Source organism: Durio zibethinus, chromosome 18 (assembly GCF_047325235.1).
Source record: "Durio zibethinus cultivar Kanyao isolate XHJ-2024 chromosome 18, ASM4732523v1, whole genome shotgun sequence".
Lineage (NCBI taxonomy): Eukaryota > Viridiplantae > Streptophyta > Magnoliopsida > Malvales > Malvaceae > Durio > Durio zibethinus.
Window position 1 is genome coordinate 14,279,663 of NC_143179.1, and position 72,089 is coordinate 14,351,751.

Consider the following 72,089-nt stretch of genomic DNA (forward strand, 5'->3'; position numbering starts at 1 on the left):
TTTTTTAGTGGTAGACTATTTTTTATTTATAATACTAATTTTTTACATTATCAATTTAATTATTTATGTTTTAATAAATTTTTTTACACTTGTTACTTGTTATTACGTTTATAATTATCATAATATTTTATTAAGGTGTAATAATACTTAAAGCATTTTATATCAAATAATATTAATTTTTCAATTATTCTCACTTTTTTACATTAACTTTTATTTTTTGATTTAAAATTATTTTTTTATTTGTAATAATATTTCTTTTATATTATCAACTTAATTATTTTTGTTACAATAATATATTTTTATGCCTATTGTTAATTTTCATTGCGTTTTAACTATCATAACTCTTTGTTAGAGTGTAAGGATATTTTTAACTTATTTTACGTTAAATGATACTAATTTTACGATTATTCTTATGTTTTTATGTTAATATTTATTTATTGATTTAGAATTTTTTTTATTTAAAATTATAATTTTTTTACGTTGTCAAATTTAATTATTTATGTTATAATAATATCTTTTTATGTTTGTATTTACTTTTATTACGTTTAAAATTATAATAATTTTTTCTTAGAGTATTATGACACTTTTAACACATTTTATACTAAATGATATCAATTAAAATTTTTTAAATATTATACTATCTTATAATTTTTAAAATTTTTTTTAAATAAATTGTATTTATCTGTTAAAATTTTTTTATTTTATTTAATAAATAATATTTAATATAATTAATTTAAATTAAATTAACAAGAAATTAATTATTTTTATAATTAAAAAAATTAATAATTTATATTAATTTTTTATATCTAATTATTATTATTCAATGTCAAAAATTTTAAACCTTGAAGTTCCCTTGGGAATAAATTTCACTGTTGGACAGCGAACAGCTAGTATAGAGTAGGTTTTTTGGTGAGTAAATCAGTGAGGGAAGCAATTGGACCAACTTCATACTAAATCTTTTCCCCTAATTTCCCAAAAGCAATATTTGTGTTGGTGAAAATGGAAGCATTGGGCGGTAATGGTGCGTTTTGGGGTTGGAAACGTCCAGAGATAAGAAGTCCAAAAAGGCCGTTTTCATCAAAGTCGAAATCCTCAGATTCAACGGCGGAGGCAACGGGCGGTTATCGTTTCCCGTTGAAGCAAGCGGTGACGGCTGCCTCACTCGCTCTCACGGGCGACACCATCGCTCAACTCAGTGACCGCTGGAGAAAACAAAAACAGTCCCTTTCTGGTTCAAGTGATACATGTAAGGTCAGTTTCTAAATTTTATGTTTTAGTTATTTATCTTTTTTATAAAAAATTCATTTTGTTTGCTTGATGAGAAAGCTTGGGAGAGTTTGAGGTTGTCGGATTTTTTGAGGAGATTTAGGACGTAGGAGTCTCTAAAATTTGGTAAATTGTAGCGCTTTCGCATCTGGTTTTATTTATCTTGGTGGTGAACTTTCCTATTCTTTGGACCGGTAGATTTAGCGTTTATGTTATTAAGGCTTTGAGATTGTTAATATTACTACTCTTTTTTTTTTAATTCAAATTTCTTATCTGTTTGGTTGCCAAGAAAAAGTTGGGAAGTATTGTCAGAGTTCAATCAACATTTGGATTTAGGGAGAATAGAAATTTCAGGCGTATTAAACTTTTAATCATCTCAATTATTGAGGGACAATGTGTCTATGAAGTTGCTTGAATTGCCAGGTTTCTTATCCATATCTGTGTTGACCATGAAAGTATTTGTACAAAACGGTTTTGTTATGATGAGGTTTAGGGAGTGGATTGGTATCAGTGCAAATAATGTTGGTGAGAGTATGCTGGCACCTTGCAGCAGCCTAAAGGTCTTTAAAAGACATGCAGCATGCTAAGGCTGGTTCTATCTCCCAAGCCTTAGTTTGGCACTTATCATTTAGTAGTTCATTTTATGTATTATATTTATACTTCTTTAAGTTGAAGTTGTAGGTTCTTATTTTATTCTCTGCCTTCTTGAGTTTTAAGTGTTAGGAATCTTCGTATTTTTTTGAATTGCTGTAAATTGCGGATTGAGTCTTGCAGCTTATTTTCGGTTTTCTTAATGCCATTGGTTTTTGTTTCAACTTTTAAGTTATCTTCAAGTATTTGTTAAAGTCCTTAGTGGGCTAGAGATGCTGTGAGTCTATATAAATCGATTTAGTTTTTCTATTGTGGTATAGCATTCTTGTCAAATAATTTCAAGCATTATTGTTCTTGTGACTGTATGATGCAACCTTTGATGTGACTCCTAAGAAAGCCTACTTAGTGAAGCTTGGTAATTTCTTCTATTCTCTTTTTTTTAGTGGATTTCTTCTGTTTTCTCTGAGAAGTTAGATCATAAACTTACCATAAGCCCTAATCGCTAGCTGCCTTACATCAACCGCAGTTAGAGAAGTTAGCCCATATTCTAAACACAGTTCTGGTATTGGCAGTTGACATTGTATGGCGATTTAGATGATCGGTTTCACTTACAGTGAAATGACTGCAGGAGGCTTGAGGTATAAGCTGATCCTTGGGGATATGGACTATAGATGGATCAAATTGTTCAAAGTGGGTCTATCTAACTTACCCCAAAGAGCTGGGAATGGTGGTTTGGGGACCTTGGACTGCATATACATGTAACATCCTGTAATGATGTTTTCCCTCTTTTGGGGGCACCATTGGGGGCTGAAAGGGTGGGTGATTATTGATTGCATTTATGATGAATCATATTCTCTGTTATATATATATATATATATATATATATATATATTCTTATTTTTGACAAACCTTGTGCATCTTGCTAAGATGCTTTTTAAATGTATTGGCTTGAGTATTGCATTGTGTTACTATTTTTATGTTTTAACCTAATTTCTATCTTAGGATATCATGTCAAGCATCATTTCACACCATGATTGGCTTCGTGCCTTGAGGATGACTTCTTATGGGTTTCTTTTATATGGTCCTGGTTCATATGCATGGTATAAGTATCTGGATCACTGTTTGCCACATCAGACAGCACAAAACATAATGCTGAAGGTACAGTTGTTTCAATTTAATTGTTGTAGCTTTCATATTGCATTGAATGGAAAATAACTGAATAACTTTATTGGAACAAAACTTATAATATTTTAGTTCTTGCAGGTTTTACTAAACCAGATAGTGCTTGGTCCATGTGTGATTGCTGTTGTCTTTGCATGGAATAATTTATGGCTTGGAAAGCTCTCAGAGCTCCCAAATAAATATCAGAAGGATGCACTCCCAACACTATTTTATGGTAAAAGCCTCATTTGAAGCAATTTGCATATTGGCCTGATAAAGATATCTAGGTTCCATGTAATTTGATATTTATCTTTGATTCTTATGCAGGATTTAGGTTTTGGATCCCTGTCAGCATGTTGAATTTTTGGTAAATCTGTCTTTATTTGTATTATCTATTTATTTTACTTATCATTGACTCATTGAATATTGGTAGGAGAAACTTGATTAGTTCTTGAACAACTCCAATGCCTAAACTTAGAGTTTTGAATCCACCTGTTTCTTATGCTATTTCAGTTTACAATTACCTTTTAGATCATGGATTATTGGGATGGGTATTCGCCTTCTTTATATTCTCTCTCTTCTTTTCACCCTCTGTTTCTAATTCTCCATTTCTTCAACTTTTCTGCATATTTCTGTGTTTCTCTCCCTCTCACCTATTTCTTTCTTTCAAGTTACCTGTGCTATATTATTGTCTTATTAATTATGTTTTCATGTTTTCGTTGGTTATTTTGACACTCCATTTCTGATAATATTTCTTTGGCGCTAACCCCACACATTGTCTGAGAATAACTAGTTATTAATTGATTGGGTGCTTTTAGTGGGTTACAAACAATAACATGCTTGTGCAATCCATTTGGTGGTTAGCAGGGTGGTCCCTCTTCAAGCCCGTGTAGCTTTCATGTCCACAGGATCCATTTTTTGGAACTTTTTCTTGTCATCAACTATGAGCAAGTAGATTCAACTGCAGCAACAATTGATTTATTCATGTGACATCAGCTAATAAGATTCAAGCCTGAGGAATTTTAGTTCCTGCTCCCAGTTTACTTGCCTTGAGCTTATTGGTTCCCTTTATGGTTTACTTCTTTTTTCATTTATATGATAACTTATTGTTAAACTGAAATCTGGCTGAATTCAAGCCAAAAGCGATAGATGTGGGGATTGGAAGTCAGACTTTCTGCCATAACTTCACATTGTAACTTGGTTCACAGATTGCTTTGCTTATGTATGATATTCAAGAAGTACTATGACTATCTACTTAGCAAATACAATGCCAGATATACTTAATTTGTTATGAACACATTATCATGTGATTTACTGGCAATTTTGTGCCTTTCGTGTTATTACCCTCTTGTTGTTTAATTATTATTTTCCCTTTAAATGTTTCTTGAGAATGGATTACCGCCTGATCGTGGCAGTGGAAATGAATTATCGCCAGTCTTCTCATAGAACCGGAAATGATTTATATCTTTTAGGTACTGTTTAAATTAATCTAATATCTTTATTTTGCTGCATTTGGATGAGTCCAAGAGGAAGGGGGATTTGAACTTGTTACATCTAAATTTCTTACGAATCTTGCTGACAAGAACAGATTCTGTTGAACAAGGGCATAGGTTTGCAATTAATATTGCTCTAATGTTTTATTACGTTCTTTTCTGCCTTTCTAATAATTCTAGTCGTGTAAGAATTGAAGCCACTAAAATATCTGAGGACCTTCTCCGACTACATGGCATTATCTATCTAAAATTGCATTCATCGTTGCTTTTAAGGAGGGCCTCAGGTTAAATCTCTGTATGCATACATTTCTCTTTGCTTATTGTTTTACGGAGAACTTGGTTTATATTTTAGGTGAAAAAGCCATTTCTCTAAGTGAAAGAGAAGTCCAACGGTGTGATATAAAACTCCATGGATGATAAGACAACGGTTCTAAATTTGCAGGGTAGAATTGTAGTTGGCATCTGCTCATCAAGAAGGCAGCAATCTTTAATATCAAGACGTTATCTAGCTAAGCCCCATGCTTTTTACAAGTAATGTTGATTTGTTTCTTAGTTACTTTATCACGTGTTTGACGCTTAATATGAGCCAATTACAATTTGGGAGTAAAAGGGCCCCTTGTAGACTTTAATACCTGCCAGCCGGTGGACCCTGAATTTTTTTGTACGTAAAAGTTAAGGGTGAGGGCAGGTTTCTTCGTTTTAGGAATAGGATAGATTATAGATTTCAGAAAAAAATTATATTGAATTTGTATATAGCCTATCAAAAAAAAAAAAATTATTGACAGCGAGATTCGAATGGTTTTAGAAGCGAAAATTGATATCTGGTTGGTATTGAAGAGAAGATTTGGGTATATCTTTTATTTGAATATCTAAAAATTTTCTTATCGTAGAAGGATAGGACAGGACAATGAAATGCCATTAAGGTGCCAAAGAAAACGAATTATTATGTCCAGAAAGTTGTAATAGAACATGAACTAAACCTTACTTTTGATCAGCATTTGGAGCAGTTTCTCTGCTCCATAAAGCGGAAGTTGGATGAAATGTGATTCTAGAGAAACAAGGTGACTTTTAGCCTACGTAAAAGCTGAAAATGAGCTTTGAGGGGCTAAAATAGTTTGGTGAAACAGAGCTAAGAAAAAACAGTTGGGAACCAAGAATTGTTAGAAGAGTTTAAACCTTTCCAGAACTCTCTTCGGAATAACCCACCCAATTATTTACGTCAAAGAAGGTCCAATAACAAATCAAGTGGCAACTTCTTACAGCAATATCATTTATATATAAAAATAATATCATTTATATATAAAAATGTGAATTTGAAAAGTGTTAAATTAATAAATTTATTTTTAAATATATAACTTTTATTAATTTATTTAAGTTTAATTAAAATAAACTAAAATTAAAAATAGAGTTAATATGAAATTAAATTATTTAAAATTTTTATTTAAAAAATGTTAAAAAAATACTACATAAATAATTTTTTTTTATAAAATTTAATTTAAATGAATTTTCTTTTTTATTATTAGATTTTTTATAATTAAATTAAAAAAGTACTAAAAATTATTGACTAAAGTATTCTTAATAAAATTTTAATTCTAAAAATGTTAAAAATAATCAATCAAAATACCATTAGTAAATTTTAAGAAAAAATATGGGAATAAAATAAGCGTAACTAAGATGAGGATACTTGGATGTGTGGTAAGACTAGAAGAAAAAAAATCAAAAATGAAAAGATTCAAGAAAAATTAAGGATAATCCAAATTGAGAAAAAAATAAAAGAGAGTCATTTGAGATGGTTTAGATATATAAAATATAGGTTTATCTGGACACCAATTAAGAAATATGAGCTTTTAGATTTATAAAAGACCAAAACTTCTATAGATAGACCACGAAAGACGAGTAATTAAGTAATAAGAAATGATATAAGGGTTAAAGAAAGTATATGAAAAGGTTATTTGTAATAGAAATAAGTGGTACAAGAAAATTTTAAACTATGACTTAACATAAGTCCGTTTTTTACATTTCATATAGTCTACCTGAGTTATGAGATATAAGACTTGGTTTACTATAACTTAAATGAAATTTTTTTTATTTATTTTAGACTCTTTTTATAATTAGACTTATATTGAGACAAAAAATATTATTTTTCATAGCAAACAAAAAATACAAATAGAAGGAGATCAAAACTTATTAGTATTTATAGGAATAAAACTATTATATGGAGTTTGTTTTTATAGTTTTTATAAAAGGAAATGGACATGTAGTTTACATTGATAAAAATAAATTCACTAAAGATATATAATCATAATTAAGTCATTAAAGCACCATTTTTTTTTGTCTTTCAATTTTTTATTTTAGTTGATTTGCTAATTATATACGTATGTTAATGATTTTATTGTTTGTATGTTTTATGAGTTGATCATTTGATCATTGATAATATAATCAAATCCTTTTAGTCCATTGAAATAATATTTTAATATATATCATTATTTTAGTTTACTCTAAACTTTATAATTAATATCTTTTTTATATTTTTCTCTAGAATTTTGTAATTGTTATTTATATGAACAAAAATTAATATAAAACCAAATGCAAATCAATTGCACACCCTTCACCAACAAATAGCACTATATGAGTCGTTGAACACTTTGAACATTTTAATTAGACTTCTTTCTTGTAGAATTAGATAATTCAAAAGGTAGTGGAGCTACTAATAATTTAGGAATGGGTCCATCCAAATTGTTAGAAAAATTGTTTACCTTAGCTAAAATTATAAGAAATTTAATTTTTTCTCAATTTTTATCTTACCAATAATTTACAACTAAATTATTACTAATTTATAACTAAATTATTACTAATTTATAACTAAATTATTAGTAATTTAGTACTATGTTATTAGTGATTTAATACTATGTTATTAGTGATTTACAACTAAATTATCAATGATTTACTATTATATTATTATATATCACTATTATGTTGTCATTGATTTACTATTTAGTTTTTAATTATTTACCATAAACATATTTACTACTAAATAATTTATGATTCATTACCATGTTATCACTTATTTATATTAAAGTATGTGTGATTTACAGTTAAGTTATCATTGATTAACTGATAACTTATCGACGATTTACTACCTATTTGTATATCCTCCACCAACAATTAGCACTATGTGATTCATTGGATATATTAATTGGACTTCCCACTTATAGAATTAGATGATTTAGAGGGTAGTGAAACTATCACTAGCTCAAAAATGAATTTTGCTAAATTGCCATATGAATTGTACACCTTAGTTGAAACAATACGTGATTTAATTTTCTCTAAACTTTTATTTTAATGTTCATATATATGATTAATTTTTATTTCAAGATGATTTAATCTTTCTCAATTATAATAATTCTTCACTTATTTTTGGTTATTCAAATGGTTAAATGACCTAACGTAAATGTTAGTTTTTTAGGTGAAATGGTGATCCAAGAGGGGGGTGAATTGAATCTTTTTAAATTCTTTCCAAACAATGGATTTCAATATAATTGAATAAAAAATTAAAACAAGCACTTTAACAAAAATATGATGCAATCAACAACTATTAATTAATGAACTTGAAGCAAATATAAACAATAATAAATGTAAGGAGATATGGATAGAGAAATTAAACACAATGATTTGTAGAAATTTGATCTTTCTTTACAAGGCACCTGTGTCATCTCTTCTTAGTTGTCCACACCAAGGCTTCAATCTATTAATTGAAGAAAAACTCTGACAAGAAACAAACCTATATTGTATTAAATTTCTATCTTTTTTTTTAAGGTTTAAATAGTAACCTCTACCTTTATAATATCAAGAGGATACCTCACATTTTGCTTACAAAATAACCCCAAGTGATTTTTGCAAACTAAAATACCTCTTAAGGTTGAGTGTTTGCCTAATGAAGTACAAAAAAATTTGATGAATGAACAACAACAATGATTTGGATACAACAAATACAAAGATATAAACTTTAAAGCTTTGAAACTCTTGATTTCTTTTAAAGAATGAATATATGGCTTATTTTATCTTATTCTCTTGATTCATTAACCTTTTTAGTGTGATGAAATGCCAAATTTATAAAGGAATTGAGGAAATAGTCATTTGAAATGCTTGGGAAATGAAAAACCATGTTTTCCTCCTTTGAAACTAGTCATTGGAGCTTGTTTGGGATGAATGGATCGATTGTTATTGATAGGAGATTGATTGGTTCTTGAATTTCACTCAATTTTTGACCATTATAGCTGAGGGGATCGATTGGCTTTCGTACCCAATCGATTGGGCTAGCCAAATTTTGGATACTGAATGAATCTAGATGAACAGTGCTGTTGGTTATCTTCTGTTTTGTACTCTACTTACTAATTTGATTATATCTTGAGTTACACAACTCAAAATAAAAAACTGCTTGAAGATTTAGAAACTAGACTTAAAGAGATTTCTATCCATATAATATTCATCATTTAATTCATTGTATTCAAATTATAGTAAATTTTCAAATCTACCCCTTATGCTATTTTTAGACAATTGCTTAGTGTCTACTAAAAATTCAAAATCTTTTCTTAAAAAATTTGGATTTTGATTTTGTTTGATCCATTAAAAAGTATATTCAAAGAGCTTTCTATCCATATAAAATTCGAATATTAAAACTTTATAAATTAATACAAAAAATAAAAATAAGTTTAATGTTGGAAAACTTTATTCTTGTAAAATAACTTTCTTTAATCTATTTCTCAAAACCAATTTTATCATAATTGTATTGAGCCCAAAATGAATAAGTTCACTTTAAAAACAATAATTGGACTTTCATTTAAGCTTAAATAAATTATGTTTAAAGATAGTTTTGATTTGAGAAATAAAAAAAAATAGAGAAAAATTTGTTTAAACTTTAAACATTATATTATTTATTTAGTACCAAAATAATAAAACTTAAAAACATGTATTAAATAAATCTTTTTCAAAATCTTGATCAAGCTTATTTAGCTTAAAGTTTTATCATTTCAAAATAAAAATCAATTCAATACAACAGTGAAGTAAAATACTATTAAGTGAAGTAAAATTAATTATTTTTGGTGAGTTTTTTCAAGTTGTGACAAATTGGAAACATATTTGGAATGTGTTTATATTCAAATTACATTTGTTCATTAAAATTTACATTGTTAATGCTGAAAATGAAATCATTATAAATTGTATAAGTGCTACATAACAAGTTTGTTATTTTAGGAATTGCAATTTCCTTAAGAAGAAAACATAGTAAGTATGAAGGTTAGGAATTTATTTTATTTAATTTTAATTTTTAAAATTATATATTTAATATTTATATAATAAAAATTTATGTATAATAAAAAATTTCAAATAAAAGAAAATTTAAGTTTTCAATTTATATAACGTACAATTACATTTGATTGATAGAAGAGTATCCTAAGCAAAAAAATGAGATGACAAATTGATTGGTTATACATAGTTCTATTTTCTGCATATGACAAATAAGGTTAGTGCTATATGATGTTTCAATGAAGAATATATAAGTGTATTGATTTCAATTTTCTTTAAGATTAAGATGAAACTCTTTTATTAGTAGAAAATTTGTATATCAATTGAAGAATGTTTACTATTATATCAAAGTTTTTAAGACTACTATATTACTAATATTTATTCAAAAGCACTAAAATTCATATTAAATATAAATATGAATTATAATTTAACTAAATTTAAAAATAATTTAAGAGCATTCATAATCAAAATTTAATTGATAAATCTTAATTTAATATTGTATTCAATATTTCAATTATTTTGAATTTTTTGTCTAAAAGAGGACATAGCCTTTAGAGGGGAGGGGGATGTCTTGGCTAGAAACCAAGACCTGATACCCTCTTTAAAACCTCATTGGCCATTAGTCCAAGAGACAATGATAATCATTTTGAGTTTTGACTTCTTATAATTTTGATTTAGGTTTTAGACATAAGATCAGAGATTAATTAAGTTGAATCAAATTTTATTATGTACTTTTATTTATAGTATACTTGATTATTCACTTATACATCTAAGCAAATTTGATTGAATAACTGGTACATACTTTTTTTTTGTTTAAAAAGTTGGATTCAAATTACCATAATTCCAAATAAAAAAATTCAATTACTTAAACTTATAATTTAACTTTATAAATATTCTTTAAAATTAATTAACTAATTTAACCGTAAAACAATAAAAATGAGATATTGAAGATGAAGAAAAAAGTTTAAATGAAAAATTTTTAATTGTTACAAAAAGTGAATAACAAATATTAGATTATGATTGGATTACTATTTCAATTCAAATTTTGGTTATATGCAATTATTTTTTAATTTTAAATAACTATTAAGTTGTTGATTTTTTAAAATAAATTGAAATCGAGTCAAGTTTGTTTATTTTTATAATTATGTATATTATATTATTTTTTTAATTAAATTAAAATTTAAAATAGTAAAAAAAATTATTTATATAGAATTTGAGTTTTGAATTATTTCAAATTTAAGTTAATTAACCCATATTATTTTTAGTTATACTTTTATGACACCAATAATAAACTTCAAAATAGAATGAAAATAAAATATAATGAAAATTTAAGTACAAAAGTTATGAGGATGCTAATGATAATTGTAAAACAAAATCTTTATCTCCAAGGCTTACAGAGATTAAAGAATATTTTTTTTTAGGATTTTAAAATTCATATTATAGAAATATTAATCTATATTAATGAGTTTATAATCCTTCATTTATTGATCAAGTTGCTCTTAAACAAGTTGAGGGAAACAATTCTGTTAGCCTTGAATTGATTCTTATTTTGAAACAACAAAATATTAAGCTAAATAAGCTTGATCAAAATTTTAAAAAAGATTTATTTAGTAAATGTTCTTAAGTTTTTTCACAGTTTAAACAAACATTTCTTTATATTTTCTTATTTCTCAAATCAAAACTATGTTTAAATATTATTTATTTGAGTTTAAATGAAAGTCCAATTGTTGTTTTTAAAGTAAACTTACTCATTTTGGACTTAATACAATTTTGGTAATATTGGTTTTGAGAAATAAATTAACTTAAGAAAGTTGTTTTACAATAATAAAGTTTTCAAATATTGAATTTGTTTTATTTTTCTGTATTAATTCACAAAGCTTTAATATTTGAATTTTATATGGTTGGAAAGCTCTTTGAGTCTACTTTCTAATGGATTAAACAAAATCAAAATCCAAATTTTCTAAGAAAAGATTTTGAATTTTTACTAGACACTTTGTAGTTGTCTAAAAACTGCACAAGGGTAGTTTTGAAAATTCACTCTAATTTGTACATAATGAATTATGTGATGAATTTTATATGAATAGAAAACCCTTTAAGTCTAGTTTCTAAATCTTTAAATAGTTTTTGATTTGGATTTGTATAACTCAAAATATGATCAAATTAGTAACTAAAATACAAAACATAAGACAACTATCTAGCTTTGATAGGTTCGATCCCCTCAGGGAATGGATCAATTGGTTTTTTTACCCAGAAGAAAATTTTATTTTAAAATGACAAAAGGTATCGATCACCTTATGTATGGGATTGATCATCACCTTGACAGGATCGATCCCCTACATGAAAGAAGCGATCAAGTGGTGCATTTTCAAGACATGAATTGGTTTCCAAAACATGAACCAATCAATCCCCTCATGGAAGGAATCGATCGGATAGGCCTTAAAACAACTCTAACGGTTAGTTTATCAAGTTTCAACAACTATTTTCTTCTTCCATGCATTTTCAATGGCTATTTCCTCAATTTCTCAATAAATTGGGTATTCCAACACACTAAGAAGATTGATGAATCAAGAAAGCAAGAGTCAACATGCTATATTTTCATTTTCTCAAAGAATCAAGAGTTGTCAAAGCTTAAAAGTCTACATCTTTGTATTTGTTATGTCTAAATTATTGTTGTTGTTCATCAAATTTCTTTGTACTTCATTAGGCGAATATTTAGTTTTTAAGAGGTGTTCTAAGTTAATATTTTTATTAAGTGATTTTGTAATAAAGAAATGAGTCAACCTCTGAAATTTGTGGGATTGAGAGGTTGTTACTTAGCTTAGAAAGTAGAGAATGCAAGGTTTCTATCTTTATCCTTAGAGAGAAAAAGATATGATTGTATTTTCAATTCAAGATTAATGGATTGAAGTCTTGGTATAGACAATCAAGAAGAAAGGACGTAGGCATCTTGTGAAAAAGGATTGAATCTTTATAAATTATTATGTTTGATTTCTCTATCCCTATCACCTTACATCTATTGTGGTTTATATTTGATTCTAAGTTCATTAATTGTTATTGATTGTATTATATTTTCATCAAAAGTGCTTATTGTTTTAATTTTTCATTTAATTATTTTGAAATCATTGTTTGGGAAGAAGTTGGAGAAATCTAATTCACCCCTCTCTTGGATCACCATCTCACCTAATAAGCTAACAAATTCAAACATTTTATTTGAAAGGGATATCATAACTTATACTTATTCAAGAAAACAATATAGAGTTAAACAATTTTTTTTTGTTTTTATAACCCTTTATAATATTTTTTACTCTTTCCAAATAGATAAGTTAGTTGACATAAAAATAACAAGAAAGTCATGTTGAATAATGGTAATAAAAATAAAGCAACAATTGAAAATATACCATCTTTTTAGTTAGTAAAAAAAATTTTTGAAAAAGAATGTGAAAGTAAGTATTTTGCACTTAATATTTTTTAAAATTATTACTGGTTGATCTTTTTATAAGTTTTATTCAGTAAATTTTTTTCTAATTATTTTATCTCATATATATAAAATAAATTTTTTACAAAAAATTATATACTTAAAGATAAAAAAATATGGCAAAGTACATTACTTTCATTATTGATAGAATATTTCAAAATTTTCAATTTTTTATACGTAATTGTATTTTGCTAACATGTATGAAAATACATACATATACATTAATCATTCAATCAAATCATTAAAAAAACTTATTTTAATATATACTATTTTACTATGAACTGATAAATTGGAAGAATATCTTAAAAATGTTGACCTAATGTATATTGTATATATTTATTTCATTTAGTTTTGATACTTGCATTAGTATAAAAGTTATGACTTTAACTTATTATTAAATGTTAAACTATGAATAGTAAATTAAGAGCATTTATTAGTTGGTTTTCAAGTCATCTACATCTAAACATTTAAACATTTTCTTACTTTTTTCTTTTTAAACTTACAAATTGTATCATCTAGCATATATTGTGGTTATTTTCTTTTTAGATAAATATAAATTAATGATAATATAGTAGTAGCCAATGATAAATTAGTAATATATCATTCAAAACTTAAAAATAATCAGTATAATTTAGTAATAATTATTAATAACTATAATTATGATTATCATTAATAATAATTTAATAGTAAATCATACATAAGTGAAAGATTCATATAGATTCTGCATGAGACTTGGAATAAATTTTCAGATTTCAATGGAAACCTCCTGCGTTTGATTTTAAGGATATATAAATGGTCAATTTTCTTTGTTGGAGACTGCCTCTGGAAGTTTAAAGCCGGGAGGCTTATGCACACCCCTCCATGAATATTCCCTCCATCTTCAGGCAGCTGCTGCGGCCCATCTTGCTCTCTCTCTCTTTCACTTCCTTCTCTGCAACAACAAATCACTCAATTAACTTAATTATAGCCTAAGTAGGCTTCATCGCACGATCAGATTATAGTGCACCCCAAATAAAAGCTGAACTAGCATGCATTAATCTCAAAATGCAAAATAAAAATTAAGAGCAGCTACTAAAAACTGCAATAATAAAACCACTTCCACCCTCCATTACTGCTAATTTCTAGTGAGCTCCAATCAACATCAGATAATTTAAGTATCACTTTTACCATTCTGAATACATCCGCTGATGCAGATCCCATTCCTGAAAGCATCAATGCAACCCGATTATCCATTCAAAAGAGTCAACTTTTTAGCAATCAAAATAACAAACCAGAATTTGTATCATTCAAAAGAGGCAAGTGTTTGACATTATGGTGAAGTTCATATAGCATGATGCGAAAAACCATTCAATCATATTCAAACATTTAAGGGGACAAATATTTAAATTTCTAATGCAGCAAACACTGGTTTCACTACATTATTACACCTGTTTCTGACACAATAGGAAGCCTCATGTGTTTGATTTTAAGTACAAGCAGAATCCTTTTTCATCCTTCATCTTTCTTTCCTTTAACTCTATTTTCTTATCCCCTACCCCTGCTTCTTGACAAGGAGTCTTTCCCAATATGAAAGAATTTAGTAAACTCAATTTATATTTCAGATACCTATTTTAAGTTTGAATACAAATTTAATAAATGCAACTGGCTTGGAGTTGTTGAGAGAAGAGAAGCAGGAACACTGGCAAAGTGGTAGTGAGAGAAACAGAAATCAGACCCAATCCCCAAATCCCCAGCGCCACCCCCCCCCCCCCCCAAAAAAAAAAAAAAAGAATGGATAACTTCAAATGTCATTGTCTAAACCCACCATTGATCACTTCGTCTAATATTTGATCAACAATCTCCTAATTGAGATTTCTAAACCCAGAAACTATCTAACAGAACTTCAAAAAGGCAAAACAGTTCAACATGCTCATTTTGTTATCAAGGTTGATTTTTTGTAATATGAACTTGGAGCAAAGAACCATAGAGAGACTGTTTTTTACATTCACTCTTTCTACTCTGCGCATTTCATCTTCAAGCAAGGGTAGTTATGCTGCAGAAATACAATGCATGCAATCAACTAGTCTGAAAAGCAGAAGAAAATGTTGATCAGCAATCACGTGTACCCTTTAACTTTACTACAAGCAATATACAACATCAAGATCTGTTCTGCTGCAAATAGCTAACAGCATTCTTAAGTCAAATTTTAGTCTTAAAGAAATGTTTTAATCAATTTCTGTCATGATTGCATTTAACCATGTTCAACTAAACCTGAGCACTACTTATCTCACTATGAGACAATGTTGGCAGATACATCACTGATATAATCAATGGGAGGAAATGTTCTCATCCTCCATAACAGAAGGGAGTAGAACAGAAGCAGAAATCATAGTTGACAACTTTATCTTTCCAAAATTCCTTCCTTTGCATATTTTGATTTGTTTCAATTTATGGAAACAATGTAACAATTCAGACAGTACTTCAAGCAAAGGTCTGAAATTTCCTCATGAATAAGCTTCACCTGGATTCCCTGAAATATCAAATTTCAGGGTGGAAACTTTGTGTTCATCATAGCTTCTCTCATGACTTCCGCTATTTTCTTTATTCTTCATAATGAATATCTTCCTACTATAATGCTTGTCATACTCAGCTAGCTATTCGACTACTTATCAGATCAGTAACACTAAATATGAAGGAGCTGGATAAATAGTTAGTATGTTCATCTTAAAAAGTGTATCCACTTTATTGCTATTAGGCAAGTTGAGAAGGATAGTGAGTTACCGCTCATAAGATACAAAAGAACTCACCCATAAGATAAAGCTGGTGAGAATAAAAGCATAGAGCATTCTCAATGTGACTTTCTTTTTGGTACACAGCCAAGTGACTATATTTAGCATACTCAATGGAAAGTGCATGAGATAGCCAGATCAAAAACCCACCAACTATCTATGGCTTGTTGAACTAATGCGGGATTCCCAAACCAACTATGTACTCCAGCTCATCCAAAGTCTTCCTCAATTTTAAACACATATGAGCCCATTTACCCACATTGGCACAAGTTTTGCAGCTTGCAGTGAAGAAAATTAGCTCATAAGAGGTGTCAATTTAGAAATTTTAGACAGGTAAGACTTGTGCTCTTATATTAATCACTTCATTCCAAGAGCAAGTAGTATATATTTCAGCTACTATTTTAGTTTTCCATATAGAGATAAAAATCTGTATCAAAATAAAAGTGAAATTTTATAAAACTGTAGCTTAACAGCACATCTGCTCATATTATGGTTATCGCCATTCAGATTGTAACTAAGCAAGATATACCTCAATAAAACTTGGTTGAAATTTGGCACATAAAATATTGAATCTCCAAGTCTTTATATATAATCAATGACCATTTGGAAAGGCCAAAATTTTGACTTTGACATCAGAAATTTAAGGGAGATCATGGTTATTCTATATACCAGGGGGTGATCTACACACTTTGGTTATAAATTAATAGTCATTAACAAAGAAATGAGTAAGAATGTCAAATTGTCAACCAAATCAAACCTGGCAATGCTAATTCATTGATAATTCTATAATTTTATAGAATTATCATATGATTTTATGGTGCATTTTTGTTTTTTTTTTTTTTTTTTTTTTAAGATAGTCATGAAATATACTCTTAATTAGTGAATTTTCTCAAGTGTAGCTAAAATTTGGCAAAATAAGGAAAAGGAAGAAAATGTACATGATTCGAAGTGATTTTAGATCAATTTGGAAGCAATTTATGCTTGTTGCCGAATATGGAGTTGATTGAGGAGAAACCGAGTTGGCGAAGTCTTTGGAGCTCACTTGAGCTAGCTAAAAGTACATTGGAGCATAACTAAAAGAGTTCAAGACTTGTTGTAAGTGATCAAGTGCCTAAGAGAAGAATGAATAGAGCTAAGGAGGTTTTACAAGTTATAAAGGAAAACACGCAGCATGCTGTGCGAATCATGGAGCTGTTTGGAGCTGGAATTTGGATTAAAATTGGTCAAGAGATGAGTTGCTGAGCTGGCCTTTTCAAGGACTATCATTGGCTGAAATGTGCATCCAAGAAGCATGCAAAATGCAGCTCAATGTAAATAGGAAATTGGCTGCAATTGTAAGTGGCAGTTCAGGACATTTTTTACGTGCAAGTGTGAACATAAAATTTACCTTCCAAGACTTAAGGAGAGTAGTGGCTAGCATGGCATTTTGAAGACTTCTTATTGGCTAATTAATGAAGCACTTGGATCACTAAAATGAAGCTGAAAGCTCCCATGAAGAGGAAAGACCGTTGCTACCACTTGAAGAAGAGAAAGTGTCGGTTTTGAGTTCCATTGCTTGGCAGCGAAGCTGGATTTTTGGAAGCTTCCCATTGGTCCAAACACATCATTACTTGCCTATAGATACCCACGTAGCTGCCATTTTAAGGAGACTAGTTTGAGGGAAGCTTAGAGAGTTCATTAGAGTAGGATTAGATTATGATTACTGTAGATTTAATTTTCTCTCCACATTTTTTTCTTTCATTTTCTTTCTTTTCAAATAGCTTTCATTTTCATTTTCTTCTTTAATTTTCCTGCACTTTAAGTTCTTTTAATTGTTCTTTCACATTTACTTTGATGTTCTTTGAATTTACTTTCAATTACTTCTTGATTTATTTTCAATTGAGCTTATGTTTTCTTTTCTTGCAATTCTGTTTTCTTTTTTTTTTTTTTTGCCAAACACTCAATTTTCTAGTACTTTCTCTTTAATTTCCGGTACTTTACTTGTATTTAAGCTTTGGTTTAAATGCTTTTTAGCTTTTGGAATCATTTCTTGTTGCGAACCTCTTTGAATTTCACTTGCAATTTTTGGTTTTTAAATTCTGCTTTTAATTATGCTCTGTTTGGTTTTGGTTGATGTTTTATTTTATTTCTTTATAATTTTACATTCAATTTCAGTTCATCTTCCATTTACATGTTCTTATATTAGTTAACTAGCTTGCACTTAAATTTGAGAGCCAAGCGTCATGAGATTTGAAAGAAAACCCAAAGTTATTGGGTGTGATTCCAGAAACTGTTTTCATGATTAGTCCTTGAAGTTTTCTTGATGATGCATGGCAGTTTGGTGTTCCTCAAAGAGGTAATTGCTAGCTTGAATCAAGCTTGTTCTTCATTTACTTTGCCTTTAATTTTTAGTTTGCTACTTGTTTGTTAAAATTTCTGTTTTGATTTTCCTTTTCTTTGCAAGCTGATTTCATTTTGATTTGTTGTTAATTGATGCCTTTAATTTTCATTGTTCATTTCCATATAATGTTCTTTCATTTCTTTGCATTTTCCTATTCAATTACTTAACCTTCATGCATTTAATTTTCTGTTTTTGCATTTAGTTTCAATGTTGTCTTTGTTTTGTTAAATTTCTGTTTTGAAGTTTTCTATTTCGTTCTTGTTCTTTTTGCCATTATTGATTGTTTAATTACTTGCAATCGTCGGGTTAGTTAAAATTTGATTTTGATTAAGCCAACTAAGGTTAAAGTGCTACATTTGGGTACTTAGATCTAAATTAATCCCTAAATCAATTCTTATGAAAATGATAACTCATTCATCATTATTATCACTTAATACGACTCGTGCACTTGTAATTTACACCAATCAAATTTTTAGCACCATTATCAAGATTGATGGCTTAACCTAAGACTAATATCAATAATAGGCATGCTTAGCTATAGATTTATTCACCTCTTTGCGTAAATACTTGTTTATAGCTTTTTTCTTTTTTATTGTCAAATTGTAAACAGCTCTTGTCTTTGTCTTTGTTAATTTTCAGTTTTACTGACTTTAGTTCTTGTGGTCGGAGTATGCACTAAGCGAAGAGTTGTGAGTTGATCTCAATTGACCCTGAATTTAAGCTCACTTAGGAGATTAAGTAGTTAAAAAATTGAAACTACTATATACCTAGACACCATGGCTGAGCCTCTAGGGAATATACCTCTTAGGGAGTACATTGTGTCGCAAATTAAGGCATTTCGAACTAGCATTAGGCCACTAGCTATCCAAGCCACAAATTTTGAAATCAACCCTATTTTCATCCAATTGATACAAATTTCAGTGCAATTCGTTGGTTTAGCTAGTGATGATCCTCATGCTTACCTAGATAGTTTTCTTGAAATTTGTGTTACCTTTAAGCAAGATGGTGTTAGTGATGATATCATTTGCCTTAGGTTATTCCCTTTCTCACTTAGGGATATTGCTAAGAGTTGGTTGACATTCGTGCCACTAGGTTCTATTACTACTTGAGATGATTTAGTATAAAATTTCTTAACCAAAATTTTCCCTTCAAACAAGATAGTTAAATTGAGGAATGAGATAGCAAGCTTTCTACAATATGATTTTAAGACCTTATATGAGGTTGGGAAAGATTCAAGGAGTTGTTGAAGAGGTGTCTACACCATGGACTATCTAAATGTCTAGAAATTAACTTTTTTTAACAATGGACTTAGTGGACTATCTATGACTATAGTAGATGTTGTTGCTGGTGGGGCTTTAGTACAAAATTTTCCCTTCAAACAAGATAGTTAAATTGAGGAATGAGATAGCAAGCTTTCTACAATATGATTTTAAGACATTATATGAGGCTTGGGAAAGATTCAAGGAGTTGTTGAAGAGGTGTCTACACCATGGACTATCTAAATGTCTAGAAATTAACTTTTTCTATAATGGACTTAGTGGACTATCTATGACTATAGTAGATGTTGTTGGTGGTGGGGCTTTAATGAGCAAAACCATAGATGATGCTTATAACCTAATTGAAAATATGGTAGCTAATCACTATCAATGGTCAAATGAGAGGCAAAGCCCTAGGAAAGCCTTAGGATCTACTTCTGTGCCTAGTCCAGTCTCATTCATTCAAAGTCCATTCATTTGTGGTGATATGTGTGGGGATGGTCATGAGACTGATAAATGCCCAATTCGAATAAGCCTTGCCATTATATTGACCAATCCAGTTGGCAACCATCCAACCCCAATCCAAACACATAAACTGAAGGATGGAGAGCTAAGCCAATTTTCTCACGGGATAATACGCAGGGTCAAACATCCTATACAAAGCCAATCAACCCATTGGGTTTCTTATAGCTTTCATTGCCACAGCACCAACAACCTCAAGTGTCTCAGTCTTAACCTTTATAACCTCAATAGCAGTTTCCACTTCAAGAACCTCAGCCTCAGCCTCAAATATTTCAATTTCAACCACCACCATCACCTCACCACAAGAAAAGAAAGATTCGCGGGAAGAAATGCTTACCTCTTTGTTGAAAAACTAAGACTCCATGATGTAAACTTAAGCTAACTTTATTCAAAGCTAGGCAGCTTCTCTAAAGAATCTTGAAATGCGACTGGTTCTATTAGCTATTTCATTTGCTAACTGTCCATAGGATACCTTACCTAGCAACACATAAACAATTCCTAAGAGGGACGGTAAAGAGCACTGTAAGGTTGCCACGCTTAGGAATGGTAGGGAGCCAGCTAGTGACCTAGTTAAGGCTACACCAAAGATTGCAACCACTAAGCATGTGATGGAAGAGGAGGTAAATAGGAAATAAAAGGTGGAGTTGGTGATGACTTATCTCAGGTAGATGCCACTCTTGTAGCTAATTCCTCTAAGCCTATTCCTAGTAAAGTAGAACCATATAGGCCTCTCATTCCGTATCCCCAAAGGCTTGTTCCTAAAAAAACAAAACCATATAAGCCTCATTTTCTAATAAACTTCAATAGCACAAAACAGATGATTAATTTTCTAAATTTTTTTATGGTTTTCAAGAAACTCTATACCAACTTTCCTTTTGCTGAGGCTTTAGAGCAAATGCCTAGTTATGCTAAGTTCATGAATGAGATCCTATCTAAGAAAAAGTGACTGGCAGATTATTAGAATATAGCACTTACTGAGGAGTGCAGTGCGATTATTTAGGTGACATTATCATAAAGATCAAGGATCCGAGAAGTTTCACTATCCCTTGCACTATTGGAGATTTGTTTATTGATAAAGCATTATGTGATTTGGGTCCTAATATTAATGTAATGCCTTCATCGATCTTTTGAAAACTTGGCATAGGTGAAGCAAGACCTACTTTGGTTAGACTGCAGCTTTCTAATGGGTCTATTAAGTATCCAAGAGGAACAGTTGAGGATATACTTGTCAGATGGACTAGTTTTACTTTCTTGCCAACTTTGTGGTTTTAGATATGGGGGACGAGTAGATAGCCTGATCATTTAAGGAAGACCATTTCTAGCGATCGAGGATGTTTTTATTGATTCTAAAAAGGGAGAACTTACATTAAAAGCCTTGGATGAGGAAGTGAAATTTAGTCTTGGTAGGACTTTTAAACAACCAGAAGACATTGTTGGCTGTTTTATGTTTGATGAAGTGATGGATAAGATGGATGATGGAGAAGAGGGCAAGGACAAAGTTTAAAGAGATATATCATCTCATGGTGAGGAGTTAAATAAGGTTGTGTTTGATGAGTTTTCAAACAATATTGTAGAAGAGGATATGGAAAAAGAGTTGGAGGAAAAGAAAATCATTGAAAAAGTTTAGGCAAGAACTTTATTAGAAGATGGGAATGAAGTGTAACAAATAATTGAAGAATTTTTACAAAGACTCCCAAAAGAAAACGTGAAGAAAAGTGCTAGTGAGGATGAATCTATGGTTAAAGAATTTCAGATGGGATTAGAAACTTCAGCACGTTCTGATCTCACTTTGAGATGTTGAACACTTCATCCATTGCACTTCCTAATCTTGATTTGGCTTTGGATATCCCTTTAACATTAAAGATAAAACCTAGAGGACACTGTTGGTTGTTTTATGTTTGATAAAGTGATGGATGAGACTAGAGCAGTGAAGAAGTTTTAATAGATATTTCATCTCATGTTAAGGAGTTAGACGAGGTTGTGTTTGATGAGTTCTTAAAGAATATTGCAGAAAAGGATATGGAAAAGGAGTTCAGAAAATTTCTTTTTCCTACACTTAATAGTTGATCAGAACACAGTCTCGTCATTTGCCGCTTATCTTAATTAAAAGTATAATTCTATCAGTAAGGTTCAGAAAATTTCTTTTTCCTACACTTAATAGTTGTAGAACTCACACTTTAATTTTCTCTTTTTGCTACATTTTATCATAAAATGAATAGAAGTAAGAAGAAATTTGAAAAGCATTACCAGACCAAGAACGGCATAATAATCATCGGTAAGAGAATTAGTGGAAGCAGAATCGCCTGTTGCAACCTTGACTTTGCCACAACCTCTCCTTTTACCACCAAGACCAATATAAAGGTCCAAGAAGCTCCACTCTTAGCCATGGCCTTCCATGAGCTTCTTTTGCACATATTTAAAGGGATAAATATTCACTTTAACTTTAGAGATTGTTTTAAAATTGTTACTTAAGTATTAATTTTATCATTTAAGTTTGAATTTTTTTTTTGGGTAATTCAACCATTAGTATTTAATAGCATGCTAAAATAGTATTGTTATATTAGTTATCAAGTGCCACATAGCATTAGCATAAGCTACGTGATATTGTTGATGTGCCATTATAAATTTTACAAAAATAAATAAATTTTGGTCACTTAATTTTTTAAGATTTTTAATTCTAGTTACTCAACTTTGACAATTTACGATTTGGTCACTAACAAATAAGTCTTCAAATTTTATAAAAAAAATAGAAATAAATGTTTGATATTTTTATTGTATAAAATTAAATTATAACTTTTTTATTTTATTGTAATTATATCATTTAAGTTTAAAAAATGGATGAATATTATCCACTTAAAAAAATTACTAAAATAATCATATTTTAAAATTTTGTCATTCAACTAATCCAAATAAACTCAAGTTGTAATTCATAATGTCAAGTTTTAGTTTTAATTTCATGTAATAAATAATAACAAAATATAGATAACAAAATAAAATAATTTATTATATTAAATTTCACAAATCGTTGGTGATTAAATCATTACAAAAGCTACGTTGAATGTAACACCTAAATGTTGATAATTTCACAAACATTTGTTACTTGAATTTATTAGGATTAAGTGAATGACATATAGTTGAAGTAATAATATTTAAGTAATTTTGATAATTGATTAATGTTCATCTATTTTTGAAATTTAAATAGTATAATTATAATAAAATAGAATTTCATAATTTAATTTCATGAAATAAAAATATTGAATGTTTGTTTTTATTTTTTTTATAAAATTCAATGACTTATTTGAGCATTATCCCAATATATTTCAATAAGTAATATAAATAATAAAATAATTTATTATAATAAATTTTATAAATGTTGGTGATTAAATCATTTTAAATTTACAGTGACAATAAGCCATTGACAAAATTTATAATTTAATTTCATGTAATAAAATTATCAAATATTTTTTTTATTTTTATAAATTTTGAAAATTTATTTGTTAGTAACCAAATTCTCAATCTTCAAAGTTGAGTAACAAAAATAAAATTCTTAAAAGGTTAAGTGACCAAAATGTAATTTATTTTTATTTTTTAATTTTTAAATTTTATAATGTCCTATCAATAATATCACGTGACTTATCATATGATGTGACAATATCACATAACACTTGACAACTGACTTGACATTACCACATAAGCACGCAGCTAGAAACTAATGTAATTTTTTTATTTTTTAATTTTTTAATTTTATAATATTATATTTAGTAATACCAAGTGACTTATCATATAATGTAGTAATGCCATGTAACATCTGACAACTGATATGGCATTACCACATTAGCACACAATTAAAGGTTGACAGTTAAGTGACTAAAATAAAAATTTACTCAAATTTAAGTGATTAAATAAAAAATTTTAATATATTAATAATTATTTTAAAATGACCACTATAATTAATTTACTATTTATGTATTTTGTCCTTTTTAAAGATGGGTTATAGAGTTTGAAAGCATCTTGTTAAGTATCAAACTTAAAATCAATTGATATTAAGTGGAAAGGCCCGTGAATATAAGACTATAGGATATTGAAAATTGATTAGATGTGAGATAACTCATTTAATAAGCCCCTATCATGTGTAGGTAAAGATGGAATAAACCTTTCATGTGACAAATTAAGAAAGAGCAACGAAAGAAAATCGTGACTCTGATATTATGTTAAGCATCAAACTTAAAACTAATTTACAGTAAATAAAGGGATCTAACTTAAATATAAAATTATAAGAAATTAAATATTTATTAAATTTGGGATAACATCACACTAGCACATATAAAGGAAAGAGTAGTTGAGCCATTCCAGTATGCAAAATTTTCAATTTAAAAAATGTCTTATTTTTTGGGTGTTCAAAACAAAAACAAAAGAGTTTGAAAGAGATAGAGAAACATATAGCGAGAAAAACTGAAAAAAAAAATAGATTTCATTTTTAGCTTTTCTTTTTCTTAATTATTGAAAATTTTGATAAATTTAGGGGAAGAAGAAATTTAGGAGTAGAAGAGTGAAATGCTAAGATGGCAAAATGTCATTTTTTTCTTTACTAGAGTAATTTATGTCACGGCAATACCATTTCATATCTTTTTAGTTTGTTATTTTTTTTAAATATCCATTTTTTATATTAAAAAAATACAACAACATTATTAGCTAAAAAAAAAGCAATGCTTTTCGGGTTTTTCTCCAAAGTTTTATTCTCCAACTAAATCAAAGATTACCAATGGAAACCATGACACGTAGTAAATGTGGGAATGTTCTTCATCTACACGATTAAGTGTTTTTTTTTTTTTTTGGATTTTGTTGTTATTTTGAATTTAAAGACTTTTCGTGTATATGTTTAATTTTTTTTTTTGGATTCATTTTTTTTTATTAATCATGGATAATTAGATATATTATAAAAAGGTGATTAACAGGCATGATTGATATGAGTTTGTTATGCAAACTATAGCTCTTGTTTTTTAAAAGTTAAATAGCTTTGTCAGTTTATATATATACCTACAAGTATTTGTAGTTATTTCTCAAAGAATATGTGTATTGATTCTTAAGGTGTTGTAAATATACTTAATTATTACTAAACAATGAATATAGATTGCCATTGTTGTTAATGATCAAAAAAAATTTTTGGTTCTCAAGATAAAAATGATTTTGATTCACACCTTTGTTTCATGAATGCATCCAAGGTCTTCAAGAAAATCAAGACGATTCCTATTAAAAAACTAGTTAGAGGAATGATATCTGAATAGCTTTATTGAGTCCATGTATTATTATTTTCCTTTTTAAGATGTGAATTTGTTAATTTTTGTTAGATAAAATAATGTGTAGAAAGTTATAAGAAAAATAACTTATGGATATTTGAATATCTTGATAACTAGTAAAATTCTTGTAGCCTCTTTAATTAGTAGTTGAGTAAAACAATTAGAACCTTCAGTCACAATCAAAATGACTTCAAAACGTGCTACAAATACCACTTTTCTTAAGGTTTATTTTGACCTAACTAATTATAGTATGCAAAAAAGGTGAACCGAAATACTCTAAGATATAATGAAACCTTATTTTTTCTTACTTTGCGTTAGTAAAACAAGCCATTAAATAATCCTTGGTAAGAACAAAAATAATTTGTCTTCAATAAGATTTTTTGCAATAAATAATGCTGAAGAAACTTGTCTTTAAATGAGAAAGGATTGAGAGAAAAAAGAGAGGTTCTGTTTTTCTTTTTTTACTTTCAAAATATTGAATTCTATTCTCTAAATGAACTCATGTTAGTTTTTATTTATAGAGATTGAATCCTAAGGTTGTGACTCTTTAATTGTATTATTTCAATCAAAGATCACTTTTTTTTATTAGAAATATGTCTTTTTGATAGATTATAGACATATTTGTTAATTTGAATAATAAAACTTTTCACATAAAAAGAAATCATTTTTCAAATTTTTGAAAATTGTCACTTTTGACACAAAGCAATCAACTCCATCTAGAAGAAAATTGATTGCCCCTTTATATTTTCAATTTCCAAAATGCTTTTTGAAGTAAGGCAAGCGACTCCTCTTTCAGAGTAGTTGACTCCTCTCATCTTATAGAATGCATTCAACATAAAGTGGTTGATTACTTCATATAGTAGTCGACTCCTTTCAATTTCAAGAAAAGTTCCAATACTACCACTTATAAGGCAATCGACTCCACTCTATTAGCAAATGGTTGCTACAATTTCATACAATTTTTCAAAAAGACTAATAATCAATAGCAGTTGATTCAATTTGGGTTCGGAATCAATTCCACTCATTCTAGCTTATCCCAATCAATTGCTATATGCTAGCAGTCGACTTTTATTTTATACAAAAACTTTGTTTAGCATCCGTTTGCCATAATAATCAACCCCATACCCTTGGCAGTTGATTGCTCATTCTAGAAGCATAAGGCTATTAACCACTTTGAGCATGGTAATTGACTGCTTACATTTTAACATAATTATTTTAAGTTTAGAATCATGTTATTGATCTTGGAACCAAAGCTTAAGTTATTCAACAACCTAACATGATTTCTCTTTGATAAAGTTATTACTTAATCATAATTTCATATTTTGAAAATATTCTCTAACATTCCCTCACCTATTTTCAAAATAGGTTTAAGTTCTAGTACTTTAAAAAATCTTATGCATAAGTAAAGATATCATATAACATAATTTCAAAATCTTTACTTTAGTGATAAAGTATTGTTGATTTAGTCAAATTGAAAGGTATATTTAGATTTTTGAATCAACCAATTTAAGTGACTAGTCATGTACTAATACCACACAAAAATTTCAAATCCTACCAAAACATCATTTAGACTTTTCTAACACAATTTCAACGACCATATGTCCTGTATATTCATGAGTGTTTCCTGTATATTCATGAGTGTTTTCATAGTCAAGTCCTTGTGCCTAGAAATGGCAGCACTTCAACTCATATAGGATAACTCAAGAATGCAATTGTATAAGCATCCCATCATTAAATTTATATGTTATGGATTCATTAAGAGTTAAATCTTAACTTTTTCCACATATCGTTCAAGTACCTATCTACCTTCAAATGGTTTTAATTTAAATACTTGCAGTCTCATTCAAATGATGTGCTTTATAGCACCAATACATGAAAACATGCTTGGAACTAGATTAGCAACTATATCTATATACAAAGCATCAACCAAAAAAATTGGCACAACATTAAAAATGGACACCAGTCCAACTAAACTAACAAACTTGCATCAAACAAACTAGTATCTAGTGAGAGTGAAAATAATAAACATAAAAGAAAAGGGAGCATTAGTTATAGAAATGACAAGATTCACATAAAAAACAACAAGGCTACCTTTGCTATTTCTTTTCCTTCTAAAGAAATGCTTTTTTCCTCCCTCTTTTTTTTTTTTTTTTTGCTTGCAACTTCTTTTTCCTTTATGGCATCCTCTCTTTTTCTTTTTCTTTTCTCATTTTCCTAACTCTTCTCATTCTCTATTCAGTTTCCTTATATATATATTTTTTGTCATTTCTTCTTTTTTTTTACGTTCTATTTTTTTTGTCCAACCTTTCAAATCTTTTTCTTTTCCAGCTCTCCCTTCTTTTCTTTGGTTGGTAGCCCCTCTTTAATAGTCAACCCCAAAAAAATGTCATTTTATTGATTATAGACCCTTAGATGAGATCTTGTCCAAGGGTCAAAGTTTCTCTTTTTTTCTTTTCAAGGAATCACCTTTGGCCATTGGATCAAAATCAATAAAAGATCCAATGGTCCACATTAGTGACTGCAAAGGTTAGATTTTTATACCCTTTAAACCCATGAAAATACCATTTTACCCATAGTGTAAAGTTTTTTTTATATTTAGGCTATTTTCTTAGAAATCAATGTTTTCATGCTCATTTTTGAGATTTTAAAACACCAAAAATCATGAAATATTATAGAATTGAGATCTGAAAATTTTCATAAAAATTCGAGCTCAAAAAGGTCAAATTATGAAAATACTCTTATAGGGGTATTTTGATAATTGCATTCTTCTTGGGGTACTATTATGATTTTAAATGCATCAAAAATTATGAAATTTAGATCTAAAAAGTTTCATGAAAATTCGAGCTTAGAAATGTCAAATTACAAAAATAATCTTATAGGAGTATTTTGATAATTTCACACTTTTTGAGGTATTGCTATGATTTCAAATGTATCAAAAATCATAAAATATTATGAAATCAAGATCTGAAAAGTTTCATGAAAATCTGAGCTCAGGAAGGTTAAATTACAAAATTCTCATTATAAAAGTATTTTGATAATTTCACACTTTTTTAGTGTTTTAAAAATCACCAAATTTAATTTTAAATCACATTGATTCCAATTAGGTTGTGAATTTTGAGGATTGACTCCATTCTATTCATTTTGATCAAGTTTTATATAATTTTGAATAAAGTTAACTTTAGGGTTTACCTGTTTTATTTATTTCTTATTTCTCTTGCATTCACATGAAAATGTATCATTCATATAAAATCTATGCAAAAAATTTGACAGTAATTATACGGGTTTCCTTTTATTTGTTTATTAGGCCTAAATATTGATATATTTTATGAGCTTTTTAAGGGCATTTTTAAGGATTTCAAATAGGCTTTGTTTAATCATGTTAAAATATTTTGGCCAAAATTTGGTGTCTACCGGTAAAATATAATGCTAGGAACTTGGAAATGCTAGCAATAATCAAATAATCAAAATTAAATACCAATGGTTTTAAAACTTCTACCTTGGATTCCATGTAAGACAAACAACAAACAATTTATAAGCAATCACCTACCTCCTTTTTTTTTCTATTTTTTTCTTTAAGATAACCAAAAATTGCTTTTTATATTTCTTCCACCAATTCAGATCTACCAAGAATCTTCAAAGAATTGAGATAAAAAAACCCCAAAACATTAATCCACAACCAAGCAAACCACAAAATCAAATATAGCTATTGCTAAAAAATTTTGCAACTTTGCCTTTTCTAACTATCAATTGCTATTGATTCTTATGTGTGCTTGTATTGGTTCTTTAAATAGGGATTTAATCCTAAATCAAATGGAACAAGAACTTTCTCTGATTTACTTTCATAAAGATTTAGGTTTTAGAGTTTAACTCTAATTTTATTATGGTCTCCCCAAAAAATCGAGTAAAATATATTATACATTTGATTAGGGTTTTAATCCTAACCAAAAGTACAACAAAATTTTTAATTCCAACATAATTTAGAATTTTAATCTTTTTTCAAACCCAACTCTTTCATTTTTGTAATTTTGGGATCTCTCTTCTTTTTTTAAATAAATCAAAATAAAATAAAAAGTAAAATTAAAAATTAAAAACAGTTAAATCTAACTAAAACTCTGGACTAAATGAGGTGTCTACAATAAGTAAAATCAATAATAATTTTCTACAGAAACTATGTATTTCTCTTCACTTTTTTTGTACTGACGGCTTTTAATTGGGATATACTGTTAACTAGAAATGAAAAGGTGACCCTAGAAGCTCCTTATTAAAGGCTTACTAAGCCAAAGATTTATTAAACCAAAAGGTCTATACAACCACCAAACAAGAGTGACACAATAAGATGTGCAAAACCTACACACAAATGATTACTTTAAATTATAAAATCACCAATTAGTAGTATCCTATATTATGAAAAATTTTAGCATTCTCTCACTTGAGCAATATTAATTAGATTGTTTATTTTAAGAAAATATAATTTAGAAAATAAAACTCTAGGATGATAAACATTACTTTAATGTGACCATAGTTTTAAGAAATAATTTAACCCTTAAGATAACATCTTAATGATTCTACCTAGTAAAATCATCTAATACCAATTCATGGTAGCCATTATACCTTTTATTGATATGAAATTAATCCATGGTTACAAGTACCAATGATTTTATTGACAATAGATCTCAGTGTGGCTGTATAACATGAAAATAATACCTAAATGTGATCTCAATATGTTATTTTTATTGTTAGTTTTCTTGCCAATTTTCTAAACTTATTGAGAAATCTTTATGATATCTAGATGTGCATGTATATCTCCTCATTATCCTCAAGGTTACTTAATGATATCAATTATAAGATTTACTCAAGTGACAACATAATTATCCTTAACATAGATACTAAGTCTTAAGATTTTATAATATAATATGTCAATATAAAATGTGCATATGTAATCAAATATATACATAAATAACAATTATTTTGAATGTATAAAATAATTATATCCACTTAACTTTATAGTACATCATGGACTTAATCATCTCAAGTTATATCTTATAGGTAAGTAATAATAACATTATTTAACGAAGTAAAAAAACTCAAATAATAATGGTTTCAAAAGTCAAAATTTAGAATGCATCTATTGCCATAATTAACCCAAAGCCCTAGCAAGCTATATATCTTATGCCTACAGACATTCATATTATGAATTGACAATATCATATTTCTCACATAGAGAAAATATATCACCATATAATCAAATCACAATTACTTCCATTAATTTAGTGAATCATAAAATGTTTCAATCAGATTTTGAATAATAAATAAGGAATATAACAATAAATGAAGTTATAACAAAATTATATATTATCTACTCTTATGCCAAATGTGATAACTACTACTTTTTTGGACTTACATGATGTCACTTTAATAAATCACTTATAAAATTACTAACATATTATGAAAAAAAATTTTATATTCATATGTTCATACGATTCAAAATTCTTAATGCCTCAGCATGATATCATTTTCAATAAATTTAAAATTCATTGAATTATCAAACTTTTTATGTTTAAAATGTGCCCAAACCAATAGCTTGTGAACTTCCATTGATTTTAATACATATGAAATCTCCAAAACAATAATTTTAGGATATTTATGAGTTTTGCCACTTTGAAAAACATATGCAAAAGAGCTTCTATTGATTTTTATTTCCTTTAAAGAATTATTTTTAACTTAATAAAGTATAACAAAGTTAAAACCTTTATACTATACTTTTTGGTAACTTTCAAGACTGAACTCAATATATTGTTCAAAATAAGAAAAGTGAAATCAAAGAAAATTATAAAATTTTTGTTCTCTGTCAAAAGTAAATCAAAAAATTCAAGGAAGATTATCAAAGAATTAATTGAACTAATAAAAACAAAACAAATAATTTATATATTTGCACAAAATTAATTCATCAAAACTCTTACACATGTGATAAGTTTAAAACAATATTCTTTCTCTCATGTGTAAGTTCCTTAAAAAAAAAATTCAATTTCCTTTAAAACAAATTGTCAACAAATAACAACAATATGCTCTTAAAAATTTATAATTGCTAGGTTTGATAATGTTAGCAAAGATAATCAAACCAACATTTTGATTAAAAGTTACAAAAGCAAAATAAATATTTATCAAAATAAAATTATATTTCAACAACTCTCAATTTTACTTAAAACAAGTTGAGATATCATAATATGTTTAACATTTTTTCTTTTTGAGTGGAAGCTAATCATTCTGGCTATCATAGGGCATTATACAATAAATGTATATCTCCATATGTGATAAATTATAATGACTAACAATTTATGCATTTATTATGCAGTACAACACATCCAAAAATTTGTCACTCAAGGCATACATTAACTAATTATGATGACAATTATTTGAACAAACAGAAGTTGAGTACAAAAGCCAATCAATGACCCAAACAGATAAGACTTTAATCAATTTAATATATATTAGTCTTATTAATAATAACTAATATGCCTTATAACAATTTTATCTTAGGTAAACTTATTTAGAAAAATACATTATACTTTATGTGTTCTTAACTAAAATAATTGTGAATACAAAAATTTTCAAGAATTTATCCCCTTTGGGTAGATAAATTTTTTAAATCTATGTATTTTTTCACTTCACAAAATGGTCACAATTGTTTTTATGTTAAAAGCATATAACACCCCATTTGAGCAAGTAATCACGTGTAATTACTTAGAGACAATACTATAACAACATAAAAAATTTCATAATCATTATGGTTCCATTGATTTTCTCATGTCTATTTACATATACGATCACTAGAAGCATGATACTAATTTAAATGTATACGGATTACTAAAAGTTAAAACATAAAATGCCAATACCATTTTAAGCACCTTAAAATTTTTAAGTCATTTTCTATAATCATGCTATCAATCAACAAAAAAACACTTAAAATGCTATATTATTAAATAAGTTGTCTCAACAATTAATAATGCCTTCATTATGGTAGTTCAATTCCAATATGATTACAAAAAATTTCAAAATTAAAAACTGACTAGCCACAAAGAACATCTACCAACGCAAATACTTGATACTTACATGACATTTAAAAAAGTCCATAATGTTCATATCCTAAATCTCCATATAATAGCATGTGTAAATGTCAATAATATATATTTTTCTAGACAATCATATACACACAATAATTATGGCATACATGCTCAAGTGATGAACATAATATTTCCAATATGACCAAACATGAGTTATGACATAAACATTAAAGCTAATTAATATAGCAAGCCTTAACAACATTACATTTCAGTCAACATCTTTAATACTTTAAAATTTACAAAACTAATTTTTGCTTACTGAAACTTTTACTCATATTCATTTTACTTTTACAAATCATTTAATTTATTTATTACCTAAAATTTTTATGATAATATTTACTAAGTTTTATGATACCAAAGACATGCTTTAAATACTTATTAAAAAATAAAATTTTACTTACTACTTTCTTAAAATATTATAATACCATAATTACAAAACAATTAATATTTTATAAAAGCATATTTGATTTAATAAGTATTTTATAAAAGTAAAAGATTTTAAAAGTTAGTTTGATAATTTATATGAAGCAAATTCACTATACAATTATTTAACATATGATATTTTTCATAACATAATTGCATAATTTTAAATTCTCCAATTGTTTCAACATACTAGCATAAAATGTAGATTCTTTTCATAAATCATTATAGCTAATAATATTATTTCATATGTCCATGAAAATTGAGTTTTTAAAATATATATCACATTATATACTTTATTAGGCTTTAAATTTAATGTCTAAAATTTCGCATCATAATTATGTGATATAGAAAATTACAACATTGTAAAAATGATAAACATATTTATGTCACATAACATATGTTTTCAAAATAGCCAAACTCAATTTCACGTGTTAAACTTTATTAAACAATTACATATAAGAATAAAGCAATATAATTAACAAACTTACTGATCATATACGTGATAATTATTTTAACAGATTCATATGATTATATTTAAAATATTCATAAAATTATCTCAAATAAAAAGCTTTTATCATCACAAAATGCAATATTTTTAACAATTGGATAATAATCAATTAAAACATTCAAAACTTAATGATTATGATAAAAAAAAACACACATGACTAAATGAAGTTCTAAATCAACTTTATTCTTTACAATTAGAGCTTTTTAATCTTTTGAGTATTTAATTATCACTGAAAATCAACTATAATATTCAAGATAAAAAATGCAATGTTCCACATATGAGAAGCAGTTCTTACAAATAGCATTAATCCATGATGTGTTATTTATAATTAAATTAAAAAGTTTAGCACAAACTCCATTTTCGGCACAAAAAATATGGTGTACTAATAGGTATTTTTCATATAAAACTAATATAAAAATAGCCTAATTTTTGAAAAGTTTATCCCCTTTGGTTAGGCAAACATTTTACATAGTGTACTATCAACCATGATGTTTCATGTCTACTCCAAATTACTAAACATAATAACCCCTTTGGTAGGTAATCATATAAGGTAATTTGAAAATATTCATGTTCTTACATATGAGAAAATCTTATAAGTTTCAATGAGTGAGCCACTTTGGCAACCAAGCACCTAAATTAATCAATTTTATTTCCTATACTAGAAAATTTAGATTGTCCATAATTTTAGTTTGCATACATAAAGTGTATGCATTTTGATTTCTTCTCATAAGATAGTTGATCATGATGTATATCTCTATATGTACCTAAAATTTTAACTATTCCTATGTAAGATACCAATAGTTAATATATATATCAATAGATCATTATAGATATAATCTGTCATTATGAGATACTTAAATCAAATGTGTCTTACTAGATCAATAAATAATCTTTATGTCATTCAAACTGAGTATCTTGAATTTTTTATAAATAAATTAATATTTAATGCCTAATAACTTATTCTTATGTATCATCTATCATGATATAAATTTCACAAATAAATGATGATACATAACCCAACACAGTCATAGGAAACATAAATTAATATAGGCAATAATTATAAACTTTAATTATTCCAAATGTATAATTATTCAATATTATCTATTCATCATATGAAATTATCGATAAAATTATCAATTTGATACTAGCTGCATCAAATTCTTAAAGAGTTTAAACCCAAGTTACCTTTCAAAATAATGTATGATGATCTAAAAATTAGTAAATTAAACTTTACTCTATTTATTATACTTATGCACATAACTTTAGGCCAAGAGTACCTAAATTTTAAATAATAAATAGGGAGAGTACATACCACCAAAAGACTTTCAACATGCTAGAATATTTTATTATAAAATAAAATAACAAAATTCATGTCCATAAAATATAATAATTTTTAATCAAAAATAAATATTATATAATAAATATTTTATGTCATTTATAAATCCATAAAAATAATAAATAAATGTGACATAAAATTTCGAAACTAACAGAACAAATGACTTAAAAAAACAAATGTCAAATGAGTCATAATCAATCGATTTCTTGATTCTAGCACTATTCATTGACTCGATACTATTTTGACATATTACTATTCATTGGGTCAACACTATTCTAATTTGTCACTGTTCATTTTCTTCCTCTAGATGGGTTAACCCAACCGAAATGGGTAAAATTTGACTTGGTTTGGTTATATTTTATTTTTTTTAAGTCAATCATGATTTTTTTTCTTTTTTGAAATTTTGATAAAATTAAAGTTTTTAAAACTTACTTAAGCCATTGTTTTATCAAACCCATATGAAAAAGCATATAAAAAACAACAAAACCAAGATCAATTAAGCAAAAAAAACTTGATTGTTAAATCCATATTTAACCCATTTCAAGCTATTTTCAAAATTTCATGGTTTTCTTTGTATTTTGATGCAATTAAATCATCTAAACTTTAATAAACACATATATTTACAAAGCTCATGGTTCAAATCGAATGAAAACAACATGAATCAAGCTTAATCAAATCAAAACAATTTGGGTTACATTCCATGTTCTACCCATTTAAGGTTTTCATCATAATTGGTCAATTAAGATCCAAATTTCATGTAATCAAACACATTTTTCAATCTTAAAACACATGGGTAACAATATTTAAGAACTAATTTGAAATAAAAACATAAAATATTAAGGTTTTAATGAAATCTTAAATTTAGTCAAATCTTGAATCTAAAACTTTAAACCTTGATTTCTCTCTTTACAAGATAAATTGCCAATTGTTAGTATGGTTTAAATACTTATTTCAAGAGGAATAAAAGCGCTAAATTAATTTCCAAAAACAATGGTAAAAAATTAGGATTTTGGAAACATAAAAATTTGCCCAAAAATAATGTTTTGGATTTAAAACAAATTTGAAAATAATATTTGGGATCTTATTCTCACATAAGAAGGCCTAATATCACATATAAGCATAATCTTTAAATCCTATGATCTATATGTGAATATTAGAACATTAAATTTAATCATATTATGTACATGATTACACAATCATAGTTGATAAGAGGAAACAACAATAGGTTTTTTAAGAGGCTAGGTCTTCCTCTATGCGTTTCTTTTACAACCAGCTCTTAATAAATAAATATTGTCAATTAGAAGTGAAGAGGAAATTTTAGCCAATTTTATTAAAACCCTAGAAGCCTTCCATCAAAGGCTTACTAGGCCAAATGCCTATATAATTGTCAAACCACACTGACTCAATAAGATGTTAAAGCCCATATATAAATAATCACTTTAAATTGTTTGGTCTCTCATGCTTGTCTCATATTAAAACTAAACTTATTAGCCAATTTTATAAAATTATAAAATCAAAATTAATAGTAGCCCACATTATGGAAAATTCTAATAATTCAAACTAAATTTCTTATAAATAGGGTTTGTAAATGGGCAGGTCAAATTGGGTTTGGATTAAATTATTCTATGTTAGATCATTCAAGTATAGATCATTTAGGGTTAAGATCAATTTGGGTCTGGATCAATTTATATTTGAGCCTATTTGGATTCAGGTCAATTTGAGTTTGGATCATTTCCATCTCAAGTCATTTCAGTTTTGGGTTTGACACTTGGGTCATTCAAGTTTGGATCATTTTAAGTTTAGCACTCAAATTATTCAAGTTCAATTTGTTAACTTTTAAAATCAAAGATTGTATTTGAATGGATTATTTAAATTAGGTTTAAATTTATCAATCATAATTAAATTGTTTAAGGTTACAATTCTGTGAACTTATGTCATTACATATTAACTAGTGATACCTTCAATTTATATTTTTAATATCATAAAATAATTCTTTTCTAAAAATAAAAATAATTCAAGTATATAAAAATAAACATGTCAAAGTTAAATGAATTAAAAGCCATTTCTTAATATGAAATTATATTATGTTAATGTAAAATAACTTTATTCATGATAAAAATTTATTGATGATTTTTATTTATTGATATTTAGTATTTATTTCCAATTTTTCATGCATTAATTATTAAGTTATCATTAATGATTCATCTTAATATTTTATATAATCATACTTGTCCATATTACTCATTAACAATGAATTGAAAATGAACAATAATTATATAATTTCAAGAAGACTTACCATTAAAAAGTAAGATAATGTAAAAAAAAAAAATTCTATTAGCATTGATTATTTAATTGGCCTAATAGTCTAAGCTTAATACTTTAAAAAAAATTATTAAATACCAAAAATATTTGATATAGTATTAATGTAATTTTAATAATTGACCAGTTGAATAACAAATATTATAATGAAAAATGATGACATATTGCATATTATAATCAATAACTTTGATCAACTTATGCTAGAGGTCTTTATAGCTATTAAGAATTAGAATTTATTTTGTACATTGTAACTCATACAAATTTAGTTATTATATAATTTTAATTCGATAATCTTAATCCAATTATTAATTTCATCAATTTGTTGTAATTTAAAATGTTAACTAGGTTGTTATTTGATGATGTGAGTTTTGACTTTGAAGACTTGGCAACTTGGATGAATGAAATGAATTGTTAAATTATGTAAATGATCCATGTATTCATACGAAATTTGAAATTTAATCACTTTAGTATAATTTTATAAAAATCTCATCTTCATATAAGTTGAATTTAATAATGTTGGTTCAATTACAAATAAAAAAATCATATTTTGTTTTACTTTTTAAAAACAATAATTATTTATTTATTTTTTAAAAAATCAATATTTCAATATTTTAAAATTTTCATATTTTAAAAATATTAAATTTAATGATATATATTAATTTTAAAAATTCATTTTTTTTAATTTCTTAAAATCATATTCTATTTTTTATAAATTTAATATTTCAACTTTTTTAGAAATTTACTAGATTCTTAAAAATATTAAATTTACTTTTTTCAATATTTAAAATTTTTAAAATAAAATTCATTTTTTGAATTATTTATTTTTGAAAATTTAATATTTTATTTAACAAAAATATTCAATTTTTTTTAATTTTTTAATTTTTTTAAAATTTTCTATATTTTTACATTTTTATGTATTTTTAGAAAATTTCTATATTTTTTTATAGAAAATTTCTAAAAATTAAAAATATAGAGAATTTTATAAAAAAATCCAAAAAATTAGAAAATATTAAAACTAAACAATTTGTTGAAATAAAATCTTAAAATTTGAAAATTTAAAAATTTTTAAAACATTAAATTAAAAAAATTAAAACATTTAAAAAATTAAATTTAATATTTTAAAAAATATAAAAATTTCTAAAAAAACATTTGAAGTATTAAATTTTTTTAAAAAAATAATATATGATTTGAAGAAAATTAAAAAAAAATTTAATTAGAATATTTAAGAAATATGAAATTTAATATTTTAGAAATATGGAAAATTTCTTAAAATTTTGAAATATTGATATTGAAAAAAAATAAAATCTAGTTTTCTTAAAAGAATTAAAATTTGATTTTTTTAAGAAATGTAAAATAAATATTTGTTTTAGTAATTAGACCAATATTATTAAATTCAACTTATATTAGGATGAGACTTTTATAAAATTATGCTAAAGTGACTAAATTTTAGGTTTTGTGTGACTACAAAAACAATTTGTATAGTTTAATAATTGATTTTATTCTCAAAGTTACCTTGTTAGTAAAATCAATGCTATGTTAGTAAAGTTAATAGTCATGTCATCAAGTCAATGGATATGTTATCATTTTTAATGGCAAAAATATGACATTGTTAGTGATTGGATTAAAATTATAAAGTTAAAATAGTATGAGGACTATATTTATATAAATTATAATACATGTACTAAATTCCAAATTTTGGCAAAGTACAGAAGCCTCTAGCATAATTTGACAACTTTTAAGTTATAACAATTCTTTTTTAGGGCTAATTATGACATTGTTATATTTTTTAAATTTACGGATTTTTTACGGTTATTATTTATCTATTTAATTAATTTTTATTATATTGATAGAACAAAAAATAAGGAATGAACTTTTTTGTTTATGATTTATAGCCATAGAAATTGATTTCATTAATAATAAAAATATTTTTGAAAATTTTTTTAAACATAATTAAGAGAAATAATAGCAAAGAAAAGATCTTGAAAAGATAATTTAAAATTATTAAATTTTAATAAATTAATAATTTATGTTATATTTATCATTTTAATTACATTAATATTTTAGAAAGCAAAAAATATTTAAATCATTTTACGTAAGTATTTCAAATCATTCAAATTTAAATCATTTTAGGGTTCAAGAAGGTAAGATCATTTAAGGTTTGAAACAATTCGAGTTCAAATTAATTCGAATTTAGATCAATTTAATTTTTGAGTTGAGTTGTTTTAAGTTATTGACTTTTTTATTAAATTAGGTCAATCGAATTTAAAGATTAAATGGATATTTTGAGTTCGAGTAAGTTAAGTCCAATAAATGGAAGGCTTTTCATTAGTTACAATCAAATTTATGAAGTAAGATGGGTTATTATTATTATGACTTAACTTTTTGGGTGGAAAAGAAAATAATGATGGTTTGAGAAATGAAAATTGACATTGTTTTTTTTTTTTTAAAAAAGGAAGATACATGATATAAAAAAAAAAAGTGTAGTTTTTTTTTTAATAAAAATATAGGTGAAATAAAAAAATTCGTGTTTTGGAAAAAAATGAAAAGACATATCTTTAAATTTTTATATTTTGTCATTGTATATTTTTTGTCAATTTATTGAATTTAATCACTGTTGCTTGATTCTTGATATTATATAAACAAATTTCAAGTCTGAAAAATAAAACAAGAAAATTTTGGAGTAAAATAATAATTTATCAAGAATGTAGAATGCAATCTCTAAATTTTTTAAAAAGAAAAATTACTTTTATCCTTTTAAATTCAGTTCAAGGGTCATAACTTGTTCCTGAATTGGATAGGGTACTGATAACTTATTCTTAAATTAAATAAATTTGAACCTAAAATTTAAGGTTTTTGAAATTGGTCCCAAAATTTAATGAGTCTTATAAATCTTAAAATTTGATCCCAATTTAAGAATTCATGAAAATCTTAGAATTTTGTCCTAATTTAAAAATTCTTGAAATTTGATCCCAATTTAAAGAGTATTAAAATTTTGAAATTTAATCTCAATTTAAGAATTCTTGAATCTTCATACTTTGATTTTCAATTTTTACTTCTTAGAGATGTTTGTTGTTAAAACTCTTGAGACTTTGCTCTCAAATTTAGTTATTGGACTTGTCGGAGCTTGGAGATTTTGATTTTTCAAATCTTTTCTTTTTTCATTTGCCTCCAGGTATCTTTCCCTAAAGGTGTTTAAGTCTTCTTTCTTTCGGTTGTGTCAAATGGTTTAGAGAATTTTTCTATTTATAGTGATTGATGATTCTAGCTAATTAGGAGAGTTTTAAAAAGAACTTGACCTCTTTAATTTTATCTTCAAATTATTTTAATTTAATAAGAAAGTTTTAAAAGAACTTATCTTTTTAATTTAATCTTTAAATTTTTTAATTTAAGTAGAAATAAAAGACTATGACTCGTAGGTTAAATTTAATTAGATGATACATATGTTCTGAAATTTAAATGGTGAAAATTTGTATTCAACTTTAAATAGTTTTAATTTAATTTAGAGATAAATTAGATAATTCATGGATGAATTTTGATTGATTGGACTATGAATTTTAAAATTTTGATTCACAAACCATATGTTTTATCTTGATTTGTCAAATGACTTGATAAAATTTTAATTAATTAATTTAAAAATACATAATAAAATTAAAAAAAATTCTTGAAGAACATATTAAACGTTGTAATTGGTCAATGTTTCTCTTGACATCAAACTTAATAATTAATTATCTTAAAGAAATATAAAAAATAAATATATATAGTAAAAGAGTAAAAGAGTAAAAATTTTTTGACACTTTTAAGTAATGTTTGGTACGTCATAATCACTTCAAAAATTATGATAATCTACTAATAATGATTAGATTATAATGTTTGATATGCATTAAGTGATCTTATGTGATAGTAATCTTAAATTATCAAGAGCAATTAAATCATTATTGTTAGCCTTGAATTGACCTTTATTTTGAAATGACAAAATATTAAAGCTAAATAAACTTGATCAAAATTTTGAAAAAAGATTTATTTAGTACATGTTCTTAAGTTTTATATTTTGGTACCAAATAAATAATATGATTTTCATAGCTTAAACAAACCTTTCTTTGTTTTCATATTTCTCAAACCAAATCTATCTTTAAATATTATTTATTTGAGCTTAAATGAAAGTCCAATTATTGTTTTTAAAGTGAACTTATTCATTTTGGACTTAATACAATTTTGATAATATTGGTTTTGAGAAATAGATTAACTTAAGAAAGCTAATTTACAAGAATAAAGTTTTCCAACATCGAACTTGTTTTATTTTTCTGTATTAATTCACAAAGTCTTAATATTTGAATTTTATATGGTTCGAAAGCTCTTTGAGTCTACTTCCTAATGGATTAAACAAAATCAAAATCCAAATTTTCTAAGAAAAAATTTTAAATTTTTACTAGACACTTTACAGTTGTCAAAAAAATTACACAAGGCGTAACTTTAAAAATTCACTATAATTCATACACAGTGAACTATGTGATGAACTTTATATGGATAGAAAGTCCTTTAAATCTAGTTTCTAAATCTTTAAATGGTTTGTGTTTGGATTTGTATAACTCAAGTTATGATCAAATTAGTAAGTAGAGTGCAAAAGGTGAAACTACCACCAAGCATGGATAAGATCGATCCCCTCTAGAAAGGATCGATTAGTTTTCAAACAGAATGCTCCCAGAGCTGAAAATCCAAAAAATGGATCGATCCCTTACAAAAGTGATCGATTGGTTAGGCTATTTTCAAAGGAAAACTGGTTCAAAACATGAACCAATCGATCCCCTAAGGGAGGGGATCGATCCTCTGAAGGCTAAAATCACTCAAACGACTACTTTATCAAGGATTCAACGGCTACTTTCACTTCTCAAACACTTCTAACCGCTACTTCTTCAATTTTTATGTAAATTGAGCACTCCAACACACCAAGAAGATTGATGAATTAAGAGAGCAAAAGCCAACAGCAATATTTTCATTCTCTCAAATAATTAAGAGTTTTTAGAGCTTCAAAGTCTATATCTTTGCATTTATTGTATCCAAATTATTTTTGTTGTTCATTCATCATTTTCTTAAACACTTCAAAAAATTTGTATTTTGTGCTTGTAAGCTTAAGGGGGAGGATAACCCTTAAGAGTGTGTAGTGTTGAGTTTGTAAAGTTTTGAGAAGCTTGTTTGTAATCTTCAACACATTATGGATTGGAGCCTTGGTGTGGACAATCAAGAGAAAGGACATAGGTACCTTGTGGAGAAGGATCAAACCTCTATAAATCATTGTGTTTGATTTCTTTATCCCTATCTCCTTATAATTTGTTATTGTTCATATTTGATTTTAAGTTAATTAATTGTTATTGTTTTCATTATATTTTCATCAAATAGCTTATTGTCTTAATTTCCATTCAACTATATTGAAATCATTATTTAGAAAGAATTTGAAGAGATTCAATTCACCCCCTTCTTGGATCATCATTTAACCTATAAAGCTAACAATTGGTATCAGAACCTTGATCTTTTTTTGTAGGTTTAACCAGCTTGAGTAAAGATCCTATGGCTCAATTTTGGTTTCAAGATGGTGAGGAAGTTCTCAAAGCTCCTATGGTTGATAAATTTGAATTTTGTGAATGGAGAAGGAGGATGAAGGTGTTCATTATGGTCCAAGATTTTAGAGCTTGGAATGTGATTTAAAAAAAGCTTGAAACTCCTTCAAATGATACAAAATACATGAGGCAAGTGATGGATGATGCCAAAGCAAAGTGCTTACTATATGGAGCTCTTGACTCTCACAAATTCAACTTGGTATCAAAGTGTCCAACCTCAAATGAGTTATGGGAGAAGTTTGATGAAATACATGAAAGACAACAATCCAACCGAAATGCACCATGTCTCATGGCTCTTGAAGATCTGAAGGTAACCTCTAATTCTATTGATTCAAATTCATATGCTTTTAATGAATTACAAAATGCCTATAATGAGCTATATATTGAATGTGAATCAATGAAGAGGAAATATAAGAAAACGATTTCAAAGTTGAATGTAGAGAATGAGTTTTTAATGAATGCCAAAAATGATTTGGAAAAAGAAAATGAAAAATTAAAAATAGATTTTGAAACCTCTCAAAAGAAAAATTAAATTGATATATCTCCCTTGCAATTGGCAACTTATGCTTAGTGAATAACTTTTCTTTTGCATATAATGACTTAGAATATGGAATTGTTTTCTAACCACTGGTATAATTTTGATCAATTAATTTTCTTGATGCTTCTAATGAAAATCTTTTGTCAAAAAATTTTTCTAAGTCTATGTTAGGAGAACTTGAAATGAGCATGGATGAGCCTACATTTTTAAAATTTCATGTATAGCAAGCAAAGTATGTCATCTTCATCTATCAAGCTCAAGTACATCAAAGACTTAGCTCAAATGATGTGGATTGAAAAATTTAAAGCTAAATGAGCACAACAATAAAGCTTGACATGGATGGAGATAAATGTATCAACTTTATAATATGATGTATGAGTTTGAATGCATATACATGCTTGCTTTAATATGTGCAAATATATGATTTTGTGGTTGAATATATGAACACATTGCATAAATTAATTACCAAGCCACTTGGTAGATATTATTTTAATTTTTTTTAAAGCTTGGATTGATTAATTCACCTTCATTAATATTCATGTTCTTGATTGCTTTGATTAATAGTTTTAATTGCAGGAATATTCGTTTGAATCTTTGGACATGGATATGAGTTAAATAGATTGATTTCTTTGAATATGTTCATTGATTGAGTCCATTGAGATAGCATGTACCATATTGTGTCTAAAGATTTGCATTTTTTTTGGTATATTGCTATACATGTTTTGAAATGTTCTTGCATATGCTTGTGTGATTTTGTTTGAAATAAATATATGTTTGATTACTTGCATATGCTTAGATTAATTACATTGCTATGCATTGAAATAATTTGGATTATAATTGAATAATCATGCTTTCATTATTTCTTTGCTATAGCATATGTGCTTATCATGTTTGGAGAATCATGCGTATATAATCTTTGTTATGACTTGATGATAATTAAACCTCATTGCTCATTAGTACTTATGATTTATTATATACATATGAGCTTTTGGTTCTTGTTTGGATAAGACAGCTTATGAAATATTACTACTATCATTTTTGTATGTATTGAATGAATCTTTCATATGCTTGAAGTATGTGTGCTCCGTGAAAGTTGTTGAATAAAATTGCTAACAATTGGTAACAATTTGTATCAAATTTACTAAAGAATTTTTTTTTTAACTTTCATAGATACTTGTTTATGTGCTTATCCTTGATATAGCTTATACTTTTCAAGCAAAATTGTGTGTGCCTTAAATTGATTAATCATTATTTTAAAAAGGAGGAGAAATTTTAGAATACAATTTTGCTTGATTTGTTTTGTGATAACAATTGGTATACTTTATCATTACATATCTTTAACAATTGGTATCCATAATAATTGGTATGAGCTTGTATGCATGTGCTTGAATTTATGCTTAATTGCTATTTATGTTTTATGTTCTAAGCACATCTTATCCTAACATGATTTTATGAGTAGATTACATATCATTCATTATCCTTTGCTCATAAATTTCATGTAGTAAATTTGATGACTTGTGCTAAAATGCTAAAATTGGATATATTTATACTATTATGCTTTTGTGCTTGAATACATGTATGTGAACTTCATTGTGCATATTACACTTGATTACATGCATTCAAAATACTCTTGATATTATTGGTATCAAGCACTTTGTCCCATGCCTTGAATTGATTTATCTTTCTTTTGAAATGACAAAAATGGGGAGAGAGTTTAGAGATATCTCTTCTTGTATGCTTATAGCAATTGATATAAGAGCTTAAACATTTGATATAAAGAGCATAAACAAAAAGGAGAAATGTTTTATGAATATATTTGTTAATGATGCCTTTTTGTGTTTATTTACTCATTAATTTTCTCATGCCTTTTTGTTATGACAAAAAGGGAGAGAAATATCATATAGACAATTTTACTCGTGCTTGACATACATATGTTTGATTATGCTTATTTCATATATTTGATTAGCATATGTTTGTTAAATTATGTTGGATTATGATACATAAATTAAGGGAGAGTTTTTCCATTGGATTAGGATGCACAAATTGAAGGGAAGTTTTGCCATGCATTGTTTAAGGGGGAGTTTTCCAAAATATCTTTCAAAATCTTAAATGTTTCAAAGAAAGTTTTTCATCAAGCAATTTATTTTTAAGTTTTGTCATATCAAAAAGGGAGAGATTGTTAGCCTTGAATTTATTCTTATTTTGAAATTACAAAACATTAAAGCTAAATAAACTTTATCAAGATTTTGAAAAAGGATTATTTAGTACATGTTCTTAAGTTTTATATTTTGGTACTAAATAAATAATATGATTTTCAAAGCTTAAACAAACCTTTCTTTGTTTTCATATTTCTCAAACCAAATCTATCTTTAAAGATTATTTATTTGAGCTTAAATGAAAGTCCAATTGTTGTTTTTAAAGTGAACTTATTCATTTTGGACTTAATACAATTTGGATAATATTAGTTTTGAGAAATAGATTAATTTAAAAAAGCTGTTTTACAAGAATAAAGTTTTCCAACATCGAACTTGTTTTATTTTTTTTGTATTAATTCACAAAGTCTTAATATTTGAATTTTATATGGTTCAAAGCTCTTTGAGTCTACTTTCTAATGGATTAAACAAAATCAAAATTCAAATTTTCTAAGAAAAGATTTTAAATTTTTACTAGATACTCTGCAGTTGTCAGAAAAATTGCACAAGGCATAACTTTGAAAATTCACTATAATTTGTACACAGTGAATTAGGTTATGAACTTTATATGGATAGAAAGCCCTTTAAGTCTAGTTTCTAAATCTTCAAACGATTTGTGATTTGGATTTGTATAACTCAATTTATGATCAAATTAATAAGTAGAGAGAAAAAGGCAAAACTACCACCCAACATAGACATGATCGATCCCCTCTAGAAGGGATCGATTGTTTTTCAAATAGAATGCTCCCAGGATCGAAAATCCAAAAAAGGGATCGATCCCCTACAAAAGGGATCGATCGATTAGGCTATTTTCAAAAGAAAATTGGTTCAAAACATATACCAATCGATCCCTAAGAGAGGGAATCGACCCCCTGAAGGCCAAAATCACTCCAACGACTATTTTATTAAGGATTCAATGGCTACTTTCACTTCCCAAACACTTCCAACAGCTACTTCTTCAATTTTTCTATAAATTGGGTACTCTAACACACTAAGAAGATTGATGAATCAAGAGAACAAGAACCAACAAGCAATATTTTCATTATCTCAAATAATCAAGAGTTTTTAAAGCTTTAAAGTCTATATCTTTACATTTATTGTATCCAAATTATTTTTGTTGTTTATTCATCATTTTTTTGTCTATACCATTGTATATTTCAAATTAACAAACACCCAACCTTTGAGAGGTTCTTAGAGTTTGCAAAATACTTAAAAAAATTTGTATTGTGTGCTTGTAAGCTTAAGGGAAAGGATAACTCTTAAGAGTGTGTAGTGTTGAGTTTGTAAAGTTTTGATAAGCTTGTTTGTAATCTTCAACACATAATGGATTGGAGCCTTGGTGTGGACAACCAAGAGAAAGGATGTAGGTGCCTTGTGAAGAAGAATCAAACCTCTATAAATTATTATATTTGATTTCTTTATCCATATCTCCTTATAATTTATTATTGTTCATATTTGATTTTAAGTTAATTAATTGTTATTGTTTTCATTATATTTTCATCAAAATGGCTTATTGTCTTAATTTTCATTAAACTATATTGAAATCATTATTTGAAAAGAATTTGAAGAGATCCAATTCATCTCATCTTGGATCACCATCTAACCTATAAAGCTAGCAATTATCTTGGAGAATAATCTAATTCTTATAGAAAATAATAAAAATATTTTATTATCGTGGTGAAGTGATATGTAAAATTAACAATAATTAATTTTAATCATTTAATATGTGAATTAAAAATTTGTTGCATCTTAAAATTATAATTATTTTATATTATAAGTTATTATATTCATTATAAAACGTTTAAAAATAATTTATGTATTTTTTTTGCTTTTTTAATATTTTATATAAATACAATTTTTTTTTATTATGAATTTAATAGATTGATTTTATTTTTTAATTTAAATATTTTTTTACATAATTTATATTATAAAAATCAATTTGCCTATCGATAAATATATTTAATAATTTAATAATATAATAATATTTTATTATAAAATAAATAAATATTACTAAGATCTTACAAATTATTATCTTTAAACAATCTTAAAATTATTAACTTGTGTAACTATTATAATATATATGATATTTTGTACTTTTAAATAAAATAAAATATTTATTTTTAATAATTCCAAATACGATGATTTTTAATTCTCAAAAACTAATAATTATTAATAAAATAAAGTGCTTTAAATCGCGAATATTAAAATCACTTTCGTAATAAGATTATTATGATGATTACATTACGATGATGATTTTAGAAAAAAATACCAAATACTATCTAAAGGTCTGTTTGGATGGAGCATTCCAAGGTAGGATATAATCCCAATCAAGGTATTTTAAAAATAAAAAAATAATTTACTTGTTTAGATAAAATAAGTGAGAATTTCAAATTTTAAATGAAATTTTAAGAAAGAATCTAGGGTGCTAAAATTTCCTCTTAAAAATCCATATAAAGAGATGATTTTTCAGAATTTCTTCAAAAATATTCAATCTCTCTATTACACATGACTTATCATAAAATAAAAAAAAAAAAATAATCTACTATTTTATTTAATTCTAATATATATTTTTTATATTATTAATAGCATCTATATATTTTTATAAATCTATCGATACACATATTACATATTTTATTTATACTTAATATCATTATGTTTTATAATTATTTTTTAATCTAATCAAATTTCAACAAGCTAGAATTTTTTCCAAAAATATTTATTCAAACAAAATAATTACAAATACTAACACTTTAAAATAATATTTTTTAAAAATATTTTCATGCATTCTCACAAAAAAAAAAAAGAAAAACTGAAAGGTATGTGGGAGAGCACTCAGTCAAAATTAGACCAGTCAATTTTAAATAAGTCATGACGATACAATATAAAAATGACATGAAAAGAAACTTTATATTTGTTTTTAAAAAATATGTTTTGTATTTGTTCGTGTTGACATGAATTTTAATATAACATAATTTATGTTTTATACATGTTGATACGTCTATATATGTATAAGACACAAAAAAACATGCTTAAATAAAACATGTCACACATAAACACGTTTAACACGTGACACGACGCGAAAATATATTTAACATATTTTTTATATTTATTTTAATTTAATATAAACATCTAAAGATATTTTCAATTTTTAATTTTTTAATTATGATACCTAATTAGGTATTCAACATACCATATAAAGATTATTTTAAACATTTAATTATGATATTAATTTAATAATTATTATAAAATTATTTTTATATTAATGATATAAATACATATAAATAATAATATTAGTACAATACATCATTATTTTATTCTTTAATCTTTAGTAATTTATCATTCATGATTTGATACCAAAAATTAATAAATTATGTATATATTTATAATTGTTATATTAGCAATGTATATATTAAAATTTATATATATATATAGATGTTAAATGCATATTAAATGAGTATAAAATTTTTTATATTTTTTAAATATGCAAATATTTTTTATATTAGTAATGCATATAATATATATAAATTTTAACATATTAAATATATATTGTTCTTTGTAACTTTTTATAATAATATTAAAAAACAATTTTTTATTAAAAAAGAATTTAGAAAGACAAATATACATTTAATTGTTAATAACAAGTAACATCTAGCAATATGATCATTGATAAAGTAAAACAAATCCAAATAATATAAATATACAATAATATAAAATAAATCCAAATCATATAAATATACAATAATATATTATGATGATTATAAATAATATTTATATTGATAAGAAATTATATGAGCATCTTAACAACATAAATTATGATATGCAACTATTTTAAATTATAAGAGTTAAAATAAGAGATTATATATTTGAAATTAAAAATAATATATATAATAATAAAAAAAATTAAATAATTTATTCTATATTACATAATATGATATTCTTAAAATATAACTTATAAATTATTGTTATTTTTTAAAATACTTTGATGCTAGTAGGTTAGTATGCCTTGAATTAGATATGATGTTTGATGATACATATTTACTATTTATTTATGTATATCAATGCTATTAGTATATATTAATGTTGTTTATGTTTATTTGTATATATTAATATTATTTATATTAATCGTATCATATCGAATATAACACATATAATAAATATATCGTATATAAAATTTAAATAGGATTTATAATTTAAATTATTATATATTTAAATATGATATAAAAATACGAATCTAATAAAAATTAACGAGAAGTTAAACACCAGCAGGATGAAGCAAAACAAAAGGAGCAATTGCAACTTGCAAGGCAACGAAACGAACCTGAGGGACAAAATCGTAATATCCCGAAAACAGTATCAAATTCAAAGACGCAAGCGCTCCAATAAGACTTCAGAGCATCCCCACGCATTTCAAGATCATTTCAACAAATTGCTCGGCGGGATTCGATTCGCTGACTTCCCATATATGTCCATCCCTACCCTGTAATATATAATTACACTATTATCACTAATTTTTTATTTTATTTATTTCATTTCATTCATCAAACATAAAGCCTCTAGCTTTTCACTCTGTTTCAAGTACGAGCACCTTTGTTGGTGGCGAAATGGCGATCCGAAGAGCGATGTCAGGGCGGACGGCAGTCGTTGGAGCGCGATCCATGTCGTCGTGGTGGCGTAGCGTGGAGCCTGCTCCCAAGGATCCTATTCTTGGTGTTACCGAGGCTTTTTTGGCCGATCCCAATCCCGATAAAGTCAATGTTGGAGTCGTACGTTTCTTCTCCTTTCTTTCTTTCCTTCTCCTACGTTTTTGTTCTTTGACTCCTCTGTTTTTGGCTGCTCTCCTTTTGAACGACTTTACGAAAGCGACAATTTTCATTTTTGCTTTCTTAAAAATTTGTACTACTTCGTTTTGAGCTAATTATGTAAATCTCTTTTGTGTGGTTTTGTTTTCGGTAGTTTCTTAGCTACCAAACAGAAAAAATTAGTCGCCGTTTCTCTTTGCTACGTATGTACTTACTTTTTTACTTTGTCGAAAGTGGGTTAAAAAATTTAAAGGTAAAAAAAACCAATGCAGTAAAATCACAAGTATCTGAGTTGATGTAAAGAAATAATATCTTTATTTGTGGTATAAATTTACTGCTATAACTTTTGGTTTTGTAGCGTATTTTTTTCCCTTTTGAATAAACTGTGAATAGTAAAAAATGAGAATATTAACCAACTAATACTGGAAACTTATTTGTTTGTCTTTTTATTTCAATTTTCTTTTTGTTGTTTTAGGCACAGATAGCAGTTAAGTTGAATTCTATTTTTTGGGATTAAAGTATGAATGATACAATAGTAAATAGGAATTGAGCTTGAACAAACAGAATTCTCATTTTCTTTCTGAAAATGTAAAAGCAATAGAGTTGTTGATGTTCAGGATTTGTTTTCAGGGTGCTTACCGTGATGATAATGGAAAGCCGGTTGTTTTGGAATGTGTTAGGGAAGCCGAGCGAAGGATTGCTGGACATTTGAACATGTAAGACAGAGCCGGTTGTTTGAATGCTTTTCATTGTCACATTTTGCCTTGTTTTTTTACTACATATTCTATAGATAATTGCCTACATTTTCAATTAATTTTACTCATTATTAACGAGTCCAGTTGGAGTTTTATTCAATTTCATATTGATGGTTAGTAACTTTTTTCCGGTCCCATGCAATTGACCTTTTTATCTTCCGCTTTCCATTTGATTCCTTCACGATGTGGTTATTCAATGGTTGAGATCGTGGTCGATAAGTCTTTCTAGAATATTCTTTTCTGGCCCTTCGCTAGTTGCTTCTTCTTCTTTTACATAAAAGGTAGTCATATTATTATTTGATACAATAACAATAATAAACTAAGTCTCATAGCTTATAATTCTGGGATTGATTGTATGAAAGATTAAAAAAAAAAAGAAAATCATGTTAAATATTTGTTTTGAATTTTTTTATGCCACTTATTTTTATCAATAATAATCTTTTTATGTTTTTTCTTAACCATCATATCATTTCTTATCAGTTGTATCCATATTTTTCGTGATCTATCTCTATAAGTTATGATGCCTCCAAAATTTGGATACTTATTTTTCCTAACGAGTGCACAAATAAATCAACGTTTTGTATGTCCAAACTATTTCAAACGATTCTCTCTCATCTTTTCTTCAATTTGGACTATTTCTAATTTTTCTCGAATTTTTATTTTAATTTTGTCTCTTCTAGTCTTACCACATATTTATCTAAGCATTCTCATTTTGACTACGATCATTTTGTTATTTTTAACAATCCAACACTTAGTTTCATATAACAAAGAAGGCCTTATAGTTGTTTTATATAATTTCACCTTTAACACAAAACATCTTACGCACTTCGCCATCTCACCCATCTTGCTTGATTCTTATGATTTGCATCCCTTTCTATCTCAGCATCGTTTTGAATAATTGATCCCAAATATAAAAAATAACTATTTTTTTGTACTACTTTACCATCCAAGTTAATCATACACTGACCCTTGTTTAGTTGTGATTACTAACTTATATTTACTTCCCTGTCATATTATTATTTGATAGTATTACTAAATTTTGAGAGTTAGTTTGGTTGAATTAGAGGATGAGATATTGATGAATTATGCAGTTACTGAAGAGGGTTGTGTAGGAAGCTTCGACATTGTAAACATTCTTGTTCAACTGGTAGTCTCATTACTGTTAGTATAGATTTCAAAATGATTCATTTTATGGAATCTGGTCTTAGTTCCACCCCTGTGAAATGCCATTTAAAGTAACTAATTGCAACCTTTATCAAAATTATTTAAGAGTGTATAAACTAGAAAGACACTTAAAAATGAAAATTTATTCTTTGTTAGATCTTACCCAGAATCAGAATTGAAGCATCTGGTAGTACATATTCTCACTTTAAAGTACTCTTAAAGTTTGTATCTTGGGAATTATATCTTTTCTGTGAATCTGCCCTTGCTTGCCTAAATATAATACCTGGAGGAAAAAAAAGGGAAAAAAAATTTCAGAAGCTCTATGTTGCTGACTGCTATGTAATTGCTACTGCTACAATCTGAGATCCTCAGACAATTATTAATGGTGGTAACATAGGACCTTGATTTTTCATTTCGAATATGGTATATGTAGTTCAAAAAAATAGGAAAATCTTTTTCATTCTGTCTGTGCTTGACTATCTGGAAGTGATTTCTATTATTGAGCAACTTCTGGGACCAACTTTTTTTGGTGATATCTGGAAAGTAGTTACCATTTTTCTCTACAAACTAGGCCAGCATTTTCTCTCATAAAACCTATATTTGTGCATGTTTATAAGAACAAAACTTCCTTTCATCGTTCTCTTTTATTCTGTTCCTACAAGAACATGGTTCATATAGCACATTTATGTGTTTGACTTTTCTTACATAGCATACTTTGCATGTTCTTTACTGTCCCATAGCAGGATTGTATCGGACCTCATGGTGGATATTTAATTCTTTCAACAATCATTTCAGATGCTGGAACCTATATCTTCAATCACACTACTATTTTCTTATAATTCTTTTATTTTTATTTTTTTTTATTTCTATGGAATTGACAGAAATGTTCTCCTTTTGTTTTCATTTGATAAGGGAATATCTTCCCATGGGCGGAAGTGTGAAGATGGTGGAAGAAACACTGAAGTTGGCCTACGGAGTGAATTCTGAGTTGATAAAAGACAAAAGGATAGCAGCAGTGCAAGCTCTGTCTGGAACTGGTGCATGCCGACTTTTTGCGGACTTTCAAAAGCGTTTTCGTCCTGATTCCCAAATCTATATACCAGTCCCAACTTGGGCCAAGTGAGTGTTCCTGCTGTATTTGTCTTTTATACACTAATTCCTCTTTCTTACCTCATTTTTCTAAGACCTGTACAAGTTCAGTTATAAGATTGAGCGGTTATTATTCTGCCTTCTCTCTCTCAACTTACATTGCTTATAATATGAGTTTCCAACAGCCACCACAACATTTGGAGAGATGCCCATGTCCCTCAGAAAACCTACCATTATTATCACCCAGAGTCCAGGGGTTTAGATTTTGCAGCAATGATGGATGACATTAAGGTAAGCAGGGATCATTCTTCGAAATATGAACATCTGAATTAATATTCGACTCTTTTTCTTCATTTTATGTAGTTGTTCAACTCCCCCTGATTTTATATGTGTATCATCATTGCTAAAGTTACCTCCCTCTTTCTGCACAGAATGCTCCAAATGGTTCATTCTTTCTACTTCATGCTTGCGCTCATAATCCCACTGGTGTGGATCCTTCAGAGGAGCAATGGAGAGAAATCTCACATGAGTTCAAGGTATATACTAAACAGCCCTTTTTCTTTCCCCGAAGTCACTTCTTGAGACAATTTGTACCCTCATGTTCACTTTTTCTGCTTTGGTTTTTTTCCAGTTGTCACTACTTGTTTGCTTTGTTTAAACGATATATTCATTTTTTAGGTGAAAGGTCATTTTGCCTTCTTTGACATGGCATATCAAGGTTTTGCTAGCGGTGACCCAGAGAGAGATGCAAAGTCCATCAGGATTTTTCTTGAGGATGGTCACTATTTTGGAATTGCACAATCATATGCAAAGAATATGGGACTCTATGGCCAGAGGGTAGGATGCCTAAGGTAATTTTGTGTCTTATCGTTATAAATGAATGTAGAACATTTTGCTTATCAAGGTCTGACTTCCTGATACCAATTGTCTGCATTAACCATTGCAGTGTGCTTTGCGAAGATGAAAAACAAGCGGTAGCTGTGAAAAGTCAACTGCAGCAGCTTGCAAGACCCATGTACAGCAACCCACCTGTTCATGGTGCTCTCATAGTTTCAACAATTCTTAGTGATCCAGACTTGAAGAAAGTATGGCTCAAAGAAGTTAAGGTAACATCGCATGGCTTCTTTTAAAAATTTTTGTATCTGGGCTATTTATGCAAAACAACAGCAAGAGCCCCCGCGGAAATGATGCCCTTGGTTGTTGCATGTGTTGGGATTAAGGATGATCATATAAAACCCATGGAAGCATGTACTTTAGATGAATGACAGCACGTGTATAGTTAAGAATGCCCTTTTGGGCTTCCTTAAGAGGGCCAGTTAGGCAGCCCTTACTAAATTGAACCCTTCTAAGCTTCCTTAGGACAGCCAGTTGAGTAACCCTTTTGGGTGGAGTGTCTGGCTGAATATCTGGTTCTCAAATGATTTGTTGACAGATTTTAGCGAATTTTTTATTTTATACTATCAGAGTGCAGTCCTAAAATGAACGTAGTTGTATGTAATAAACTACTCGTCTACTCAATTTTCTTCTAAGATCATCTGAAATTGATTAAACTTCAAACTCTGTCCAGGTCATGGCAGATCGCATAATTGGAATGAGAACTGCTTTACGAGGGAACCTTGAAAAGCTAGGCTCCCCATTATCGTGGCAGCACATCACTAATCAGGTGTGTTAAGTTTGCCAATTACTTCTCTGAGTACAAGCTGGCTTCTTTTATTTAAGTTAAATGATTAGCAATGCTAATTCTTGTAATTTCAAGCAGATAGGGATGTTCTGCTATAGTGGGTTGACACCGGAACAGGTGGATCGCTTGACAAATGAATTTCACATCTATATGACTCGCAATGGTAGAATCAGGTAATATCTCCGAATGTAATTCCTATTGTCCTTCTGGGCTATTATGCACAAATCAAAACTGAATTTTTTTGCTGATGTTGCAAACAAATGCAGTATGGCTGGTGTTACAACGGGCAATGTTGAATATTTGGCTACTGCGATTCATGAAGTCACAAAATCCGCATCCACTTGTTAAACAAGAAAATCTCATATTCTTCCTTCAACTGATATGTGACAAAAAACGAACTCAACAGAATTTTGTCCTCTTTGGAAGGACAATTAAACGAGCATCATTCATGCCCTACTTAGTATTTACTGTTTCTGCATCATTCTCAATTGAACTATTATTAGAATAGAAAGAGGGAAACATTGATCCCACCTGATTGACAAGAAATGACTGGCGCTATCCAATATTGTTGGGAAGCCCTTTTAGTTTGTATAATTTCTAGCTAGTAATAAATCGGTGCAGAAGTATTTTTGAAAGCGTAGTTACAACATTGAATAATGCAGTTCGGAGATGTCATGCTTGCTAATCTTATGAGAAACAAAACAAAGTAATTGAATTCATTCATGGCAGCTAAAGTTGATGCCAAAGGAGACAAATCACGATGATGTAACCTGTACTGGTTTACTAATATTGTACGGTGGCGAATTCAAGATAATTTTTTTGGTTCACTTATAATATATATATATATATATATATATATGTATATATAATTTATAAAAAGATTGAAATAATATACTGTCCAAACCTCTCAATGTACACCACCTGTCTCAAAGAGCCTCGATCTATCTGGGTAATTTGTGAATGCATATATATAAATATATATATATATATATATTGTTTTTGAAAAAGAGTACAATTATGATTATTATTTTTAATAAAGATATTTTGTGGATATTATATTATTAAGGTATATTTATAATGTATATTATAATAATTTTAGAATCTAACATATACTCTTTATTAAATTTTTTTTTTTTAAATCTAAGATATTCTTAATTAATAAGATTTTGACTAGATTTGGTTAAAAATAAAATCTGTAAGACTAATATAAGAAAGATAGCATATTAAAACTAAAATAGGAAAAATTAGAAGTAATAAATTTAATAATCTTTTAAGTTTAACTAAAAATCTTCAGACTTTCATTTTTTCAATTACAAATCTTTAAGCTTTCATTCTCCTACACGAAATAGGTCATATGTGAAATCCATTACATGCAAAGCTTATAATAAGGCCTAATACACTCATGACCCAATATATAAGGCTTAAATTCACACAATGAACCCAAATAGTATAAAATAGCCTAAATATGCTCAAACAGCTTCACAAGTGATCAAGGTAACCATCCTATGCTCCTTCAATGCAATAATTCTATTTGAGTTGAAATTATAAAAGATTAAAAAGTGAATGTAGCTTTTTAGCTCTATAACAAGTTATAAGACCAATAATTTGTACAATTGAGTGTTGGTCTATGTTTTTATCATTATAAGCTAAATTAGCCTCCACTAAATCATCAGGATAGATCCCATCATTTTCCCTCGGTTGAATGTGATTTGCCTTCAAATCAAAATCTTCACTATCTTCCAAATAAAGTGATAAGTCTTTCACATTGAAAATAACAAAAACATTATACTCACCAAGCAAATCAATCTTATAGGCATTGTCTTTCACTTTAGCAATCAGTTTGAAAGAACTATCAGCTCTTGGCATAAGTTTGGACATCCTCTTACTTTGAAACCACTCTTTGCTTAAATGGATTAAAATAAGTCACCTTACTTGAATTGGACTTGTTTGCTCCCTTTGTTGGCAGCTTTCTTATAAACAACTTTTTCCTTTTCAATTTTCTCCTTAACATTTTCATGCATTCTTTTCACTATCTTAGCTTTCTTCTTAGCATCCATACATATTTTTTCATCAATAGGCAATGGTGCTAAATCAAGTGATGTAATTGGATTGAAACCATAAACCACTTTAAACGGTGAATGCTTAGTAGCACTATGCGTACTCCTATTATAAGCAAACTCCACAAAAGCCAAGCATTCATCCCAATTCTTCAAATTTTTAAAAATAATTGCTTTAAATAAAGAAATGCAAGTGATTTTCTTATTGTTATTATTGTTTTAAAAAGCAAAATCAAAAGCAAAGAAATTAAAGTTAAATGCCAATTAAGACCATTAAATCAAAATTAAAGATAACACATAATTAATTTTGTCCGACTCTAAAAAAAATTATGTCTCTAATGGAGTCGTCAAGTTGTCGTAACGTTTTTAGGGACTGTTATAAGAAAATTTTAAAAATCTCAAAATAGAAGTAGTCGCTACCGATTTTTTTTGCTAGGTACGATTGATCACGTATTAAAACTTAACTTTTTTCAAAAATTTTAAAATTATTTAAAATTTATTAAAAAGATAATCTTTAGATCTACAAAAATAGTTTTGGTTTAAGAATATGGTTACGCATAAAGAAGGTTTAACACCCCAATGATATTAATTAATTACATGTTATCTTTTAATTTTGATGAAAATAATCTTACTTTTGATATTTAAACAATGATTCCTTTAAATTTTTTTTATTACAAAAAAAATCGTCTTTTTTTAATTGAAAAATAAATAAAAATATTGTGTATTAAATGTAGATACCGAATTTTGTCTGAAATATTTTTAACATGATTAACCTGACATGCACCAAAGCCATTAATATAGGATCATTACGTAAACCATTTAAGAGGACCATTTACAACCCATAAAAGCCTACAACTTAGCCCATTTAGAGACTAAAAATCAATTCAGGTCAAATCTAATCAAACTTAGTCAATAAAATTAAAATTAGTCAAACAAAATCAAAATTATACAAAAATTTGATCAAAATGGATAAAACCCGGGTTAATTCTCAAAATTCACAACTTAATTAAAATCAATATAGTTTAAAATTGAATTTAGAGATTTTTTAAAACACTAAAAATTTTTATTGCACTTGGGGAAGTACAAAATTATTAAAATACCCTTTAAAAGGTATTTTTGTAATTTGATCTTCCCGAACTCAGATTTTCATGAAACTTTTTATATCAAAATTTTATAATATTTCATGATTTTTGATGCATTTAAAATCACAGCAATACCTCGAGAAGTGCAAAATAACTAAAATATCTTATAGTAGGTATTTTCGTAATTTGGTTTTTTCAAGTTTGAATTTTTGTGAAACATTTCAGATCTTAATTTCATAATATTTTATGAATTTTGATGCATTTAAAATTGCAATAGTATCCCAAGAAATGTGAATGGGTATTTTGGTAATTTAACCTTATTAAGCTCGAATTTTCACGAAAATTATCAAATCTCAACTTTATAATATTTCATGATTTTTGGTGTTTTAAAATTTAAAAAATAAGCATGGGAACATTGATTTCTAAGAAAATGGCCTAAATACCGAAAACATTATATTTTAGAGGCTATAAAAATCCAATTTTTGTAGTAAATAATATGGACCATTAGATCTCTCATTAAATCTTGATTCAATGACTAAAGGTTGCAAAAAAAAAAAAAAAGGCTTGAAATTAAAACAAAGACGAAAATAGAGAAGAAAAAGAAGACGAGGCCCATTCAACCTCGTTACTGTCATATGACTTGTGTACAGAAGGGACAAGCAAGCGGGACAGAAGCTGATGGCTTTTGTGGTAGACAAGTTCTGAGGGAGTAATGGTCAGCCAAGGCAGCTGTAGGGAAGTGGGAAGGAGAAGGAACAGACAAATGGTGAAGCTTGAGAAGGAAGGTTGGTTTTCAATATAAAAAGAAAGGTAGAAACCAGTAAAGAAGGACTGGTTTTTCAAAAAAAGAAATAGCTAAAAAAAAAGACTAAGAGGAGAGGGCTACCGAAAAAAGAAAGAGGAGAAAAGGCCAGAGAAAAATAGAAAAAGCTTGTAGAAAAAAAAAAAGAGGAAGCCGTTAAAAAAAAAGAAAAAAAAAGAAATGAGGTGGGAGTCTCACCAAGAAATAGAAAACTATGACTTTTGAAGAATTGAGAAGAGGTAGCTTTTTGAAACCTTTTCCTAGGACATTGCATGTGCACGTTTTTCCATTTGGGGTTTTATTATCAAAGCTTGCATCTTTGTCTTCTTTTCTGTGTATGTTATGCACGATTGAAAATCTCATTTCTTGTTGACCGCTGCTTATTATGGACCATATATTAAAGCTAGAATTTTCTTTATGTTCTTGGAAAAGATTCATTTATACCTGTTGTTCATCTCCCTTACGTGTGCTCTATGTATGGAAGCTTAAAGCTTCAACCTTCGCATGGTTCTATTGCTCTATTTTTTGTAAAATCAGGTCATAGGTGTTTACTTTCATTAGTCCTTTCATGTTCTGACTTTGGCTTTAGTTTGTAGCATGGTATTCTTTAAGGAAAGGGAAGCTTTAGGTACTTACAGTTCTCTACATTAGTTAGGATTGAAAACAGCCATTACCTTTTTCAATGGTAGCCATAGTTTCATACTGTTATGGAGTTTATCTTGCATTGTCTCTTCCATTATAAGTAATGCTCTATTAGAGTTGGCATCGGGGCGGGGCGGGGTGGTTTTCTGCTTTCCCCGCCTCCGACCCGATGCTTCAATGTTTTATCCGATACCCGACCCTTCCCCGCTCGGAGGTTGTTATTGCCCGACCCGCTAGAATATTATTTACCCGAATTTAACCCGACCCGACCCGAATTCAATATATTACCTATTTAAATTTACCAAAAATGTAATAAATTATAATCTAAATATATTACAAGCATTAACAAATTTAACATAATCACTCACAAATTCAAACTTAGTACATACTATTTTTTTGTCTAGTAAAAATCTCATAAATTCTCATCATAAATAATAGAATTATAAAATACATAAAATATAGTAAATTCAAACTCACAAATTCTTACCATAGATGATGGAATTATGAAATATATAAAACTTAGTAAAATAAAATTCAAATATTAAACAAGCATAAGTTAATAACTAAATTTAAACATAATACATGATACAAGATGAACATCAAAAGCTTAAATCACCACAATAAAAAGCTAAATTGTTTGAACATCCTTTCATCCAACATGATAAAAATCTTTCAAAACCACAACAAATCATTCCATCATCACTAAGCTCTATATCATCATTATCCTCTAACCACACTAGTCCTATAAAATAAAACAATAAGATGAATAAATAAATCTCATAAAATAATATATTTAAAAATAATAATATAAAAAATGAATTAATTAAAAAATATAATATTATTTACCAAACTAGTTATCTTTTCCTCAATCTCACTCTCATCAACATCTTCGTAAAAATACTTTTCTTCTAATGAAATTGACCCTACAAATAAAAAAATAAACTATTAACAAATAATATATAACAACAAAATATAATAACTAACAATATGATAAAATAAAAAATAAAATTGCATAATATACATTATTGTACCTTCTTCTTTAGCCCATAACCAATTTTGACAACATGTTAAAGCTTCTATAGTTGATGGATGAAGTCTATTACGTTGTGCACTCACCAATCTCCCTCCGGTACTAAAGGTAGACTCTGAAGCAACAGTAGAAACTGGTATGGCATAATTATCTCTAACAATAAGTTGTAAGGTCAGAAATTGAGGTCCAGTTAGTTTCCACCAATTCAATATATCAAAATCTCCTTTTCTTGGTATGACTTCTTCATCCAAATAGCGATCTAACTCTGATTTTACTTTTGATTTTTTCTTTTTTTTTCCTTGAAACAAAATCATCATAGTCTCCCAAATTTCTCAATTCAGTAGCATCAACACCATCTAAGAATGAAAAGCTTGAACTAGAAGGTCCTTCTTCTTTTTTCAAAGCCAATTTCTTCTCATACTCCTTAAGCAAATCCCAACATATTTGTACAATCCTTTCAATTTCAAATTCAGCATGTTCTCCATAAATCTTTTCAAAGTAATACTCCAACAACTCTGTTTTGTATCTTGGATCTAAAATTGTGGCAACACCCATTATACCATGCACATCATTCTAATATTTTTCAAATTTTCCTAACATGCTCACAGCCATACATGAAATAATTCTATTGGTATGCATAATCCATTCATTCAATGCCAATCTGATTTTGCAAACATTAGAAAAATAAAGATTTGCAGTAGCATATTTTGTGCCAGAAAAACCTTCAGTGATATCATAAAACAATTTTAACTTCTCACAAATCTCAGTTGCAATGATCCAATCATTTTCAGTTGGCAAATATTTGTACAAAGGATCACCATGTAATTGCACACAATGAGGAAAAACATCTTTATAAAACAAAGCTGTTTGAAGCATTAAGTAAGTAGAGTTCCATCATGTTTTGACATCAACACATAACTTTTTTAAAGTTGGAATGCGTAATTGACGCGCTGCCTCTTCAAATTTTTTTCATCTCTTTGGTGTAGCACTCCAAAAAAAGACACTATCACGAATTCTATCAATTTCATCTCCAATCACACTCAGTCCATCTTTCACAATCAAATGCAAGATGTGTGCACAACAACGCATATGAAAAAAAGTCCCACTAAGCAAAAGTGCATCACAACCAATTCTATCAATTAACAACTCAATAACACCATCATTCATACTATAATTATCCACTGTAATAGATGAAAGTTTTCTATCAATATTCCAATCTAAGAAACATTTCATCAAACTTGAAGTAATGACCTCTTTCGTATGTGGAGTTGGCACATATTTAAACCTAATTAAACAATCAATTATTTACACTAATTTAATAATTAATTCAATAATAATAATTACTTAATAAAAAATGAACAATATCAAAATAAGACAATTTAATAAAATATACCTGATGATGCGTTTTTGTAAGTTTCATTGATTATCAATGTAATGAGTAGTGACAGTCATGTATCCTTTTTTTTGGTGATCGACAGTCCACATATTAGTTGTGATAGCAATTCTCCTTTCATTAGCTTCCAACTTAGATATTGTCTTTGCCTTTTCCTCTTTGAAAATCTTTAAAATATCACTCTTTATAGTATTTCGAGAAGGCATAGCAAACAAAGGTTGGAGATTGTAAGGATACTTTCTGAATTGCACATGATCAACCATTGATAAGGGGTATTCATGTATGATTATCATCTTGGCAAGCTCCCTCTTTGTGACATTTTGATCAAAGAAAAAGTTTTTTAATGTTACTTTTCCATCTGCCTTTCTTTGATTTGCTAGCAACACTTGTTGACGAATATCCATTTGAAATCATTTGCTGCACCTCTCTGAATAATCACGCAAATGACTTGTCCCATTCTTAGAAGCACCACTAAGTTTTTTCTTACAATAATTGCATATTGCCTTCTATTCATTATTGATCTTCTCTTTTCTAAAATGTTTCCATACTTCTGATTTTAACTTACTTGAGTTATACCCACTATTATCAACTTCAGCACCCTCGTTAGTCACACTTAATGATGGAGTTGTATTTTCGTCAGATGTTAGAATAAGAGTTTACTGAATTGGTGACTGATGTGAGGTAGAAGTAAGAGGTGTTGGGGAACACGAATTATCTCCCAAATTAGACATTTCACTTTCATTCATAAAAAAGAAAAATTAGAGTAATTATTTTTTATATTAACAAATAAAGCAACTAAATAAATTAATTGTTACTAAAAGCATAAGGACAACTATTCTTTTTCACGTTTCTCAGCATCCATTTTTCAAGACTTTAATATTGTACTTAAGTTTCCTTAAATTTCTTTAAAACAAAAATGGAATTCCAACTTGCCATTGGAGATTTTAGGCCTATCATACATTAGAGAGCATGATTATTTTTACTCATTTTTTCTTGCAAAAAGAAAATTACAGTAAAAGTCTAGTGTAATAATTCTTTCCTTTTATAGTTCATATCATCCAATTCAAACAGTTAATCTAGCATTGACTCCAAGCAACATAAGCATTTAATCACAAACTTGAAGATAATGATTTTATACAGACTTTTTTAGGTTGAGACCATAAGTAAAATAATATTACATATTCTCCTATTGTCACAACTAGAAGCCTCAAAAGTAATACTATAAACCTAAAACAATGACACTGGTAATATTCAATTCAAGCATATTATATTGGGGTCTAGACATAGATTCACAAAGACATCATTCAAAAAATTTGAAAGAAAATTTAGGCACGTAGAGAAAATGAGAGAGAAAAATTATAATTTATGTCATGGAATCTACACATAAGAAGAAGATCAGTGAGTAGCAGAGTTTGACATGCAGGATTTTTTCAATCCAAGTTAGAAGTGTAGTAACAAGAAAATGACAAGGATTAACTTGAAAATTTGAACAATACTATATAAAGAAGTAAATACCATAAGTCAAGCCTGTAAAAGATTCAGCCAAAGCTAAAAAGAAAATGGTTAAAAATCCTAAAGGCTCACAACAAAGTAATGCATGAATGGTCAACCAAATCTAAAAACATGCCAATAATTTTACTTAATAACAGATAATTCACAGGTTCAATTTTAATTACAGAACATGTCTAAGTATCAATACCTTCATAAGGGTAACGTTATATGTAGAGACACCTGTTATGGGTGTTGAACTTCCATTTAGCTTTTAGTAAGTAAACATATTTTATTAGCATTTTCTATTGACAAAAATTTAATTTATTTCTATTATTAGCCTAGTATAATAATTTACTAGATGATGTAATACACACTTTTGCCATCCACGTGTTGTTCTTAAGAGTTGAATAACAGAGATGAAGATAGTTAATGGTAGCAGACCATCTAAAAACAACTAAATTTAATCTAAACATTGACTGATCAAAGGAATTGCTACTTGTGCCTTGTTAATGAAATCTTGGTTTCTTCTTTTGACAGGCTGTCAATGCCTAAAAGTGAGAATCTTTGTAACTCTAAGATAGTTTTCATCCTACATGTGTTTTGATGTAATTAAGGTTTACAACATGTTTGAATTGTTAATGCTTTTGTAAGTTTTATTTATATACTGTAATATTACAAGTTTTCTTTTTTCTCTGTGGTAGCTGCACTTGTTTGTGTTGCTGATTTTGTTCTTTTATAGCAAGACAATATACACATTTTGTGCATAATTTGTCCTGAGCTATAGCTAACATAGAGTATTTAGAATGCTGATTTTGTGCATTTTACATGCATAATCAGCATTTTGTGCATACGATGTTGTGTTGCTGAATATAGAGTATTTAGAATGTTGATTTTGTGCATAATCTATCTTGTAAAACACAGAATGCAAGTCATATAACATTGACATCGTATCTGCAGGTAATCTAGTATTCGCATTCTGCTTTGAATATCTTTGGCAGTTGTCCATCTTGGCTCACCTACCTTAAGTCTGATATTTTCCTTTCCAACTAAAATTCTATATCGACTCAAACAATATTGTATCTGACTTAACCCTCAATTTCTCTAAAAAACTATCAGTCTTTTCATATTGGTAGCCGGTTGACTTGTGGTACTTAAATTTTGCTATCTATATATTATTTCACTCAAAATAGAAACACTTATGAGTATTCAATTCAAGAACCAAGCCATTAAGGCCTCAGTCAGTATGTTTAATCCTTTTGTCTTGTTTCTAAGCTATTAGCAAGCATTTAAAAAAAATACATAATAAAAAATATTGATAAAGGAGATGGCTTTGGCTTACCTCAGAATTGCTGGTACTAAAAGAGATTACTCAAATGAAGGCTTAGCTGTTGCAGACTTGCAATTTCTGCCTTTATGGACTATAACCTTGACGAAATAGATGTTGGACAGTTGTTTCAGCATTCATTGAGAATGTGGACCCTGATTAGCAGCTTCCTACACAACAGGCCTAGTGGGAGGCATAGCTTGTTCTTCTGGTTACGGTTGATTGATCGATGGGGTACTTACTACGCCCAGAACTGGATGCACCCGAATCTGGTTCCAACAAGACCCGTTCTTCGAAACTCGCCCAGTTGCCCACCTGTCCGAGGTCAATCCGTCGGAAAGGATGCGTCAGCGTCATGCTATAGGTGGAAGAAAATTTTTGAAGAGATCATGGAGTTTAAAATTCGACTGTAAATGCACCAAATCTGAAGGTGATAGTACCACTAACACCTACTGCACTGTCTGATAAGAGAGAAATCAAGCGTCGAAAATTAATTGGGTGAAGATTTCTCATATTTAACCATGTGGATAAGATTTTCAGTTAGATTTTCACAACCTAATGTGGAGAAAGATATGAAGGAACAAAACAGGGTCTGTCGAAAGAAACAAAGTTCAGAAACCCTAAAAGAAATTACTTATATATATAGTAAGGGTATTTTGGTAAATATTTTGGGTCGGGTTTCACATAAATCCGACCCCGACCCGAATCCGACATTCCAAAAAATAAAATCGACCCGACCCGAAACCCGTTTTTTCAAAAAAAAAATTCGCCCCTAAATAATCGGATCGGGTCAGAACCCGACGGTTTCGGGTTAATTTGCCGACCTTATGCTCTATTTCCACTATTAGGTGTTTTTTATCCTTTCAAAAGAGAGTAATAGTAAATAAAGTTTCTATTCCCTCTCTCAAGCTCATGAGTTGAATGTATGTACAGATAAAAAATATGTGGCTTCTTCTTGTTTCAAAAAAAAAAATAGAAGTGGTATTCTATTAGTAAGAGTAACCATGGCATACACGACAAGAGAGCCATGGTGTGGGGCCATGGTGGTTAGATTGTTGCATGGTATAATCATTTTTTTTCCTTGTTTGTTTTTAAAAGTAACAGGACTTGACAACTTTTTGGTAATAGGGATTTTATAATGAATAGGTTTTTAAAATATAAATTATATAACTGCATGATAGGACTATGTGAGAACATTAAATACAAAGGCATGGGGATCATGTCCTTGTTTTCCTTTTGCTTGATGTAGTAAGTCCTTGTAGTTGGAGCTTAATCATTTTGTCAAGATTGAAGCTTTAAGACGTGGGGAAATGAGACCATTTTTGTTTGTTGACTTGAATAGGTTGGGTTGTGTTAATTGAAATTCTTTAAATGAATTTTTAATAAAAGGCATAAAATTGATCCTAATAAAAGTTTATTTTCATGCATATTTAAATTTAATCATACCTATACATATATATATTCACGATGTTTTAGTTTAATTGTGAGTTTAATTTCTCTATAGTTTGGATTTTTGTGTTCATTTTAATTTAAGCTTTTATACTTAAATTTATATTTGGTATATTTTCATGCAATTTAAATTTATGTAAAAATAATAATAACAATAGTAACAATGATGATAATGATGAATTGAAAGAAGTAAGAAATATATACAAAATATGTAATAGTATAAAAATTCAATTTTTAAGAAAAGTTATAAAAACGAGTTTACTCCAAAAATTTACCTAAATATTGAAAACTTTTAGAGATGTTCCTAAATTCTTAAAATTCAAACTCGAACCTACCAAAAACTCCAAACTCGTTTTAAATTTCTAAGGGTTTGTATGAAAACCTTTCTTGAAGTAATTTTTTTTAAATGTTGCCTAGATGTTGGGATATTTAAAAAATTTTATTTCATTAAGAATTTTTATACATTTTCGTAACTCAAAATAAATTCACTTTGTTAAAACCATGATTATACATATAAAAATAATAAAAATAATAAGACAAGATTTTAAATAGAAAAATTCGTAAATAAACTTTGCTTAGAAGTTGGAGCGTCTAGGTGGTCTCTTTATATTTAAAAATCAGATTCTTAAATTTGTATTTGATCATCATTTACATATGTTTCATTTTTAAATTAATGTTTTCATTCATAATTCATATATAGATTTGTTGATCATATATTATATTATTCATTTTTTTATTGCATAAAAAGTTTTTTTTTTAAATTTTAGTTTTGAACAAATAAAATTAAAATAGTATTATGTGAAATATAATTATTGGTACTCTATCTAAATATTTGAGAGTCATCAATGATTATCATTTACAAAAAGTGTTAATTTATTATTTTTGAAGAAATGTTGTGATAAATCTTAAGCAAAAAAAAAGTTATTTTAAATTCTGCCTAGATGTTAAAAAATTTAAAACTAATTCTTTAATTTAAAGATTCTTCTGATATTCTAAATAAAGAACTTTAATAAAATTGCTTTCTTTTTTCAAAAAAATAATAAATTGAATTATTATTAAAATTCAAATAAAAAAATAATTTTATCCAACACTGAAAATAACGCATGAATAATTGGTACCAATTTATGAGCATTATGGAGGTGTTAATTCTTTTCCATATGAAATCAATTCTTGAACATGATCTATTTTCGTATATCAAAATTATCTTTTTACTAAAACTTTAAATTCGTTTTATTGTTTATTAAAAGATAAAATTTTTTTGGTGACTAATCACACCTTAAAAAAGATTAGTGATGACTTTTCATATTTTTTCACGATTTTTAAAATTGTTACGTCTAGCAATTTAATTTTCAAATAGATACGTTACGACATTGAAAAATTCCAAAAAAATTTCAATATTTTGGTAATATTTAGAAAATCTTTCTCACTTAGGGATCTTTTAAGAATTGCTATTTAGGCTTCTCAAAAAACTCATTCTCGATGATTCCCATTTATCTTCAAAATCAATATTTAAAATGCATATAATAAAATAATAAAATACGATGCTTAAAATTTAATTCAAATAATATTTTGTTTTTATAAAAAATTCATTTCTTATTCTATTTATTAAAAAACAAGAAATCTTTATCGAAAAATTATTCTAAATACTTTAGTGCATTAGTGGCATTTTAGATAAATTTTTTCACTTAGAGATTTTTAAAAAATCACACTCAGACTTTTTTAGGATCTCATCATTAAATAGTTTCATTTTTGCTTTCCTTTTTAATTAAAAATAATAATTAATTATTGTAAATAATAGTATTCTTACATTATTGTATATAATTTTATTACTAAAAGAATTCATTTTTCCCTTCATCACATTTTACTATATTTTTTATTTTTACTATCATTATTTTATATTTTAAAAAATAAATAAATGAAAATCTCTTGTATTGAACTTTTTTCTAAATATTCCATTATTTTGGTAGCATTTTAGAAAAATATCATTACCTAGACATTTTAAGAAATTACTACTCAGACTTTTTTAATATCTTATCATCAAAGATTTTCATTATTATTGTTATTGTTTTTTATATTAACAATAAAAATTTTCATGCAAAGATAAAAATAAGAATAAAAATAGATACTAATAATAAATTTTTGAAAAATATTTATTTTCATAAGCATTATTAACTATTTCAAGGCAATCATGTATTATAAAAAATATTATTGACATTAATAATGTAAAAACATTCAAATAGGAAGCCCAAAATACATAGAGACCATACCTGAACACAGCTTTGGCGTTGAAGCCCAAATCACTCTAGTAAGCCCAAGTTTGAAGAGTAGCTACCACAAAAAAATTGACCCAAATGGATTGGGCTTGGGCTAATAGAGTGGGTCTAGATTGAACTCATCCAGATCAGGTCAGTTGATTGGCAGCCAAATTTTTTCTCTTTTTTTTTTCTACTGCTTTTTACCTAAAACTACACCGTTTTAGCTACCATTAAAATCCCCAAAATTTCCTTGTCCCCATTATTTTCATTTTTTTCTTTCTCTCTTTAAACCTCCAAATTCTCTCTTTTTTTCTTTAAACTTTCAACAGCCAGCGCCCATTATCTCCAGTTTTTAGTAGTCGATCGCCATTCTCATTGCCTGTGCCATCGCCTGTTGGCTCATTTTTGCTCTTCAAATTTCATTGGATCTTTTTCTCCGCCCCTTTTTTTCAAATTTGGTCTCAGTTTTTAAAATGACCCCTTATAATCCTAGATCTACACCGAAACTGATGGCTAAAACAACATAAAATCTCCTATTCCTACCGTCCAATCCTTATACCTTTTTAGTAGGTTGTTAACATACTTTTCTTCTTTCCTTTCATTGTTTTGATCCTTGAAAATCTCTTTCGAAGCTTTGAACTGCCACTGTTAACACCATTCGTGATGTCGTTTATGCCGCTGTGGCCTACCTTGTTTCCTTTCCCTTCATCAAGGCTTAAAGCCCATTTAAATCCCCTTAACTAAAACCTATAAAGATCCTCTATTTGGGTTTTTTTTTTATTTGATTCTTTTTTGGCTTTTTCTTGTTTTTTGCTTGATTGAGATTCCTTCATCCGAAGGACTATGGTCTTTTTTTTTTGTATTTTTGTATCTTGTTCTAAGTGATATGAAAGAGAAGCAATTTTTTTTTTTTGGTATGGTTTTCAATTTGAAGAGAACAAAAGTTCTTTTTTGTTTTTTTAGGTTTAGGTGGTTGGGGGTGAAGTAGTTTGGTTGCTAGTGTAGGGATTAGGCTCAGCTAGATGATAAGGTTTTGGAATGGTGTTTCGTGGGTGACTGTGGGGAGGCTAAATGGGTAGTGACAATTTTGTGGCTATGAGGGTTTCGGTTACTGACCAGTGGTTGTAATGAATTGGTGTTTTTGCTGAATGATGGGGTTTAGTTTGGTGGTGAAAGGTAGAACAGGAGTGCAAGGTGATGGGGAAGGGTTCTTCGATCTCGAGCTCTTAGGATTTTGGTCAACCTTTTCTTTTTTTTTTTTATGAATTGCCCCCTGTTATGCTGAGTATTTTTCTTATAAAAATTCAAAAATTTGGCTTTAACATGGCTATTAGTGGAGCTTACTGTTATTGAGAATTTTGGCCTATTATGGCAGGTTACCCCTTGGTATGGTGGCTTTCGGCCACTCCATTATGTCTTCTTCCCCTTTTTGCTGTTTTACATTTTTTTTTTTTTGCTTTTTCAACTTTTAATTAATAAAAAAATGAAATTGGGTTTAAAATTAAATTTTGGGCTCCGTGATTCTTAGGTCTTTAAAATGGATTTTAGGTCTTGATTATTAGATTTGGACTTCTTGAATTGGGCTTTTCAATCTCAGTTCAAAATTAACCCAAGAATGAATTATAATTAGGTTTGAATTCATGTAAAAAAAATTCAAAAATAATTAATCTGAAATAAAGCTTAATTGAGTTAAATCCAGTTAAAATGTATAATTTGACACTAATCAAAATGTAAAAATTAAACATACTTAGATAAATTTAAACAAAATTAGATGTTTACAAACTAGTAAGGCTTTGTTTAAAAAAACCATATCCTTAAAACCCATGTCACTTTCCCATTTTCTTTTGCATAATTTCCCTCTAGGAAAGCCAATGAATTCCTTTTCTCTCCTTGCCACGACTCCACCAATATTTGCTCATAACTATATTATGTTCTTGGTTTAGACTCTGTGGTAGCATAAAACAAGGCATGATATATGTGGCCATCGACTGCAAAAATAAATTTGACAAAGATTTCCCTACCTTCATCTTAAATCAACTTTTGGCTTCTACACGACATCTTTAAGTGGGCATAAAACTTGAATTATTGTGACTTCAACTGCATGAAGGTTCTTATATATATGGCAATTTATAAGTGGACTAGCTGTGGCAATGGCTTGTTTACTTGAAATACTTTAATCAGTTTTAAATTTTAATTCCTCTATCACTTCATCACTTTTCTCATCCTTCAATCAGCATCTATTTCGTAAGTTGGTGGCAGCATTAATTTTAATTTATTGTGGCACTGCTTCACATATCTTTCCACTTAGCCTTTGTTAAAAGTGTTTCTCCATTTGACCAATTAACTCCAGCCTTTACGCAATATTTAGGTAAATATTAATAAAGGAAAGGAAAGTAAGGTAAAAGAAAGTTTTTTAAAGGAAAGAAAATTATATCTGTACCCATTGTTTAGATAATTAAAATTAATAAAAGAAATGAATTCTAATAACCATTGTTTGGATAAAAAGTGAAAAAGAAAGGAAATGATTCATTATAATAATTTTTTCTAATTATAACTTTTCATTGTTTGTGATTTTAGAGTACTCATGGATCATGATATGTTTGCTATCTTGTTTAGCCTTACAATTGTTACTGTATCAATGGTTTTTAATTAAGTGAAATAGAAAGATGTTTACAAACATGCATTGATGAATTTTTTTGCCATTGCCAAAATTTCAACACACTATTACTTTGACGATTTATCATATTGACTAATCAAACTTAAATTATAATATACTAAATATAAAAATAAAAAATTTTGAGCTAGTCTGACATCTCATAAACTCAAAAAATATATCCATTCATATTCAATTATTCACCAAAATTAAATCACTGAAAATTTATAAAAACTTTTTATATTAAAAGAGACATGTGAAATTTACTTTAAAAAAAAAAGATGGTTTTGAAAAAATTACAAGAAGATTGTCATGTGGTTACTTTTTTTTGACTAAGTTTTTAGTATTAATAAAAAAGATGGATATAATAGTCTTTTTATAAAAATAAAATATTTTCAACTTTCATTTCCTTAGCTTTTCTCTCAAATTTGGGTATTAAAAAAGTGAGGATTATAGGGAAAACTAAAGATTATTGAGTTTCCACCTCTTTCTTTTCCTTTAAATTAAAAGTTTATCCAAACAAAGGAATGATTTTTCTGTTTCCATTACTTTTGTTTATTTTCCTTTCTTTTCCTTCCCTTCCCTTCTCTTCAATACCAACATAGTGTTAATTCTAAGTTAATGGCTACCACTATTAATAAAACATCACCATTTCATCAAATCCATCCTAAGCACTCCCAAATCTGCCTTGAAAAATTCTACATGAATTTTCCTTCTTCAATCTCAATTTTAGCTTGTAAAAATTCAATTCAGCATCCACAATTTTCATCAATTTGTTGTCAAACTATTCTTGCAATTTTCTCTTCAAAATTTACCAAAATTTCTAAAAATTCATCTTTTTCCATTTTTTCTTAATTTTTC

General features: G+C 27.7%; 2 protein-coding genes, 2 long non-coding RNA genes and 2 other non-coding genes across 9 annotated transcripts; 3 read left to right on the forward strand and 3 right to left on the reverse strand.

Moving 5' to 3' along the window:
* The first annotated feature begins 846 nt into the window (after positions 1 to 846).
* On the forward strand, positions 847 to 4,358 carry LOC111299690 (uncharacterized). 4 transcript variants are annotated; one of them, XM_089747674.1, is made up of 5 exons: positions 847 to 1,251; positions 2,860 to 3,015; positions 3,112 to 3,253; positions 3,346 to 3,385; positions 3,883 to 4,358. In XM_089747674.1, the coding sequence occupies exons 1-5, from the start codon at positions 1,000 to 1,002 to the stop codon at positions 3,971 to 3,973; spliced, it is 681 nt and encodes a 226-aa protein (XP_089603800.1). In that variant the 5' UTR covers positions 847 to 999; the 3' UTR covers positions 3,974 to 4,358. The 4 variants fall into 4 exon arrangements, with proteins under 4 accessions (XP_089603800.1, XP_022750783.2, XP_089603801.1 ...); XM_022895048.2 differs by having other exon boundaries at positions 3,886 to 4,358; XM_089747675.1 differs by having other exon boundaries at positions 3,121 to 3,253.
* Positions 4,359 to 13,917: 9,559 nt separating this feature from the next.
* On the reverse strand, positions 13,918 to 22,788 carry LOC149513751 (uncharacterized). The gene is made up of 2 exons (XR_016329909.1): positions 22,464 to 22,788; positions 13,918 to 14,221 (listed from the first exon to the last, which is right to left on the reverse strand). It is a non-coding gene; the product is annotated as an uncharacterized LOC149513751 (long non-coding RNA).
* Positions 16,906 to 43,879, forward strand: LOC149513752 (uncharacterized). Its single transcript, XR_016329908.1, has 2 exons — positions 16,906 to 18,393; positions 42,736 to 43,879. It is a non-coding gene; the product is annotated as an uncharacterized LOC149513752 (long non-coding RNA).
* On the reverse strand, positions 19,602 to 19,707 carry LOC149513753 (small nucleolar RNA R71). The gene has a single exon (XR_016330171.1). It is a non-coding gene; the product is annotated as a small nucleolar RNA R71 (small nucleolar RNA).
* Positions 19,828 to 19,934, reverse strand: LOC149513754 (small nucleolar RNA R71). The gene has a single exon (XR_016330169.1). It is a non-coding gene; the product is annotated as a small nucleolar RNA R71 (small nucleolar RNA).
* A 6,039-nt stretch (positions 43,880 to 49,918) lies between the features above and the next one.
* Positions 49,919 to 55,685, forward strand: LOC111299691 (aspartate aminotransferase, mitochondrial-like). The gene is made up of 11 exons (XM_022895053.2): positions 49,919 to 50,041; positions 50,120 to 50,325; positions 50,992 to 51,077; positions 53,193 to 53,399; positions 53,555 to 53,660; positions 53,801 to 53,905; positions 54,048 to 54,220; positions 54,316 to 54,475; positions 54,937 to 55,032; positions 55,129 to 55,223; positions 55,317 to 55,685. The coding sequence occupies exons 2-11, from the start codon at positions 50,164 to 50,166 to the stop codon at positions 55,396 to 55,398; spliced, it is 1,272 nt and encodes a 423-aa protein (XP_022750788.1). The 5' UTR covers positions 49,919 to 50,041; positions 50,120 to 50,163; the 3' UTR covers positions 55,399 to 55,685.
* Positions 55,686 to 72,089: the final 16,404 nt, after the last annotated feature.

Excerpts from the sequence above, each read along its gene's own strand:
- LOC111299690 (XM_089747674.1), top strand. The coding sequence starts at position 1,000 with ATGGAAGCATTGGGCGGTAATGGTGCGTTTTGGGGTTGGAAACGTCCA. Across the intron at positions 1,252-2,859 it reads GTTCAAGTGATACATGTAAG|GATATCATGTCAAGCATCAT; the intron begins GTCAGTTTCTAA and ends TTTCTATCTTAG. Across the intron at positions 3,254-3,345 it reads ACTCCCAACACTATTTTATG|GATTTAGGTTTTGGATCCCT; the intron begins GTAAAAGCCTCA and ends ATTCTTATGCAG.
- LOC111299691 (XM_022895053.2), top strand. The coding sequence starts at position 50,164 with ATGGCGATCCGAAGAGCGATGTCAGGGCGGACGGCAGTCGTTGGAGCG. Across the intron at positions 50,326-50,991 it reads ATAAAGTCAATGTTGGAGTC|GGTGCTTACCGTGATGATAA; the intron begins GTACGTTTCTTC and ends ATTTGTTTTCAG. Across the intron at positions 55,033-55,128 it reads GGCAGCACATCACTAATCAG|ATAGGGATGTTCTGCTATAG; the intron begins GTGTGTTAAGTT and ends AATTTCAAGCAG.